Source organism: Melozone crissalis, unplaced genomic scaffold, assembly GCF_028551555.1.
Source record: "Melozone crissalis strain CALT ecotype California unplaced genomic scaffold, PUWL_Pcris_2 ptg000004l_1, whole genome shotgun sequence".
In the NCBI taxonomy this organism is placed as follows: domain Eukaryota; kingdom Metazoa; phylum Chordata; class Aves; order Passeriformes; family Passerellidae; genus Melozone; species Melozone crissalis.
In genome coordinates this window covers 42747968-42819480 of record NW_026535782.1, presented here as the reverse complement: position 1 = coordinate 42819480, position 71513 = coordinate 42747968, and the positions used below count along the sequence as shown (strand labels likewise).

The 71513-nt window shown below is 49.8% G+C and overlaps 1 protein-coding gene and 1 long non-coding RNA gene across 2 annotated transcripts; both read right to left on the bottom strand.

Moving 5' to 3' along the window:
* Window positions 1–12253: 12253 nt before the first annotated feature.
* On the bottom strand, window positions 12254–21044 carry ELFN2 (extracellular leucine rich repeat and fibronectin type III domain containing 2). The gene has a single exon (XM_054273432.1). The coding sequence runs from the start codon at window positions 20708–20710 to the stop codon at window positions 18284–18286; it is 2427 nt and encodes an 808-aa protein (XP_054129407.1). The 5' UTR covers window positions 20711–21044; the 3' UTR covers window positions 12254–18283.
* A 69-nt stretch (window positions 21045–21113) lies between these two features.
* On the bottom strand, window positions 21114–70764 carry LOC128935262 (uncharacterized). Its single transcript, XR_008482938.1, has 3 exons — window positions 70212–70764; window positions 53900–54080; window positions 21114–21337 (listed from the first exon to the last, which is right to left on the bottom strand). It is a non-coding gene; the product is annotated as an uncharacterized LOC128935262 (long non-coding RNA).
* Between the last annotated feature and the right edge of the window lie 749 nt (window positions 70765–71513).

The following is a 71513-nucleotide window of genomic DNA, read 5'->3' as shown; positions in this document are numbered from 1 at the left end:
TCTTGTAAATGGTGCAGTTTTTCTCTGGAGAACTTGTGGTGGTGTAGATGGGCCTGGTCTTCCTCTGGGAATCCAGTGAGCAAAAGCTGCTGTTCCCAGTCTCAGATTTTATCCAGGTAGGAATGCCTGGCTCCTCCCCCTGGGTGGAGCATCTCCCAGTGTGATGCTGTAATTTTATCAGCCATGCAGTGAGACTCAATGGCCCATTAACAGCAGATATCTCCCTGGAGAGAGGCCTGGTTGTGGAAGAGATAAAGTAAACTGCCCAATTAACAGAAGATAACTGCCTCACCTCCAACAGGTGGGAAATAGAACACACACCCCCAAACCACATCTTACAACCCAGGACAGTCGGTAAAGGAGTGAATCAGAGATCTGAGCACTGGTGTGTGGTGCTAGGTCACCCATCTGTCTTCAGCTTCTCCTCCAGAATATCTCCCACAGGTCTTGTTTAGTACTGACCAGCACTCAGCAAATGTCTGGGATAACCCAGGTCACTAAAAGTGGCTCTGGAAACCAGAATCTCCCCCTCTAGATTCCTGAGGACCTGCAGCAATGGCGTCACTTCCCATCTCCAGGGTTTGGCTGGGATGCCTTTCTTCTAGCTTTTAGTCTCTCTGAGGACAGCCACTCAAACACTGAGGCTGTTCCCAGCACCTGGCTCACACTGCTGCCTCTCCAGCTGACAGAGCTGAGCTGCATTTCACACTGCATGAGCACTGCAGAAACCCTTGTTTTGCCAACACATTTATGTTTCCCTCAGTCTTGTAGGGCTTGAAAAGGCCTGAGCCCTGACCAAAACTAAGGGGTCTTTGAGCACTGGATGGCAAGCAGAAGCAGAAGGAGCAGGACAGCTCATGTGTTCAAGCCAAACAGGTGCTGGGAAGGAGCACTACATTCCCATCTTTCCAAGACGGGGAGTTTGTGGTGAGACAGGACTGGGTCTGGCCAGCTGCAGGGCCTGGCTGTGCTGTGCTGGCCATTTGGCTCTGTGGAGGAGCCTCCTGCAAGCAAGGGGAAAGCTGTCTGCCTCCTGCTCTGCTTTCAAATGGCACAAACAAAGGCAGCAGGACAGGCTGGGGGAGCAGGACAGCCGCTGCCATCTGCCAGGGAGTTTTTGTTAGTCCTTCTTGGCTTCCCAGTGTACATGGAAGGGTCAACCAGTCTCCTTCACTTCCATCCTCAACGCTGCAGAGCAGTCAGGTGGTATTTCAGGTTTGGTGGGGATGGAGGGTAAGCACCAAAACAGGGAAGGCATTGTTCAGACAGGAGGTTGTGGTGGCATCGTTGATTTGAGCCAGAGGAGTCAGTGCATAGCTCTTGCATCTCCCCATCCTTACACAAAATGTGTCACCCCACCACAACTCCAGGCCCCTGAAGTGGCTTCCCAGGCAGGGAGGAGGTTGGAGAGGCTCCATTTTGGTCTCCCCCTCTTTGTGCTGGGCTCTCAGGCCCGCACTCACACACACACACACATGGGAGCTGTCTGGGGCTCTCTCCCACAGGCTGTCTCACACTCCCACAAGCTCCAACATGAGCACAAAGGCTGCAGGACCCATGTCTCTCAAGTGTTGTATGGGATCCCCTTCCCCCAGTGTGTTTCACACACTCTCCCTCACACTTGTGCTTTCAGACAACTACTTTTCTTCTGTCAGTTTCTTTTTGGCCTTGGTGGGAATTTCAAGGAACAAGGCTCTGTCTTATTCACTCTGTTTGCAGTATCTCACTCCCTCCTAGCCTGTACCATTTGGTTTGCTATATTACCATTTGGTTTGCTTTACTACTATTTGCTTTGCTCAGGACTCAGTTCCCTTCCCTCAAGGAGGAGCCAAACCCTTATGGCTTATCTGAAACAGAAGAGCATGCCCCATTTCCTAGGATTCACCAAGACATGCCTTCATTGGCAAATCCATGAGGGTTTTGCTTTAGACCTTGCTCTGTTTGGTTCTATTACCTGTCAGAAAGAGAGGCTTCCAGCGTGGGACAGGCTCATGAGTCAACCTGAGCACCATGTGAGCTCAATGTGAGAACAAGCCATACTGTAGCAAAGATCAGCTCTGAAAGATTACCTGTTGAACTGCAGTTCAACATCCTGGAGGAACAGCTGATCCTCTTCTTCCTTACTGCACGTGTGGATTATCACAGTGGGTACTCATATGCAAGGACAACATCAAACAAATCCTTTATCTTTGGGTTCCTTTTCTCCCCAGGTCACCAATGAGTGTAGGGAATGTTGCTTTCACAGCTTGGCCTTTGTGAAAATAGGAATTTAGGAATTTATATTTTAAGCTCAAGTGTCATGTCTCAAGATAGTAGGAGCAGCAAGGTTTGTGTGAAGATCAGCTTGAATACAAGCACAAATAAATGGACAGCTTGTCAGGCCCACAGGAGGAGGTAAATGCAGCAAGTCCAAAAAGGAGCTTGTCCATTTTTACATTTAATTTGGCTTGTCTAAAGAAATTAATTTATCTCCCTCTATAAACCTTGCCTCACTAACACTGTTCCAACTTGGCAGGAATCAGAAATGCATGGATTCCTGCATGCAGCATCACCCCTCTGTTCTAACACACCATTAAAACACAGAGGAATTTCAGTTCCATCCTTTCCCATTGGCACAGTGCTTTCCATGACTTCCTATAAACCGAGACTTCCATAGTGACATTTACATTTCTCCCATCCTCAGGCACTTCTCCTACTCACCACGAGTATTAAAAGGTTATTTGGATTGACCTTGAAATGACACTAGCCAGCTTCCTTAGCACTGCTGGATGCATCCCATGAGGGCCCATGGACTTACACATGTCCAGTTCGCTTAAGTATTTTCTGATCCTCTTCCACACAGGTAAAGTTGCTCCCTATTTTCCCCCAGCCTCTGGGCCCTGGCATTTCTGAAGGCCAGTACTGTTACTAAAGACTGAGCTTTATTGAGTGGCCTCTCTTCTGGAGAAGCCACTCAATACCTCAGTGTTTTCAATGCCCCGTCTCACCAGGGCACCTGTCCCATTCAGCAGTCAGCCAGCATTTCCCAGGCCTTCCTTTTGCCTCCCATAATTTCGTGTTCTTGTGATTTTTAAGGTTCTGGGCAGTCATGGGGAGCTCACCTGGAGGTTAACTCAGGGACTCTCAGCTCTGTGTCCCACGGGTGAGCAGTGCAGAGCGTGCCTGCCATCTGCTTGAGAGAAGACCTGCAGCCAACTGCAAACAAGGTCATTAGCAGATCCAGTACAGCCTGACACCTCCCAGGATCAATCCCACAGGGACTTCCCTGTCTCAAGACCTATCCTGCTTCAGAAGGGGCTTTAGGTCATGAAGCCATGTGATTCAACTTCTTCCTTGTCTATTTTCACCAATAAAATCTTAGGGTTTTTCTATCGTACCACTTCCCATACGTACTCCTGTGTCAGCAAGCACTGACATCAGCATTCTTGTCATGAGGCAAATTTTGCTGCTTAGAGGATTCCACCGCCCTGGTGCCATGCCTGTGCCTCTCTCATGTCATCTGGTGTGCCTGGTCTTGGTAACAACACCTGCCTATGTGGGCACTGTGGTCCCCAAGGCAAGCATGTCTCCAGAGGTGTGCTGCCTTGTATGTTTTCATTTGACAAGAAACCCAAGCTACATGTAGTCCCTTCTGTTCATTTGTCTGATTGCTGCTGTGTACATTTAAACTTTTTTTTCTACCTGTACATCCCACTTGCCCTTTTGGACCACACCAAATAGTTTTAAATCTGAATTTCATGCATTGCTAAACTGTGTGCTGGGAGAACTGGAAACAGCAGCTGCAGAAACTCCGTTCTGAGTGTCAGTGCTGCAATGCTGGGAAGTTTCAAATGCAGCTCTTTTCCCCTCAGGTCTGTCAGATGATCTTAGTATCAGGCTAACAGTTACCTGGCATGTCAGAGCATTGCAGCAGCCTTGCTGGGCAGACCTTGGCACAAGGCTGACAGAGGCTGGGTAAGATGTGCAATAATGCAGAAGAACGGATGTACTGGATTGTCATGAAGGTCCATCTGTCCCAGTGTTCTCCCTTTCTCCTCAATACTGGCCAACAGCACTTCAAAGACTTTCAGAAATTTGGTTTACACATTTTGGTGAGGAATTTCATCATCTATTTCTTTGCTATGATACTTTTTCTTGAATTTTTCTTAAACTAGATGTTTAATAATTTCAAGGATACTCAATGTTCTCACTTGGGAAGGAGTAGCCAGTACTTTTGCCTTGTTTGCCTTCTTCAGATCATTTGTAATTTTAGAATCCTCAGTGGAGGAGAAAATGCAGACAGCTTTGATTCATGCTGATATGGCAAATTATCTGCCGCTTTTCCACAAAATATTTCCTTCATTTGAAGAAAGGTCACGATACCTGTGAAGATAAATTTGCTACTTTTGCCTGGTGGTCACCTGGAGATGATCATACAGACCAGCAAACCTGTGCCTTCCTCCAGTGGGCCTTTTTCCTGCCTGAGATCCCAGCAATGAGGAGTAAGCAGTGAGGGCTGCCCCATCTGGAGGATGAGAAAGCCTGATGCCATGGTTGTCTGCAGGGAATGTTTCTGGCAAGAGCCTTCTGGATGTGTGCTGTCCAAGGAACCCTGGTGCAGATCTCTTCTGTGCAGATGGTTCCAGGTGGTGACAGTAGAAGGAGCTGACCCATCAGGGGAATCCTTTCCTGCCCACCAAATCCCCTCATTTATAACAGCAGGTGGGACACCCATGCTCCACATCACAGAGCAGAGGGGCCCGGCTGCAGCCCCAGAGCCTGGTCACAGATCCTCACACAGGCAGCACAGCCATAGCCTCTGCAGGGCCTGGAGACTGCCCCACACTGCCCCAGAACACTCAGCTTGGCCTGGGATCAACTGGGGAGAGGCCTGGTGCCCTGCAGAGAAACACCACAGCCTCCCAAGGTCTCTGCTGGAAGGCACATCCCATTGCCAGCACTCTGCCAGCTCCTCTCCCAACCTCCTGCCTGTGTGCAGCCTCAGTGTGCATCAGGATCCAGCTCTGCCCCACCACCCGTGCCCCAAGCACTGATGAAGCAGATGCCTGCCTCTCCAACCTCTCCCCATCTCCATGGATTCCAACAGGGTTACACTGTGATTTAGCCTAAAATCCAGCTGTAGAACAGCTGGTTCAGCTTAATCCCAAGATGTTTTTCTTGTAATCAAACATCTTGTGTCTCTCACTGCAGCACTTGCAGACCTGGGTTTTCACCTGAGATCTACCTATTAACTAGGAATCTTTGGGCTCTGGCTTCAGGGCTCCTGTTAGTGAAGCAAAAAGTCCCATGAGCAAGCTGCTAAAAATATCAGGATCACATGGGATTAAGGCTGTACTTGCTGTACATAGAGGTATGGTTTGTTTAATAGATCACTGAAACAGAAAGGCCTGTGGGATTCATTGAGATTTTCTTTCTCTGCCCACCAAAGCTGCTCTCTGAGTCATTCTGTGTGGTGCTGAGTCTGTCCCCTGCCTGCAAGAACAGTATGTTACTTTCTCTCCTTCAGTTATTTCTGAGGTGATGTCTCTGCCCAAATCTGACTTCCTCTGTAATGCAGTCTTTGTTGAGAAATTCCAGCCTGTGGGTGATGCTCAGGCACTGCAGTAGGTCATCTCTGGGGTCAGGGTGTGGAAGAAGCTGGTTACAGCTGAAAACATTCAATGAGAGATCTGGAGATCCAGCAGGGAAATGTGTCTGTAGGGCAAGGTGCTTGATCCCTCCTGGAAGTACTTTCCAGGGAGGGTTTGAGTGTTCACCAGGCTCCTATGTCTGATGGTGTGGCACCGTGCTAGAAGAGGGCACCTGCCCTTCCAGCCCCCAGCCACAGCCATTTCTGAAAGAATCATTGCTGGAGTAATTTGGGCAGAGACATCACCTCAGAAATGACTGCAGCAGAGAATATCCAGCTGACTCACACACTAAGTCTGTTTCATGCACTGATTGTATCTCAGATTCCCCAGATTCTCCCTTCTGTCTGCCCCAGTGCTGTGCAGGTTGGCCCCACTGCAGTGCCTGAGAACCTCAGCAGCATTTTCAGTGCACATTGATGCAGAAATGCTCTGAACCCAGTTGTGAATATTGCTCGTGAAAAAAACCCAAGTTTTGGCTTTTTTCATCCACTTCTGAACAATGAGTTGGCTTTTGCTTTTTTTTTTTTTTTCCCCTTTTTTTCTTTTTTTTCCCACCCCATATGGTCAATATTTAATTTTTGGTGAATAAAGATATTTCTCACATTCTGTTTCCCTGTGGGAAACCATTTCCTTGCAGGTCTGGATGACTCAAGATGTGAGGAATTATATTAGACATTATATGAGAGGGGAAAATATGTGGATATGGGAGGAGACAGAGGAGGTTGAATGGAAGGAAAGAAATGGAGAAATGGGAAAAGGATAACAGATGGAAGATGGTGAGAGAAAATATTAAAAAAGTGGAGGGGAGGAGAGATAGAATAAATCATTATTCCCCAGTGAACAGAGAGGTGAGGGTCAGTGAAGGAGAACAGAGAAAACAGGAAAAAAGCAGACTGTGAAAGGAGTGGCTAAAAATTGTGAGGAAAGCAAAATCTGCAGGAGAGGAGGAGGGAGCTGATGGCCTAGAAGGTAAATCAGAGGTGAGAGGAGACCCTGTGTCCTGTTCTGACAGTGTTTTGGTGACTGGCTGGTTCTCACAGGTAGCCAGGCAGAAGAAGCCCAGAGGTCTGGCTGCCATCATGTGCTGCTTCCCTCCATCCACCACACTGACCAGACTTGGGACTTCGTGGTGTGAAGAGAAACCAAGGGAGACAAATCTCTTCCATTTCCCAAAGGTGTTTCATGAACTCTATCTGGGGAACAAGGGATGTCATTTACCAAGAGACCCAGGCAAGCCCATTCCTCCCTCAGAGCCAGAGGGGAGTTCTTCAGTTTCCTCAGCCCCAGGATGGTGTGTTCTGCTGTAGCTGTGTGAATTCACAGATGTAGTGACCTTGCAGATTACACTTTTCAGTGGCAACATTCCATAGTATGCCAAAGTGATGGCTCCAAGGCCTGCAAGCAACAAGTTTCTTATTCCTCTGAGAGGGCATGGGGGTGTAGAGAGGCTGCGCTGGCAAATCCAACCACTTCAAAGCATCCCTGCATAGCAACAATTGAAAGCAGGAAGGAGATCTGTCATCTAAATCTTCTTTCTGGGCTGGCTGAGGTGCCTCAGGCAGTTTCACCTTCAGGCACACACGGTGCACAGCAGGGCTGGGGAAATCAGTGCCCCCTCCTCTGCACAGCATCTGGGAGGGGCTGAGGGAGCAGGGTCTCCCCATCAACCCCAAGGTCACACAACCCAGCACATGCAGAGTGAAGGCAGATGTAGACAGAGGAGCTCTGAGACAACAGAAACAGCAAAACCTGGAGCATCCCCTCTCTCCCTCTCACACTCCACCGCTGGGGTGGTGCTCTGCCCCTGCTGCACACTCAGCCACAGGCAGGACAACCTTCTTGGAGAGGCAGGATTGGGCCCATGGTGCCTTCTTAGAGAAGCAGACTACTCATCCAGAAGCAGAGCTGTCACCTGGCAGTCATGGGTGCTGAGGGCTTTTCAGAGGTCACTCAAGCCTTGCTCTCTCTGGACATTGCCCTGGCAAGTTCTACCTTTTAGCTCAGCTCCCCGCAGCAGTGGAGGGAGGAAGAAGGACCAGTGAGGGATCTGGCACCCAGCTACCCCTCCAACACCAGCTCACAGCTCTACAGGAGTTTAAAAACCCTTCACTTCCACCCCATCAGTCTGTGTCTAACCTTGCTTCTCTCTCTCCTGAGTTGTGTGCTCTACCCCAGCACCTCTAGTGCCACTAAGGAGCCAAAATACCCTTTTCCTGGCCACCACAACCACCATCAATGCCACTGACACCTCCTTGCTCCTCTTCCCCATAAGCACTGTTTCCTACAATGGCCCAAAAAGGAGGGCACCACTCTCATGGGGTATGCTAATTTGGCCCTGAAAAGCCTCTAATTAACCCTTATTATATAATTCACAGTTTCATCTGGCAGCTCCTGGCACAAAAGGCTCAACAGACAGAGTCAAAAATACCAATTATCTCCTTGGCTGCCACTAGAGAAGCAGAGAGAAAGAGAAACAGGTGTCACAGGTAGGAAATACTGTGGCTGACAGTGACACAAAACAGAAAATGTACAGCAGAGAAACAGAGGCAACAGCTCTTTCCCCACTTATCATAAAGGGATGAGAAGCTGGAATCTCATGTGTCTTCTGGCCCAATGCTCAATTTGAGCAAAGCCCAAAATGAAGCCCCTTTTCCTCCAGACAAGCAGGTATCATGACATTAAGCAGCCACTTTCTTTATCTGAAGGCACTCCCACACAACAGGCACAGTCACTGCAGCCATTATAGATTTAACCTGCACCTCCTTGCCCTGCTGAATCCACCCCATGACACGGCTTGGCTTGGCTTGGCTTGGCTTGGCTTGGCTTGGCTTGGCTTGGCTTGGCCACCTTTGTCAGCTGCATCACTGTCTTGCAGCTCAGGACCTTGGTCCAACGATGCCATTTCTGGATGTTAGGAATCCCCAGTCATCAATTCCAGATGTTCAGGAAGGGAAAGAACAGAGTAGAAAGAAATCCCCAGGTGTGTGTCATGGTCTAGAAACAGCAGGCAGCTGAGGCAGGTTTGTGCCTATTTGCTGGCAAGTCTGTGGGCAAGTCTGACTCTTCCTCATGCTCCACACCTGGCTATGCTTTTCCCTCCTTCAGCCACTTCTCCTCAGAGGTCCCCAGATCCCCCCAGCCATTCTTCAGGTTTCATCTTATTATTCAGGTTCCATTTGTGCCTCGATACTCATGGCAGAGCCTCCACTGTCTTTGGAGCTGGAGCAAGACAAGTGGGACAAGGCACCGGGCTGGAAAATTGGGTGCAGAAGTTGCAATGAATTCTTAATGATGCCCTTTCTGGCAACAGAAGGATGGAGCAGAATACTTTTCTTTTTTGAAGTGTTTCTTATTTAAAAAGTGATGAAGCCTTTGATTCATTTTCCACAGTAGCATTGGCTGGGTACCTGCTTACTTCTGCCTTGCTTAGCAGGAGTCACCAATACAGCTCCTTGGACTTATTTTAGATGCCATTCTTTTCTCCTTTGGGAATGCATGTTAACTGCCAGTCCCTGAGGAGCCTGGCAATCCTACTGTAAGAGGTATCACATAACCATGTTGTGAGAGACAGACCCTGTTCCAAGGAGCCTGACAAGGGAAGGGAAGACACAGATCCCTGTTGAATATTTGGGAAGCCAAGGAATGGAGAAGTTCTGCACACTACCACAGTCCCACCAAAGCTGTGGCAGAATCTCAGGTTTGTCCCTATAGGGGACCAGCAGTAATACTGATCTACCCATCATCTTAACAGTGCAAGGGAACCTTCATATAAGTATTCAAGTTTACATTTCTTCTCTGTTATCCTTTCACTCCTAAATATTTCACTTTCAGGCTGGTTGGGTTTTCTTTCTCTCAGTTTATGTTTCCTTCAAGGGTCAGAAGGAAAGTGTAGAGGCTGTTCAGTGACATTCTCTGCTCCCCTGCTACAGGTGAGCATGGCCTGTGTACTTGGGAATCCAAATTTGGGAATCCCAAATTCCCTTGGGCTCTGCATAGCTCTCAGTCTGTCCTCCAACTCTGCGCAATACACATATTTGTGTTTTAATTGAAAAGGCATCCAAGACGTGGGGAAAGATGTTAGCCTGACCATTCCCTAGCACTGCTCTCATCCCCTTGAGAGACAGCCCTCAGGACAAGGTTCAGCAGCATGACCCTCACACCTTCAACCATATGTTCACTGCCCTTCAGAGCTCTTGGTTACTGGTTCCATTGGAGTCAACATTATCTGGAGAGGAGACATTCCTCACTCTGCTCCCTTAGGAGTCATGATGGCTCAGGATGCCCAGGCACTTAGTGCTGCAGAGAAGTATCTTCTAATCCAAGCTGGCTATTGTAAAAGTCACCAAGATTTGGATGGGAAATCAAGACCCAGAAAGGTTGTTAGCTCTGCAGTGGAAGGAGGATTGATCTGCCATTCCATCAGGGATGCTCTTCCAGTGCCTACGGTCAGTCCAGAAGAGGGCAATGTTGCTACTTGCCTGTCGGTACCGCAACACAGAGGCACACGCACACGTCCACATGGGCAAAGAGATGACAACTGTCCCACATGACTTCTTGCAAAAGGCTCTGGGGCTAGGTCAGGTCTATCTGTGCTGCAGCAAATTATGGCTTGGATAAGTCACTGAACTTCATAAGGGTGAAAAAGAACCACGTCAGCACAAACCAACCACAAGAAAACACAAAACAGTCTTCCTCAGTCAGCAGCCAACCAAATAATGAGGCTGTGCAAAGAACCCCTGTTCTTCCCCAAGTCACTCTGGCCACCCTCACACTGCACACTGCAGCCACTTCCCTGTCCACAGCCCTGGGCCCTTCTCTCACTCCATGATGCAGACATCATGGTCCACCAAGCAGGTTCTGGAGACAAAGGTCAGAGTGGTTTGCTGCAGTAACTGCAGTCTGTTGGACACAGTTACATCCAGAGGCACCTGAGAGAATAATGCAGACACACAGACGCAGCTCACACCTCATGCCTTCTCTGGACACACACCATCTCACACAACAGTGTGCAGAGCAGAGGACTCCTAAGCTCTCTGACTGGAATCAACCAAAGGCTGTTTAAATACAAGCACTGCTTAACTCTTTCACCACAAATCATTTTGGCCCAGAGGGCTGGCTACAGTTCCTCCACATCCCCTCAGCCCAACAGCCCTCACCTGGCTTCAGGACATTTATGATGTCTTCAGCCCTGACAGTCTTCCCTTCCCAAAGCTTCCTGCTCCCCCTAGACAGCCTTTGCAAATACATCTTGTCCTTTCTCATCCCTGTGGCAGAGCAACCAAATGAAATGCAAGGACTGTGGAGACAAAATCGAATTTAGCAACAAAATAAACAGCATGGGGGCTCTCTACTGATTAGATTATGCCTCTTTATAATTTATGCATTAATTCCTCCCAAGGTCTGAAGTTTCCCTGTCTCAGAAGGCCTGAATCCCTGCACTGCAGAGATGCAGATGCCAGGAACATCACTTTGACTGAAACATCCACCTTTCCACCAAGCAGAAGCTCTGATTAACCCCAGAAGAGCTCCTCTTTGCTATGCACCACTGTCCACCCTCCAGAGATACACAGCCCACCACCATTCCCTCCCAAACTCAATCATTCTTCCCAAGCCCAGTGGAGAACATGTCAGACTGTGAAGCATCTGCCTGTAGTAGCATCTGCTCCTAGGTTTGCCCTCATATCAATTCAAGCATTAATAAGAGTCATCAGCTACTGCAGCATATATATCCAGGAGCAATTGTGTCCATAGTCACAATTCCCTAGAACCATTAATTCCTGTCCTTTGCTACACAAGGAGCAGAGACTGTGAGCTAAGTACACTCAATAACGAAGCCTAGAAGCCATGGCTAGATTTGTCTAATCAGAGCTGGATGTGCAAGAGCAAAAAAAAGAAACCCTCTGAGCCAAGGAGCCATGCCATTCTCAGGAGAAACTAGAAACATTAAGAAACAGGAGGCAGAGAAGAGACAAGACATGCAAGGGAATGGCTGCTATGTCACCATACACAAATTGGCCTAATTATGTGTATAAATGCACCAATAGGCATGGATTTGCTGGCTGCATTCTTGACTTTAAATATTGATGCTTAGGAAGAGCTGAGATCAGGATATCTGCTGGTGGATTAGGCTACAGATTGCTCAGTCATTACCCACGGCTGGATCGCCTGCCTTGGATTGCCTTCCTCCAGAGAGCTCTGGAGCTCAGACAGAGGATTTCTTGTGTAGGTCATGGGCAAGGAAGCTCTGCCTTACACCCAGGCAGAGCTGCCTGCCTGCCCTGGGTGGGGCAGAACCTGGGTGCTGATTGGTGCAGGAAAGGGCTGGTATCATGACAGAACTGACAACTGGGTGAAAATAATTTGGTGTCCAAAACAGGCAATAGCCAAGGGAAGAGAAACTGTGTTTGGGAGAAGCAAGTGACCACTGGGTGCCTGGGACAATCCTCCCATGCCCTGACCCAACTCTCTCAGTTTCACCCATACCCTGTTTCCTCCCATCCCATCCCATCCCATCCCATCCCATCCCATCCCATCCCATCCCCTCCCCTCCCCTCCCCTCCCCTCCCATCCCACCTTCTCTACCAGACAAATCTGGAACAAACGGACTCAGAAGCAGCTTTTTATAGTTTTTGCTTGTTGATTTTTTTTTTTTTAGGTTTTTTCTTGGTTTTGTTTTTTTTAAATAAGAAATTTATTGCAAATATAGAAATTGATTTTCTCCATACAGGAATCTCCGAGTTGAGGAAAAACGATTTCGTGCCATTCAGTTTTAAAACAGGAAAAGAAGGAAAGAGAGAAAAAAAAAGAAAGAAAAGAACAAGAAAGAAATACAATTCTAAAAGAAGAAAAGAAAAGAAATTCAAAAAATAAGAAGAAAGTAAAGAATGTAACTCCAACTTAAATTTGTCCATACACAACCGGGGGGTCACAGGGTTGTTACGGAAGGAGGAACACCAAAGAGGCCACAAGGAGCCAGTCCCAGCAGCTGCCTCCCAGGCCCTTCCTTACATTCACGGGCTGACACCCCCTTCTGTGTGCCCGGCAGCTGCCCGCCCCTTCCCACCCTCTCACCCCAGACGCTGTGCTTGTGGATGGACCAGCCGTACCAGCCCTGGAGGGTCTGGCCTGACCCGGACAGGCTCTTCCTCTTCCCCCTGGAAAGGTGGAGAGCAGGAAGGTGGGACAGGCCAGCCAGGAGCAAGGCCTCACAGTGGCGGTGGTAGTTACGGGGAGGCAAAGGCCAAGCCGAACGCGCGGGGATGGGGCATCGGAGGGGGCCGTACAGGGGGAGGAGGGAACTCGACCCCTGCTGGGGCAGGGAGGAGAAGGAGCAGGAGAAGAGGGACAAGGAGATGCCAGGCAGAGGATGCCCTCTCTCCACTCAGGGACGGGGTGGGTCGGGGCAGCCCTGCAGAGAGCCGCCCTAATAGGATGGCAGGGACAGAGACACCTCCCCAGGGCGCGTGGGGGGACAGCCAAGGGCAGGCAGACCGAGAACGCCCCTCACAGTACAAGGCCAAAGCGGCTGAGGGACAGGGCTGGGAATGCGTGCGTGTGTAGGGGGGACACAACAGATGCTCCCTTCTGTCGCTTCTCCCGGGAAGGACCTAAGAAAACACCTGCTCAGACAGGGTGGGCAGGGCACGGCTGAGGTGGGGCAGGCTCCACCAGCCCTACAAGAAACCCGCATAGCCCGGTGTGGGGTGGCACAAAGTGTCCGTCCCTCACCAAGCCACCCTGAGGAGGTTCCCTCCTGCTCAGATGGTGGAACGGCAGCAGGCTGGCTCCAGCAAGAGGACACAGCTCCATGAGGCTCTTCTTGACTGCATCTCGTGTGGAAGGAGGTGGTGATGGTGGAAGGGATGTTCTCCAGGCTCCTGGAGGCTGTGTGTCCTTCCTGATGTAGCTGAGCTTTCCAGTCAGCAACAAGCATGGCAAGTGTGCTTTTGGGGCTTGGGTCCAGCTCCTACCCAGATGGCAGCTGCCCACCCTGTAGCACTGAGCTCTGCCCTACAGAGAGGGGTCACAGCTCATCATGAAGTCTGCTCAGATTGTTTTCTCCAGGCACTGCTGACTTATTCCCCACCTCCTCTCAGAGAGCCTTCACCCCTGCACTCAATCCTTTTCCTTGCTGTTCCCTTTGTCCCTTTATCATCCCATTCTTTCCACTGTAGCTATCTCTTCCCCAGGTCTTTCAGCCTGTCCCTCTTCTACACCTTCTCCATCTCCCTCTACCTGTTACCTCCTTGTCTCACCACTCCTTGTTCTCACCATACCTTATTCACCCCTACTGTGTCTGCCCCTCATCTCTTTCTCAGCTCCTTTTCCACCTTCCTCCTGCATCTTCCCCTCCTTCCTTCAAGCCTGCCAGGCAGAGCCTCCTCTAGCCAAGAAGGCTGATTAGCATTGCAAACACACAGAGGCCTCCTCAGCCCAACATAATTCTTCATTTGTCAGTCATGAATATTTCACACCTGCCTCAAGAGGGATTTATTCAGTATGGAAGAGTGGGGAGGGGGAGAAGGGAACATGGTACTGCAGCATAAACTGGGGCAGCACCAGCAGATATGGGAAAGATCTCTGCCCCACTGTGAGGAACAGAGTCTCACCTTCACTCCCCTGGGTGCAGGACCCCAGCCCAGGCTTCTCCTCAAGGCTGTTCTTGGGACTTGAGGGCAGGGCTGCGCCCAACCTCATTCCTCATCCTCCACAATGTCCAGTGAGGTGAACCAAACCCCTGTTTTCTCTGCCAAGAGTCACCAAACCAGAAATAAAGTATGAAAGGGTTTGGTCTTGGTTTGGCCCCAGAAGTCCACTTTGCCCTGGGAGAAGGCAGCATTGAGGGACTTGCCAAAGCCAAGCCTCAGAGGCCTTAGAAACATCAGGCAGTCTCTCCACATTTTCCCAACAAAGAGGTTTTTGAGGCCCCTCCCTCTGTCAGGCCAGCCACGGCGGAGAATGCATAGGATAGACCTAATCCAGAGGTCTATGCAACCAATAAGAGGAAGGTGGTGGGAGATCTTCCAAGTGATTGTAATCAGCTGCACATCAAGTTTTCACTCTATCAGAGGTTTCTCTTCAGCTAAAGCACTCCACGTTCCCTCAAGAATAACCTTGCTTTTTGGGAAAGAGCAACCAGGGCAAAGGGAGGGTGGTGACCATATCTCTTACAAGATCTATCTTGACAGGCCTCATTCCTGCTCCTCAATAACAAGGAGAAACGATGGCCACTAGAAAGAGCAGGCCTTTGGTATATAACACCTACTCCTTTACACACATGACTGTGAAAAGCAGCTGAGAGACCACGTTTGGAGCAAGGGAAAGGGGGACACTGGAAAGAAGAAGGAATGAGGTTTATGGGGTGATTGGTTTGGGTTCTCCTTGGGGTATGTTCCATCTCAAACTGGTAGGAGTCTCTCATAAAATCACATCAGAGATCAATGAAAGGAGCAGAGAAAACAGGGGCAAGGACAGGAGAGACTTGGAGGGAGGAGGTTAAATTCCAACAAACTGGCACATACACAACAGGTGTTTGCTCAGAAAAATACAGTAAAATTGTCATGCAAATAGAACGTTAAATCTGCTTTCCTCCAACAGGGCTGGCATCACTTTGTGAGCCCTCATCCTGAGGGAGGGAGCAGGACAAAGAAGTAGGGAGGAGGAAGGAAGGTGAGACACTTTGTTCCCCTTCCTTGCCCTCTTCCTCCCACAGAACAGTCCATCTTGTGCAAACTTCATCCAATGGTTTGAAATGGGGGCTACAGCTGGGAGAGAAATGGCTTTTCCCTCCTATCCAGCCTTACCCACATCAGAGAAAAAAGAAGGGCCTGATGATAGCTGTATCCCTGACCTTTCTTTTCTGCCTCATTGAGGTGCTGAGGGGAAAAAGCAGAAACCTTTATAAGTTAATGCTCCCCCTAAAGTATTGACTGAGCAGAACTGTTCACAAGACCACACAGCAGAGAAGCACAGGGAGGGAAGAGTTGGAGAGAGGAACCAGACTCCATACCCCCTAGCCTGTCATCCCCCTTTTTCTGATCAGTTCTGTGCCCCAGCCATTAGTCTTTTCTGCTTGGATGGTTGCCGTGCTGGAAGACCACTGAGCTTGCCCTGTGTGGTAGTTGGGGATCTCTCTGTTGTGCCTAAGCATCTCTCACAGCATTTACCTGTCTTGGTTTGCTGCACGGCCCCAACATGAAGGGACAGCTGCCAGCAGTGATGTGACTTCGATGTGTGACTTCCCTTCATCCTCCTGCATCCAGGTGCACACACACATGTGCACACACACCCCTTCTTCTGGGTTGGATTGGCTCTTACCGTGTGGAGTCAGTCCCACAAACACCTCTGGACTCAAGGCAAAATAATGCTTTGACTATGGGAAAGCAGGCTGACAGTGAAAAGTCTGAGCAAATGGGGTCAGGACCTGGCTTAGGATTGTTACCATCAGCATCCCTACAAGGAAGAAACTCCACAGATCTTCATAGGTTTACACTTTGGGGATACCTGCTCTGGTTTTCCTGCATCAGACTCTGCCTACTGCTCCTACCTCACTTACAGACAGTGAAATTGTCATGTGTGGCATAGAAGCCAGCTCTCACAGCTGGCATTGCTACTACCTGGCAGATAACAGGCAAGTTCTCTGCATGCAGAATGTAAATCCCTCCTAGAGAAGCTCCTACACCCTCATCCTTCTCCCAGGGCCCCCAAAACACTGGGTCTTCTGAGGAGCACCTCAAAGAGGAAATAACTACTCAGGGAGGGCCAACAAAACATAGGCCCTCATCCTCATCCTGATAGAGGTGAACTATGGTCAAGTGTTGGGTAGATCATGGAAAGGAGGCTCACTGTGCTGCATAAAGATAAGTTCAGCAGGCAGCCCTCTGCCTGACAGAAAAATACTGGGGGAGATGGTGCCAAGATTGTGCTTTATTGCATTGCTCAAAAATGGGAATAGGTGGAGAGGGCAGTAGGCTTATTGTCAACTGTGACAGATCTTCTATGCAAGAGGCAGAGGCTGGGATCTAGCAAGTGCAACTGGGATTTTGTCAAGACATGACAGGATCCCTAGGAAAAGTTTGTCACACCTGTGAGGATTAGGAGATGATGTGTTGTTCTCATTCTCACGAGGGCGTCTAAGTAGTCAAAGGAACATTGCCATCCAGATGCTGGAGTCCTCCTCTATCCTGGCACACACAGTGTGGCTGCACACCTAAGGGAGCTTCTTCCAGGCCATACTTCTTGGGCTACACCCAGGCCCCATTCTCACATCCCATTTGTTCCCTGTGCTCCTGTGTTCACCCTAGGCTGCCCCCTATCCATGCCAGAACGTCCATAGCCTATACAAGAGAAAGACTCTTTGTGAGGCCAACCCAATAAGATGAGCAGCTGAAATCCTGTTCTTCACATTCACCTGGAAGTGAGGAGGTTGGATGATACTTTTCTCATGGACACCCACCCCACAGCCCATGGTGTAAATCAGTTGGGAAGAGCTGCACAGGCTTCAAGGAGAACTTGCTCTGCTGAAGTCCTCCCCAAGTCCCTTCCTCATAGTAAAGGGGACATGAACAGAGAGTTTTAAACTGACTAGACAAGGGCAGACTGAGCATAGGCAAGTGGGGTGAAGAGGACCTCTGACCTGTAACACTCACGGAGAAATGGGAACCCCATACACCTCTGATAGACCAGACCTTCCTGCCTTTTCCTCCAGCACTCCTTGAGGACCTGGCTTGCCATGCCAAAGAGAATATTCACAACCTGTTTCTCCCCACCAACTGGCAGAAAACTGGCTCTGAGAAGGCCTGGAGAATGCCTGTCCCTCCATACTGCTGGTGTTCATCAGCAGCAATGTGGCAGGAGAAGGGAAGGAGGAAGAGCAGCAAGGGCACAGAGCCTCTTATATGGCAGGTCCTACCCACCTTGGTCCTTCACATCTCTTCTCCTTCCTCTGAGGAGGACGGAGGTTTGTGAAGTATCTGGACAAGAAGTTCAAGTCCAGGGACCCTTAACAGAGAGGATAGGGAAGGGCAAAGGAAAAGAAGGGAGAGAACTTCTTCCAGCAATTCCCATCTTTTTTAGAAGGGGACAGGAGAAAGAGAAAAGCCTCCACTGCTAAAGAAAATGAGGGGAAAAGTTAGTGATGGAAGATTTGGCATAGCAGGTGTACAAGGTGGACAAGGAATCTTTCTAAACCAAAGTCCTTCCTTCCCACCCAAAAGAAAAATCAGCCTTCAACAGGAACAGAAACATGAATAGTTCACAGCTGAGTTTCATGCCCAGTGAGTGTCCATCTTTGCCCTTCTCCTACCACCACTGCCACCCACTCCCAGGCCATTCCCACCCACCCACATTCCAACGTTGTTACCACAGTGTCAGTGCAGGGCGCTCCTCCCAGCCATCTGTGGGCAGAACAATGGTCCCCATAACACAGTAGAGACAATTTGGCGTGTGTGTGTGTGTGTGTGTGTGTGTGTGTGTCAGTGTGTGTGTCTGTGTAAGAGTTGTTGTAAACTTTAAGAAAAGGTTTTGTCAGTTTTGTATTTGTCAGGAGTATTTTGTTGTTGGTTTATTTTTCACAGTCAAGTGGCTTTTTTTTCTGGTTGTTGGAGGGGGCGGGGGGGGGGTCTTGGTTTGTATTGTTTCCTTGTGAGGAAGAGTCACAGCTTCTGCTGAGCAGAGACTCCTTTCCAGTAATCCAGGATGTCATGCAGATCCTCGTCCTTGGCAAATTGAACTTTCTTCCGCAGGGCATGCCCAGCTGCCATGTAAACCTCCTCCCTGTGATGCTTCTTGTAAGGCCGGAATCGCTCCCAGATCTTGTGGGTGCTCTCTGAGGAGTACTCGGGGCTGGAGGAGTAGCCCGAGAAGTAGTGTCTGGGGGAGAGCTGGGAGTACGTGGAGTCTCGCTTGGACCGGGACAGTGGCTTGAGGAATGACACCCGCTGGCTCAAGGTGTCAGCGCTCTCCTCATAGTACAGGGCCGGGAAGGAGTGACGGTGCTCGCTGCAATGGTAAGAAGGCTTGACCTCCAAGTGGTGGATGGCGCTCGGAGACACCAAGGGAAGACGATCCAAAGGGCTGTTTAGTGGGCTGCCCTTCTCAATGTATTTGGAGTCAGACTTGCTGAGTGGTGGGTGGTCAGGCACATCCAAGCTGAAGACCTTGGCGCTCTTGATGGAGCCACTAGAGGAGATACTGCAGGTCTTCCTGGCCACAGCAGCATCAGCACTGAGCTGGCGCTGCAAAGGGTGGTGGGAGCTCTCTTTGTAGGGTGGGGAAAGAAAGCTGGGCCGCTCTAGCCCAGTCGAGGAGCCAGCTGGGATGGATTGGCACTCAAAGGCCATATCTGAGTCAACAGCAGTCCCACCACCCAGGAAAGATGCTGTGTCCAGCTTGAGGGCATCAATACAGTTGTTGATGATCTGGTTGACCTTGTCTACCTCCTTGGCTATAGTAGAGATCTCAGCAGCTGAGCCTTGCCCGTTGTCAAGCTCCCTCAGGTCCTCATCTCGCTGGGTTCTCTCCAGCCCATCCCCACCACCTGTCCGCACCTCAATGTAGTTACCTTTAGTGGTGACTTTGGGAGTCTCCATCCCAGCATCCATTGACTTCGATGGGGGCAACTTCTCCCCAATCATGGAAGGGATGGAGGACATCCGTGAGACAGGAATGACAGGTGGCTCACCCAGCTTCTGGGAAGGATGGACCATGGTACTGGTATCAATATCTGATCCATAGCGCATTTCTAGAATGGTCTTTTTGACATTGAGCGACTTCTGTTTCTCCTCCTGCATCCTCCGCTTCCGCAGGCAGTAGTACACCACCCCCAGGACAATGACCATCCCAAAGAGGCAACCGAGGGTGGTCATAATATAGTGTGTAGTGGTGGAAGTACTGGAAATAGGATCCTCCCTGCCTTTGCTCCGGGTTGCAAAAGTCAGGCAAGTATGGTTGTAACGCCTGTTGTTGCGGATAGAGGCCACACAGAATGTATAATCAGTGTGGGCCTTCAGCTTGTTGACAGTGACATATTCCTTCTTGCTCTTCAGTGTTGCTATGTCAGAAACGTAGCTGTTGTTGTATTGGACCAGCACATACATCTTACTGTAGGGCATAGGGATGGTGACCATCAGGATGGCTGAAGTGATTGTGACGTCATGTAGTTTGATGCTGGGACTGAAGGAGGAGTCAGTGGTGGAAGAGGCTGGAGGCTTGACTGAGAGGAAATCCCCAGGGCTGATGGCTGACCCCTCATCCAGATCTCGCTGGGAGTCAGGGGTGTAAGGAGTTGGGTTGACCCTGGAGAGAGAGGGGATGGTGCCCCCTCTGCACATGGACTGGAAGATGGTGATGGCATTGCGGTTGTGGTGAGGCCGCGGCACCAGGAGCGGATACCCAGCAAACTCCCGTGGAGTCTCACACTGGAGGCGGTCATAGTTCTTGGTGACATTGTTGAAGAGAGCCAGCCAGTTAAGGAAGCCGTAGAGGCTACAGTCACAGTTGAAGGGGTTGCCAGCCAGCTCGCACACCATCAGGTTGCTCAAGCTGGTGAAAGTGTTGCCCTCCAGACGGCTGAGGCGGTTGGATGACAGATCAATGCTAATCAAGCTGGGGCACTCAGAGAAGGCAGTAGGGGTGACCAGCTCAATTAGGTTATGCTGCACAAAGAGGAACTGGAGGCGGGCCATGCCCCGCAACATGCCCTCTGTCAGGTTGGTGAGTTTGTTGTAGCCCAGCTGTAGGACCTGGAGGTTTGACTGACCCATGAAAGCCCCATCTTCAATGTAGGAGATCTCATTCTTGGTCAGGTTCAAATCAGTCAGGTTGCCGAAGCGGTTGAGGGAGGAGTACAGCACCACCTTGAGCTTGTTCTCGTTCAGACGCAAGTCGTGCACCGTGCTGTTGATGTGCTGGGGGATGGTCTCATACGGGGGCTGGTTCTGGCTGCAGATGGCCAGCCACACATACCCTTTGTCCCCCTCTATCAGCCAGCAGTCACCTCGCACGGTGCCAGGGGAAAACAAGCAGAGCAGGGCAGCTGCCCACAACCCCAGGCACAGCATGGTCTGCAGTGGTGCCCTCATCAGGATGGGGGAAAAGAAATCCCCAACAAAAACCAACGCCAAATCTCAGAACAACGGCAAAAAGAAACTAGGGGGCAAGAACGGGGGTTTAACAATGGAAGGGAATGAGCACCCCAGTCCTATGAGATGTCATCACCATTATTTCTTCTTGCCCTCTGGGTCAATCCAGGAGCACAGAGGAAGGAGAACACATGCAATATTCTTCCAGAACACCCAAAAGCTATGACCATGGATGTTTGGTCCGGAAGGGAACTACCTTGTGCTTCTTTTCTAAACAAAAATTCAGGCCAAGGATAATGAATCTTCTTTGATGCTCATGAGCAACTCACACACTTTTTCCCCTTTTCTCCCCTCCCACCCACCCCCCACCCACACCAAACCCACCCCAAAATAAACCCAAGTCTTCCCCCTCTAGTCTTCCCCCGCCCCTCCACAGTGTGATTTGGAAGAACAAGGCAGGGCTGCCTCCCGTGTCGCTCACGCTCCCTTGGTTTCTACTCCTTCTCTTCCTTCTTTCCTGGGTTCCCTCTGAGAAGCTTCAGAGCTTCGGATCAAACATGTCGAAAACAAAAATACAGAGAAGGAAAGAGCAAGTGTGCATGAGAGAGATCCATCTGTCACTGGAATCTGGAAAAGAAAACACAAAAGACAAGAAGAGGCATCATTTGGAAAGGTCTTTGAGATAAGTGTATAGACAGCAATGTTTCATGAGAAGAGGGAGATGGGGAAGAGACACCTTAAGGGGGGTGCAAGCAAGAGAGGTGTGGTACTGCCTGCCGTGCTGATAAGCCTTTGAGGAGGGAACCCTCACAATGTATAATGTCATATCAGGGATATGCAGAAGGGTATCTGGGCTCCCTTAAGTAGTGTGATCACAGCCAGGGACCCGGGGGAAGGCAGTGGCGTGGGAGTAGAGGGGAAGGGAAAGGAGAGTGGGAAACATAAAGCTGTTATTGCGGGGGCTCAAAACCCCTAGTGTAAACAAAGGCAAGCCCCAAGCACAGCCAAAGCCATGAAATTTCAGCTGCCTGGAAATGATGTACACAGAATGCATGAAGCAGGGAAAATGCAGACAAGCTTCTCCCCCACCCCCTCCAAAAAAGCCAAACACTTTTTTTCTTTCCTTCCTTCCTTGATGCAAGAGGGATAAATAATTCAAACCACGTGTAACCACTTCTGCTCTAAAAATTGTTCCTGACTCTTGGTGCATGGACAAGGCTGTTGAGGTGAACCAGTCTGGCTTGAGCACAGTGGGTGGGGGTGGGGAGCAGGCAGTGTGTCAAATACCAGCCTCCAGTCTCTCACCCAACAATGCCAGAACTCCTAATCTGAAGCACATCACCCATCTACCCCCCACCAAAGAGTGGTGCACAGTTTACACCTTCGTACTTTACTACCTCTCCTTGGGGGCTATGAACACTGCCCCTTTGTAAGAAAACACACACACCTTGCAGACAAAGTGACACTTGCCTGTTAAACCACAACAAATGTATTTCTGGGCTCTGGGCAAGCTCCTGGTTCTGACTGCAAAACACAGCCTGGAGCACCTTTCTCTCCAGCTACAGCTTCAACCCTTCTCCCACTGTGCTGAGACAGGAGCCTGGCAGGGGTGTCCTCAGGCAGCACAGAGGAAATAATTTCATACAGTAGATAAAACACATGGGCACTCTGCTATTTTTTTTTTAATTTTAATTTTGAGCAGAAAGGAAACACTAAAAAAACAGAGAAAAGGATCCTTGGTTAATGAAAACTAAAGATCCCCTCTTGCCCCTTTTATTTTGGGGAGAGGCTGCTCATTAAAGATATCACTGAAGCTTTTGCTGCAAAAGCTGAACCAATTTCTAGCACAGAGACACAAAGGGCACAAATAAAATGAAGGAAGATAAATGAAGGAGGAGTGAACCCTTGAGGAACAAGGCTTACGTCTGTGGAGAAATCTGAGCTGATTTGGGTCTGTGGAATTACCAGGCCAGCTGGATTAAAGGATCAGAGATAGTGTCACAGAGAAACACTTAAATATTCAATAATCCAAAAAGTAAAGCCAAGACCGAGAAGGGAAGGGGGAGAAGAGCTACACCAATGGAAAAGACAGAGAAAAACCCTCAATTCCCCACAGCTCATCGTCTGAGGCCACCAAACTCATGTCACTTATGATTGTCACGTGATAGCCTTCAGCTGCTGCCTCAGCTTTGCCTCAGCCAGCAATGAAGCAGAAGGCAGAGGTTTTTACAGTCTGTTGATTTGTTTCTCAGTCTTGTAATCCAATGAGAAATAATTTCCTGATGCTGTTCCCCCAGATGCCTGCTAGGAGGCACATCTGGCTCTCCACAGGCTGGGACCCACAGACCTCTGATATTCCTCAGCATCAGTCCCTGCCTTGTTCCTCCATTTCCAGAGGTGACTCCATGCAGAGACACAGCCAATTCCCCACACCATCTCTGTCCCTTTACCTTCATCTCTACCGTTCCTTCATTTTGCCTGATTTTTTCCACTGAACAAAGCAGTGGCAGATACTATCATGCTTTTTGCACTTTGGTGCCCAAAGTATGTCCACCCCAGGCAGAGGCCAGGGGCACCCCCTAAGCAGGGAGTGGAAAGATTTAGAGATTACAGATTTTAGCCACCATCCTTCTCTGAGAATTATGTTCTGGCCTGCCTGTCTCACCTCACCAATTACTCTGCACAATATCCAGCTCCATACAGGAACATCCCAGCCCACTTGCTTTGACCCCTTCTGCTAGGGCAGATGTGTGCTGAAGTCACCATTGCCTGCTGTAGCTTGTTCATGGTGCACATGCACAGAGAGAAGCTCATGGCCAGGACCACATTCCTCTGCAGCAAACCCAGCAATCCCTGAGAGCCACCCCATCCCACCCAAGGAGCTGCACTCAGGCAGGACAGAGGGTTTGGAAGGGCAGATGTCCTAGTAGCCTGGAAAGGAAAGAGATGGGTTAGGGATAGATAGGAAAAAAGGTGGTGTTTATCGTTGCTGTTTGCCAAAACCAAGGGGACCATGCAGAAATTCCTGCTTCCTGCCTACCTCCCACCTGGGCTGTGTAGCCTTGCCTCAGCCACAGGCCACAGGAAGGATCAAGCCACTCCTCAAGCCAAACTCATTGGTCCCCTTGGGTCCCCAAGGTAACCGTGTGTACGAGAAATACACAGACCATGACATTCTTCTCCCAATGGTTCCTGTCACCCCACCATCACGCTGGTTTTGAGGGCACTGAATCCAGCCCAATCCATGGCCTACTGCACCCCTGCCCATGGCCCAGCACCCCATTTCAGCTCAGCCCAACACCATCAAACCCTGCTACAGCATTGCTGTAGGAGTGCTGGTCTCCAACTCTACCACAGCCATGTCCTGCCCTCTAGGGAGCAGCTGCTCCCTGACCCAGGCAATCCATAGTCAAAGGGAGACCAGGAATGAGGGGCAGCACTAGTGCACTCCTCTAACTGTCCACAGCCAAAAGAACATAAATCACACAGCACTGGAGTCCAGCAGCACAAGGAAGCAACACTCTGTCCTTTTTGCTGGCCTAAAAGGTGCTGACAATGGAGTTGGCTGTTTCCCTCTCTTGCTTCTCAGGCAACAGAGCAAGAAGGCACAGGACAGGGAAAGCAAGAATGAACAAATCCTGCACAGCAGAGAGCCAAGGAAGGGGGATGCAAGAGTTGTGGAGAACTTATGGGCAAGAGAAAGAGTTAGAACATGGGATATGTTTTATAAGGAAGGTACAAGATAACCACCTCCATGTGCTGGGCTTATTTAGTTGTAAGGTTCCAACACTCTTCAGTGTCACCCAAGATTTACAGCAAGCCCTTGGCTCCTGGCCATCTTCGTGTACATGTGAACATGAAGGAACAGGAGTGACATGGCACCCATGAAAGCTGTGCTGTCCTTGGCTGGCGCAAAGCCAGCCTATCAGCTCCCAAGTGATTTCCCTCTGCTTTACTCTCTATTAATGGATGTCCCAATGTTATTGGTGTTTATCTGTAGCATGTTGAAGAAGAGCAGAAGGCCACAGGGACGGTTCCATTGTTCAAAGGAAAGAAAAGAGAAGGGAAAGTGAAACAGAGGGCGGAGAGTCCCAAATCCGAGTCAGGAGGTAGGTGCCAATGGCCACAAACATCCCTTTGACTTGGAGCTCAAGGTAGCACAGGGGAAGACACAGGATTGAAGTCACTAGTGAGATGGCAGCATAAAATACAGCCAGTGAAAGTATGGACAGGCAGGATAGGAGGCAGAGAGGCAAACTGGAGCCTGAGGGAGTGGAAGGACCAAAACTGAGAGAGAATACAAGGCAACCAGAAAAGTCACATACAGCTGCAATTTGGGCCTAAAATTCTGACCTTGTCAACCTTGTCCTCTTGGGGCCCCATGCACTGGAAAAACCAGCACTTAATTCTACCATTGCTTAAACGGTGCTAAGAGCCTCCCATTTGAAATGCATGCATTAAAAACCTGCCAAACACTCTTGACTCCTCTTGGGACACCCCGAAACCAGGCCAAAGCTCCTGCTGCTTTCTTAAGCTTCATGCTGCAGCTGAGCATCATCCCTCTTCCCAGCTCAGTGTGCTGCCTGCTCCTGGCAAGCCTCAGGGCACAAACACCATCTCCAAGGGACTCTGCCTCCTCTTCTTGGCTTTAAGATCCTTCCAGGATTTCTCTAACTACTTTCTTAAAGAGGAGCCTTTCCCAGGGGTGCTTGGCACTCAAAATTCATGCCTTACTTGAAGGGACTCTCCCTGTCTGCTGGGTAGTTTCTGTAATTCACAGTGTTCTAAGCATCACTGCAGCCACCCTAAATCACCACCCAGAGATTGTCCTTGCTTTTGCATCTGGCCCTAGTGGAAGCACAGTGCCATGGGAGAAGCTTGAAGCACAGCTGTGGCACTCACAGGATAGCAGTCCCTTCCCTCTCAGCCCTGCTTCTAGGGAATTATTGCAGGAGTTACCTTCAAGTCTTCCAGCAAAGAACCTGTGACTGTGCCCATAGGTGCTCCAAAAGCTCTGACAAGTCTGGGACCAAGAGAAGAGGGAGCAGGAAGCCTGATGACCGGTGGTTTTGTGGCATGGAAGACATTTGAGCATGCGAGAGAGAGAGAGAGAGAGAGAATGCCTTCTACTCTTCTACTGTAGATTCTCTGATGTTCACCAAGGGTTGAGCTCCACAAGACTCTTTCCTTTAATGGGTCTCAATGAAGGTTTCTTTCTCACATTCTCTCTTCTCTAATTTATCCCCTATCTTCATAGAACACCTTGCAGGAATTTTTTAAATTAGAACACTTTAAGGAAGTTATAAAAACTGAGTTATCTCTCAGTTCCATTCCAATGTACCATTTGTTTAAAATCAGTCCTATAGCTTCAAAACTCCAGAGGTCAAAGGAGCTGTACAGACACTCTAGAAAGTCATGCGACAAAATGTGTTCCCATGTCACTAACCAGACAAAGCCTTCATCCCTTACAGGAGTTGAACTGAATTCAATGAGTCCTGCTGAAGGATGTCCACTCAACCTTAGAGGCTCTGTGAATTTGGCAGAGTGTTGTTGCAAGAGAAATCTCATGCTTCAACTCTGGGCAGGTTCATTTCACTCTAAACAAATCCACAGTGCCTGCGAGTAGAAACTCATTCCTCTGAAAGCTGGGCTGGCCCCATTGTAAGTGGGGAGGAAGACTGCAGCTCCCAAACTCCAGCTGTCCCTGACATCTGGAAGCCCAAACCACTGGGATCCCAGCAGGACACTGGGAACCTAACAAGATCACAGCTGCTTCTCACAGGACACCACTGCAAGGATACTCACAAAGCTCAAATTCCAGCCAGCAAGGATGGGACCCTGCAGAGAGGAAGGGAAAAGGGATGAAATATGGGCTGCAGAACTGCCCCAAGGACATGCTGCTCTGCACTCCTGCCCTTTGGCCAGTTTGGGGCATGGGAAGGAAGAATTCAGAAGGAAAAATTCAGAAGGAAGAATTCACACACCCAGGCTCAAACAAACACACTGCCATTGACTCCAAATCTTTGCTGGGACAAACAGCTTAAAGACTAACCATGAAAAAAACCCAACACGTCGCTGTATATAAAACCCCTGCTCTCCCATCGTGCCTTCCCAACAGCGATTAGATGCCTAATTTGTTAGGCAGCAAGAGAGAGAGAATGGGAAGGCTCAAGGGAGAAAAATGAAGCAGCTCAGAAGCATGAAAGAGAGAGCTTTAGAAGCATAAATCTTATTTTAGAGTGATAAATACTGGCAGAAAGGTCTTTCATATGCCTGTGGTTCCCTGGCAGGCCAGAAAGCCACTTTTGTTTTCCAAAGTGAAATGGTTACCTTTTATATTAATATGATTATTGAAGATTAAGGCGGATTTGCATCAAGCCAGCTCCACCCAGACAGCCTGCAGCAGCAATCCACAGAAGCATGTACATGGGGGTAGGCTTGGGAAACAGTCCGCTCCAGGTAGAAGAGCATGTCAAGAGATTAAAGGTGCCACAAAAATACTATCACCGATAAGGCTGCCTTCAATTCTCTCCCTCCAGAGCCAGGAGGGAGACCTGGGAAACATACTTCCCTTTTCATGCCATGAACCCAGACATGGGGCAGTAGAAAGGCTTAGAAATAATTCCTGCTGGCCATGGGGAGGGAGCATGGGGTCTGTGTGAAGCTCTGTAGGGACCTGCCATAGGGAGTGTGCCAGCCAGAGTGGCTCTGCCTGGTGCACCGGTGTGGGTGTGAGTCACTGCAGAGAAAGACGCGGCCCTGTCGGCTCCAGGAGCGCGGGGTGGAGGGGGTGTGTGTGCGGAGGAGTCGCTGTAGGTGATGGGGTGGATGTGTGGGCTGGGGCTGGATGTGGTTTAGTCACTCTGTGAAGCAGAGAACCGGTGCTGGCTCCTGGGGAGGGAGGAATTGCCATGGAGAACCAGGAAAGGCTGTTTGTGAGTTTATGTGTGCGTGCATGTGTGCTTGCATGAAGCAGGCACCTCGGAGAAAGGGGTGGGAGTGTTTGGCTGTGTGAGAGGCGCTGCAGGGGACGGGGTGGGAGTGCAGGCTGCTTGTGGGCGTGCAGGGATCATGGGAGACAACCCGAGTGTGTTTGGGAGAAGGCTCCAGGGAAAGGGGTGGGAACACTCCTGCTGTGTGTGTCCCTGACGTGATCGCTGTAGGGAGCGGGGTGTGAGGGCAGGCTCTGTGCATGTGCACGTGCACGTGTGAAGGAGCTGCTCTAGGGGACAGGGAATGACCTCTGCTGTCTGTGAGCTGTTGAGGGGTAAAAGGACAGGAATGGGAGTTCTGTATGAGCGTGTGTGCGGGCTGCTGCAGGTAACAGGCCAGGAGTGGGGGCTCTGGGAGCATGCAACAAGCAGGGTGGGAGCACTGGTGCTGTTGTGTGCTCCTATGCAGCATGTCCAGCCATGAGACCAGGAGAAATCCTTGGGCTGTATGTGATATCACTGCGAAGATTCCCCCACCTCCTCAGGGTCATCGCGACGCCTCTGCTGTCCTGTGCTGGCCTTGGTGCCCTATTTCCTTCAACAAGTCCTGGCTCTCAGCAGTCTGACTATGAACAGCAGGAAGCTATTTGAGGGATGCCCTCACTCAAACCAAGCATACCTCCAGTATTTCTGGATGCTAATAACATCCCCAGCAATCCAGCAGTGCCAGTTTAGAGGGCCCCCAAACATGCCACACTGCAGGCAGGGTAGGAAAAGGGCATGGTCCTTGAATTACAGCTCACTACAGTTGCTTACAGGGAGGCATTGGAGCCTAAGGAATCATATATGTCCTGGAGCAGCAATCACTTCCTGCCATTTGCCCTGTGTAGGAAACCTCCAGGCCTGCAAACTCCTGCAGGGCACAGGCATTGGCATTCAAGCATCCTTCAGCGTTCTCTCACCCTCCAGCTAACCTTGTCCCGGGTGGCCACCTGAGAGAGATTCCCTCACTGGCAATGAGTCTCTCAGCCCCTCCAAGCTCTTCCTCTGGTAAATGCATGCCTAGATTCAGCAAGAAGAGTAGCCTCACACTGGACAGGGCATTCTGTTTCCACACAGATGCTTCCACCTTCCTTCCATCCTCCACCCGCAGGCAGTGGCACAGCTCAGCCTGCAGGGGAGGGACCCTCCTCCCGGCCGGCTCGCCCACCTAGATTTCAAGCTAGCATCTGACATGCATTTTGACACAACCGTGCCTCCCCTCTCTTTTCCCCACTACCTTGCCTTGTTTAGAGCCTGGTTTTTTCTTCCATTGCCAAAACACAATGACTGTTATAATTAACAGATTATCTCAGTGCGACAGCTGCAGTCCTTTGAAAATTAGGTTGAATAACAGGATCCTGCCGTATGGTAATTTCTTTTCATCTCTCAAATATTTTCTCTCTCTCACTCTCGTTTCTACCTCATTTCTATTTTTCTTTCTTTCTTTCTTTTCTCTCTTCCCCCCTCCTACATTCCACCAGCTCCCTGACTGCATGAGCAGTATCTTTGGGGTGACACAGGCTGAAGGGCTCTCTCTGCCTTCATCAGCTGTTTTCATTCCCCTTCTTTTACTACCACACCTCACAGAGAAGCAGTGCTTTCAAGTACGTTCATAAACACGTCAGGAAAATACCTGCCCACCAGAGGCAGTGGTCAGGGACCCTCTCTGAAGCCCCACTGGTTCAGAAAAGCACCCCAGGGAACTTCATGGGGAGGGGAGAGACTGGGATGCGGTAGCCTGAACCACTGCCTGCAACTTTGCCACAGGGAGCTGAGAGCAATGTTGCAGCTGAGTGGTTTGCACAGAGTTAGCCAGGGTGCTCTACCCACCCACTACCCCTCCGCGTTCTTGCTGACTCAGTATCTGCCCCTGACTCACCACTTGCTCACTGAATGGGGACTGGCAGTACTTACACGGCATCCTTCTCTCTGCTCAGGCAATAGCTCTGCCACTTACCACCCCCTTTCCCATTATCCACCTACATCTGTCTCTCTACCGACTCAATCAACCCAAGACAGCCAGAAAAGCAGCTTGCTGGGGATTCGGGGTTTCAAAACCAAAATAAGAACTGCTCCCAGCTGGACCCAAATAAGAGGCTCTGGAAATCTCCTCCTCCAGGACTAGAGATCCCCTGGCCCTAGCTATAAATGGGACCGATCCATCCACAGAAGTGGCTGGACTCCTTGGTCTCTGCTTGGGCAGAGGCACTAGCACACAGCGTTTCAGGCTATGAGGATGACCAGCCAGACATGTGGGATGGGTCTGTTGGAATGGTGTCCGGCATTTGGCAACTGAATGGTTTCAAGTTCATTATGTTCTGGACTCAAGAAGTCTGCAATTTTGTTGTTGACTGCACTGGGAGCATTAGTTAATTATTGTCAATGCCTGGCTTGGACTCGTGCAAGATGACTTGGTCTTGCACTGCTTCTTTCAGCCATGTCTATAATCTATACAATATCATCCACTACACTTAAACACTGCTTTTTCCTTCTGAAAAACAGGGAGGGATTTCTCCACACAACATGTCCATCACAGCCTAACACACCTCTGCAGAAACCAGTTCCAGCTGGGTCCTGGACCCCCTCCTGCCTCCTCAGCACAGCCATTTCCTCTCCTCCCATGGAGTTCCACCTCATTTATTTCTTTAATCCCAACTCAGTAGAACAGAAACTCTTTGTCACCATTATTCTGCCAAAAGCCAAGTAGTTTTATAACAAACACTCATCCATTCCATTGTATTTCAGCAGTCTCCAGCAATGCTTCTCCTCATCGTCCATGATCTCTTTTCATCCTTTGCCATCCTCAACCCCGCATTTTCTCTCTGCTTTCACTCCAGGCCCTGTGATAGCTCATGGCATTTATAGCACATCTCCTCATTCATTCACTGTCACTTACCCAAATGTTACCTTCATTTATTAATTCTTCTTTTTTCTAGTAGCATCCCTCTTCTGAGTGCTTTGTACAGTCCTACTTTCATATCCAATAATAGTATTTTCCCAATGAGTGAGTCATATACCCCTTTGCTGACATTTAGAATTCTCCTTGTTCTTTGAAACACGTTTATTCATTCCCCATCTCTACAATTATATATGTCTACTCATGGCGTTGCATTTCCTACAGCAGCTGTGCAGCGAACAGATCATTCGTGCCAATAGCCCAGCAAAATTCTTTTTCCTCCTGATACCTTGACATCCTCCATTTTAATTATGTAGGCCAAAGCTAATTCAGGCTATGATGCAATCAAAAATGGGGGACAGCTCAATTTAAAAACACCCCACCCTTTCCTTTGTTCTTGCTCAGTCCAGTTTTCCATCTTATTTCCCCACCTATTCTCTGCTCTGCCTCTTTCGATGCTGTCAGTAGCAGAGTAGATGGAGGCTACAATTGTTATTGGTCCTCTGATTTCATAGGTACTGAAAATATTTTCAGTGAGAAACAAACTTTGCTTCAGACTGTTTCTGGGCTGAAAGGACGAAAAAAACAAGGAACATTACTCAGCTAATGCAGACACATAAATGTCTTACCCACTAACCCACCTAATAGGTACTTCATGGCCAGGGAATGATGCTTATTTCCCTAAATCTCTCTCCAGGTAGCCCTAGAAAGCAATTAATCTGGCAGCCCCTCCTTGTTCCTCACTGTGGCCCTATTCCTTCCCCCACAGTTCTTTGTTTCTCTTTGAGTCCTTAGTCACCCTTGCATATTCCATATTTTATTTATTCCTTGCTACTCCTCTTAATCTGCATAGGCCAAACCCTAAGCTACGGAGTCACCCTGACTCATTTCCTCCCCAGGAAAAGCAACATTTTATATCAGTGGGAAAGCCTGTGATGTCAATCTGGACAGAGACTGATTCTGCACAGGGACTCCCGCATGATTATTTCTCATTCTCACTCATTCAGGTCTCCATTTAGCAACACGCTTAAGCATGCACCCAACTGTAAACCCATGCAAGTCCCATTCAGCTTCTCAATTGCTTTCTTCTGCAACATCTGTGTTGATGGTTCCCACATCTTCCAAACACAACAGATTCTCCCTCTGTCCTTCCTCTTCCTAACATCTCTGTTACCCACTCACCAACATCCTTCCTCTTGCTTTGAGAAATTCTGGTTTTGCCTGTTTGTTTTTTTTCCTTTGTTTGTTTGGATTTTCTTATTTTCATTGCTGCCAGGGGAGTCCAGCTTGTAATTTCACCTCACTGTTCCTGAGATTGCTATGTTGAATAAAACACTGACTTCCTCCTCTTCTCTCCAGCATTCTGAAATACTGAATTGGGCCACTAAGGAGAAAAGCTATTAGCCAGGACTGCTGTCTCTGATACTGAAACAGAGCTGGCAGCAATATTTACAGGCGACTTTGAAAGCTCCAAGGATGGCTTGTGGCCAAAGCTGATGATATCCACCCCCTCTCTTTTTTTAATGATGTCTTCCTATGACTCAGTCTGGTCCATAAGTCAAAATAAGATTTTTTTTTTACCCATCTTCCCTTTAAGCAGTGAGAACAAGAGCCTAAGAACAGAACGCTGTAGCATCATGGACAGGACACGTTACGTCACAAGTAATGCAACTTGGGGTGTCCTTGGTAGCTTAAAAAGAAGCAGAACAAAAGGCGTGTGTCCTCTTTCCGGAGAAATGAGTTTTGGCAGAGCTAAACTGGCAATTGCCTGAGTTTTCTAAACTTAGTTTTATCTGTAAGCAAAGCAAGAAACACGCGGGAAGCAGAGACACGGTGACCTCAGGGGCTCATGACTTGCCAGGCTCAGCAAGGAGCTGCTGTGCCCTTTATTATCCCGCATTGTGCGGAGGCAGAGCCTGGAATAAAGGGACGGTGTCGAGGGAGCTGTGGCAGCTGTTTCAGAGGGGGCTGTGCTGTACCAAGCCAGCCTGCCCACACAGGCGTACCTGTGCCTCCAGCCACGCAGTCTGCAGTGACAAACAGCCACTCAAACGCCTGAGGAGTGAGCAGTTCAGCGCGAGACCGCTTCATTTGCTCCTTGCCTTCCTCTTGTCTGCCAGTGGCAGGGAAAAATGCAAGTTTGGAAATTGGCAGTGTTGTGTACAGCATTACCAGGCTGGAGTTATACTGACTACTAGACTGCTACAGGAAAAAACAAAAAAACAAAGAACACCAAACAAACAAACAACAACAAAAAAAACCCTACAAAACCCAAAAAACCCCAAAAAAACCACTACCACCACCCCAAAAAACAACCCCCCCAAAACAAACCCAAACCAAACAAATTAAAAAAACCCAACAAACAAAAAACCCAACAAACCCAACAAAAAAACGGGAAAAAATGGAAAAAAAAAAATCCAGAAGAGGGTAGCAGGCTGAGAGCTGCGAAGAAGGGTGGGGTGTGAGCGGGGGAGAGCCAGGCAAGGAAATAGGGAGAGAAATGAGACAGTACTGTATCCAAGAGTAGATACTATGATGATAGGGACATTAGGAATATGATAGATAGGCAGGGAAGGAAGGCAAGCAGACAGAGGAAGGTACAGAGAAAGAGACAGAGACGAGGGAGGGAGAAGGAAGAGAGAGAGGCAGAATTAATTTAGGAGGAATATACTGAAAACATAATCTTCTCAACAGAGTTAAAAAAGAGAGCGAGAGAATTAAACAAACAGCGACAGGAAACTGAGAAAGAATAACTTTTTTTTTATGAGCTTGTTAACATTTGTGAAGTTAAGTAACCCTAAATTTATGCCATTAATTTGCATGTATTACATTTTTTTTTTCTGTGCTGCCAGTTTATAGTCTCTGTGAAACCTTTAAAAAGTGGATTTTTTTCTCCTTTTCCCTTTGCCTGTGTTAATTAAGGCTTGTGATATATGTATATTTTTACACTGCTGCTGTGCTCTAGCATTTAATCATTAAATGGCCCTTTTTGCCTTTTATTTGGGCTGCTCCTGCCTCATCCTTTCACCTGCACAGAAACCTGAGGAGGCCTGCAATGGTCCACCCACCTGCACCAATCTGCAAGCATGCCTAGAGCCAGAGTGAGATCCCATGATCCCAGTCTGGGATTCTCCCTGTCAAGCAAGGCAGCTTTCACAACAGGGAGAGGATCTTCAGCTGCTGAAGGGTTAACAGTTCCAATGCACTAGGGCATTCACATTGCCATACTGAAGCACACAGTATTTACACATCAGCAATCACTGGGGAGCCATAAATCGGATTCTCAGGGGAAATCCAGCCAAAGAACAGAGTGAGATTCCTAATGAAGGAAGTCACAGCCAAAGGTGGGGGAGGCACGAGTGACAGATACCCTCTAATCGGCTGCTGGAATAAAAGGGGATGCAGGTCATCCTCCAGGGCTAGAATTATCCAACCTAGGATGCGCATAGAAAGAGCTGCTGTAGAAAATGCGAGTCCAGTTTCTCCCCTGCTTCCAGGGGACTGCACCACGCCGATTCTCAGGGGCAGTGTCCCTCCTCTCCTCCCAAGGACTCTTCTTTCTGGGCAGACAGATCTCTCTCCTAAGCACATTGCTGACTTTGGAAGTGCCCAAGGCCGACACAAAGTGTAGCTGGTGGAGCCCTTTTGGCAGCTGTCCCAGCGAGCATATTTCTGAGCTCAGCTGGACAGGAGTCCTGGTCCTAAATGTGCTTTGATTGCTCTGCTCCTCTCCAAAGGCTCTGTTTCTCCCAGCTGTAAGCAGAGTTTGCTGAAGCAAGAAGCAGGTTGCTAAGCCTGGTTTGGATGCTATTTGGTCCTTAGTGGAGCTGATGGGACTCATCTTGTTAAAAGCCAGCTGAGCTGAACCCATGAACATTGAACATTGATTCCAACCTAATCACCCTCCACGGGAGACACAGCAGCTGGAGGAGTGAATAAGGGGGATTGCTGGTCACAGCAGAGGTGGTGTTCCCTCATCCCCTGCAGAGGAAGCTTGTGATCTCCTTGGGGTCTGACTGGCATATGAGAGGTCTCTGGAGGGTCTCTGCTGAACTGGAGTTGGGAAGCAGAGGTAGGGGAGACAGACCAGGCTTTCCACACTGTCATTTATTTTGCCATATGGGGGTGATGAGCACCAGAGAGGATATTCTGATTTACTCCCTGGCTTACCGTTGCTGTGGCAACGGGAGAAATACAGGCCAAACCAGGCTGCATCTGCAATGTGGTGGTAATAGGGAGTTTGGATTCCCGTGTGTGTGTGTGTTTGTTTGTTTGTTTGTTTGGCTGTTACAGGAGCCACATGGTAAAAAAACACCGTTGCAATGAAAAGGGAATGAGGTCTGAATTGTACCCAGACAAATACACCCTCTTGTCATGCCAGAGCCAAACAGTCATGCATGCAGTTCTACTGACAGCACACAGCCCAAGGAGCACCAGCACACACATGTGGCCTCTCTTCCCATCACAAGTACACCCCTGGAGCTGGGGATCCTCAGCTGCTCTCCCACCCTTAAAAGAAGCTGGACTTCTTATTTCATAGGTACAAAGCCCCAGTGCGCCAGACACTTTGTAGTTGGGCTCTGAAATGCAGCTAAGAGTCTAGGGCCCCCCTAGTGTCAGCAAGAGAATCTCCTCTGCTGTCAGACCCACACATCCCAGTCAGCTGTGATTCTAAGGGATCACAATCCCCCCACTGGTTACTGAGCAAATACTCCTCCCTGCAGATACTCCTCCAGCACATCGTAGTGACAAGTTCTTACCTCCCCCCACACACACTCCCCAAGCTGATCAACAAAACAAACTCAGCCCTTTCTCAACACTCATATCCCCAGTTGGGAGAGATGGCCTTCCTTGCCAACATCAGAGTGAGCCCTCAGGTCACCGAAGTGGCCTGCTGCAGATACCAGCCTCCAACTGTGCGAACTCCTGAGTCTGCCAGCCCAATTCCCACCCCAGAAAGCAAGCTGTAGAGCACAGTTAAGCACAGCCTCTTTCCTTCCCTCTCCTCCAGCCTGCTGGAACCTGAGTATCTTCAACCTAAACATTGGCCGCTGGAGAAAGGCTCTATGTCCACTGCATCCAAAATATTGGCCCCAGAGACCAACTTTAGGTAAAGTGGAAGGAAGGCAGTTTTTTAACTGCCCCTCATGGCCCCAGAGCTTCTCCCTGCAGCACTGGAAGCACAGAACAGCCTTGTGGCATGAAAAAGTTGCTATTCAGCCCTACCATGATCTGTTCTTCCTTATCCCACAGCCCATAACAGGCTGAACATAGCAATAGGTGCAGGGAAGAATGGCCACGTAACAGGACAAGGATGTGGTTTGCTCAGGCATAGAGACTTTGGAGCTCCTGGAAATCAGACTCCTAATCAACTTTGGGGGTCCTCTGTTGCAACTTTTGCAAAGGAAGGGCAAAGTCCATGGCAGAGATAGACTGAATTTCCTCAGTCTGGCAGAGGAAGAGCCTGTGAGGCAGGATTTCTCTATGAGGACAGCACACTTGTGGTGAGACACTAGCAAAGACAAGGGGTGTCACTGAAAGGCTGGTGATGCCAGTAACCTGTTGGCTGCTGCGAGTGGTGACACTGAGATTAAAAAAGTGGGGAGGAGGAGGGAAACAAAGGCACTAAGGTTGAGCTGGAAAAGATGAGGTGATGGAGATGAGAGGCTCTCCAGATATGAAAAGCTTCTCCAGAACATTGTGCAGAGAGATTTCCAGCTCGATCCCAACAAGGACAGCCACAGGGAATGTGTGGTGGCTGCTGGTGGCTGCAGGAATGCTGTGAGTTTGCAGAACGCCTGTCCACCCAGGGTGTGCAGAAGAGGTGAGACAGGATACAGATTCACCCCTCCTTGACTCCTGACTGCCTTTTCTCTCATTATTCCTGAGACTCCATCTGGCCTCACTATTTTTACACACATACACATTTAAAAAAAAAAAAAGAAAAAAAAAGAAAAAAAGAAAGATAGAATAAACACTTAATTTCTAACCTAATCAGCCCTTCTCTCACTAATTAGCACCCTCTGAGCACATCCACAGGCTGTGAGAGACACTCTGGGGCTGATAATGACCCCCAACCTGCAGTTGCATATGCTGAAGGGTCAGCAGAGCCAAGAGCAAGCCGTGGGGAGGCAGGGAACAGAGCGACCTCTGTCATTGTTTTTTTCCTCTGAAATGTGGGATGATGGAAAGGGGACGTGTGTTTTTTGACAGGGTCCCTTGTGCGTGCATGTGTGTGTGCCTGTGTGTGAGAGAGAGTGAGTGTGTGTATGCACGCATGTGTGTTGAGGAGGGGGAAAGCTGGAGAGGTTTGGAGGGAGGGGACTGGAGCAAAATTCTGGCACTGAGCCCAAACCTGAAACACATGCCAATTTATGCCTCTTGCTGGTGGTAATGAAGGGCTCCGTTCAGGACACACGGGACACTAATTAAGGGGCTTCAAAGACGGCTTTCTGCAGAGTGCTCTCTAAAGGGGGGCTGAGGGGAGTAAGGAGCACAAGAGGGGGGTGTTCTCCACTCAATGGAAGACTTCTGGCTCCTAGTGCTGCTGGGGAAGGCACTTTTTCTTTCTCGCTGTCTCCCATAGCAACTCCTACCCGTGAGAGCTGAGAAGGTGCAAGCATCTGGCAGCTCCGGGCCAGCCCTCAGCAGCCAGCAGGCAAGGCAGGCTCCAGTATGCAAAGGTGGAAAAGCAGCATGGCAGAGAGGAAGAAAAGAAGAAAAAGGTGGAACTGGGGAGGCAAATTGGTGTAATTACAAAGGTAGCACCTATATCAACAGGAGTTGCCGTTAGTCTCCAGGGTTTTGCAGGGACAAAGCTCTGGATCGCTGCAGATCAAAACTCCATAGCTGAGCCTTGTCAACTTCAACCCATGGGGTTATTTCATAGGAAAGTGTGGGTGGGGCAGATTTTGAGAATAGGAAAGCAGGCAGGGCTGGGAACATGCCTCCATCGAGTCAGTCTGGGCACAAGGGCTTAGCTGGGCACTAGAGACAAACAAAAACTTTACAGGCACCCAAAGAGCTTTAACCCACTTCCAGGAGCTTCACAGACCTTGGCCCTACCACCTCTAAGCATTGCAGATTCACTCGTGGCTGAGTGTTCCCTGTCACAGAAACGGAGCCAGGCCACAGAATAGGTGACGTGACTCAGCCATGGTCACCAAAGCAGGTCTCAGTTCAACTCTCCTGCTTCCTACCTGTTACCTGTTACACCTGCCTGCCCTCCCTCCACCAGAGTCAACATGAAACAGCAGCTCTGGTGAGAAACAGGACTGTGCTGAGATTGATGAAACGGGGACAGTGTGGGAGGAAAGAGAAGAATAAATTGGCAGGGAGAGCAACAGAGTGTTAGTGAGAGACACGAAGAAAGGATGAGTGAGAAAGGTGGTGAGGAAGAGAAAAGAGAGAATAGAGAGTTATCATGGATTATAGTCACTGGGCCATGCACCACACAGTGAAAGTGAGGGAAAGAAAAGAGAGGTGATATGAGCACATGAAAAGGAGAAGTGAGAAGTGGCTCACAAAGAGCAAGAGAAGCAGACGGCTTGAGAGATGAGCAGTGTTTCGCTGATCCTGCACGACAGCATGTTGCCTGCCATCACTCACCACCCCTCAAGCTGCCACAATGCCCCACAGCTTCCCTTGGTTTCAGACAGAGCTGTCTTCTCTATGCCAGGCAGTCTCAGCACCACACATGGGTCACCTGGACACAGCACTTTGGGAGTCAGGACCAGTCCAGCCACGGTGAACCACAAGTACACATTGTTTAACTAAGGGAAGCAGAAGGCTTTTAGTATCACTCTAATGCTTCTCCACAATTGTTTAGTTTTAGCTAAACTAAAGCTAGTTTTTCTAACCTTTCTGCCCTCTCCTGTTCACTGTCCTCCTATGCACCAGCCCACATTTAACTGCTTATTCCGGATGACCTGCTCCATGTCTCCCATGTTCAGTGTCACCTAGCCACAAGAACAGCCACCTGCAGCCCAGAGCAGTTCAGCAGGGCTGTGCCTGCCACTGGAGACAAGGAGGGAAGAAGCTCACCCTGGAAGAAGCACCTGGGGTGAAACTGGATGAGGTGTGGCTGAAGCCAGTGACTGCCCAGAGCAAAAAGGACAGTGCAAGGCAGCTCTTAATGGCAGCTGTAATGCCATTACTAATGCCCAGCAGTAGTAAGAAAATGGTGAATCTTGCTGCCCAGCCTGAGCAGTTTCTGAGAAGAGGTGGTCAGGTTCCTAGGCAGGCAGAACCAAGAGGGGGCTGGATGCAAAAAGACATTATGATGCCAGAATCAGCCCTACAGCAGGTCTTGCAACTGCCTGGGCTGGGAACATCTGGGGTCTGCTAGGATCTGCAAAGAAAATAGACCAGCCTCAAGGAAGTATAGGCACAGTCTCAGATGCAATTGCAAGACACAGCCTTGGAAAGGTTCAGCTCCATCACTGACCCTTGCCTCATCCAAGCATAACAACCAGGCCAGACAAGTTCAGGACACTCACGGGCCTGCCTCCATCCATCTCACAGACCACCAAACACTTCCCATCAGCTGCTAACAGCTGCTGAATGTTTACAAGGAAACCCACAAAAGATCAAAATCAAATGGGAGAACAGAGCTGATCATCAGCCTCTTCTGACCATAGAGGAAAAAACAGCCAAGACATTCAGGTTCACAGAAAGACACCAGCCCTAGTTTCCATGGAGAGAGGAAACAGGAGCACTCTGCAGCTTCCCCCTTCATCTCCCAGTTCTTCCTTCTCTCCCCACACCTCACCTTTCCGCCCTGTGCAATCCAAATTGGACACCATGCCAAAGACGAATAAACAAGCAACTAGTGAATCACTCTTATTAAGTTTGAACTTATTATTAAACAAAAAAAAAGAATAAAAATGAAAAAAATGAAAAGAGAGAGAGAAAATCAAAGCTGGGATTACAGGCTTAGCAAGCATGAGTGCATATTCAGCCTACACTGTTCCCTTTGTGACTCTGTCACACCAGTAGACTGCTAAGAGAGTTATACCATTACTAACATGACAGCATTGTCCTGTACAGCCTGGATTAGAAATCCCAGTGGCTGTGTGGAGGGGAAAAGTCCCTTGGCAGTGGCAGGCACTTGGCCTCATGATGTCTTCCACTCACAGCATGCTGGCCAGGCAGGGAGAAGTATTCAATTATCAGACAGGCTCTGCCTTTTCCTAGACCAGCTTTCTTTCATTGTCTGACTGCTTTCTCCCTGGCCAGTGATGCCTGAGAAGTCCGTCACGCAAGAGAAACTCAAGATGGTTCAGACAATTCCTGAAGCAGGCAAACTTCTCACAGCTGAACCCCTGCTCCTCCTCACAAATACACAGTCTTCTCCAATGATGGATAGGATTCAGTCTTGAAGGTGGGGAATATCTCATTCACCAACAGAGGACCTCCAACAACCGCCTGGAAAACTGGATCTCCTTGTTCTCTGCTGGGCAGGAACATCAGTCAGTTGTGATTCCTTCACATTTCTCTGGCCTAAAAATCATCCTACTGAGCTGAGACTGATTGCCCTCATTACTTCCACTTCTTAAGCAGGACCACACCAGTTTTTAAACACATCAAAGACATGTATGTTGCTCTGATGCATTTTTCAAAAGCTTTCTCTTCCAAGTAATCCCCCTATAAACATCTCCCAGAACAACACAGCAATCAGATAATCACCCATACCGTCATCCACTGTTTGTACCCTTTGTGATGTCCTTGGGGACTTGTCACAGACATGTTTTCTGAAAAATCCTTTCCTTAGGATTTTTTCTTCTGAGAAGCTGGAGGCCTCAGGAACAAAATGTAAACAATGGTTATCTGCTTCTGTGGAATGCAACAGGTGGATCCGTGATTGGTCTCATAGAGTTGTTTCTAATTAATGGCCAATCACAGTCAGCTGGCTCGAACTCTCTGTCCGAGACACAAGCCTTCGTTGTTGATTCCTTCTTTTTCTATTCTTAGCTAGCCTTCTGATGAAATCCTTTCTTTTATTCTTTTAGTATAGTTTTGATATAATATATATCATAAAATAATAAATCAAGCTTTCTGAAACTTGGAGTCAGATCCTCGTCCCTTCCCTCACCCTTGGACCCCTGTGAACACTGTCACAGGGACTGTGTTTCCTCACTGGGACAGTGGTGTTATAAGGTGTCTGTGAACTGGCACAGATTGACAAGAAAAAGGCATCTGGCAACAATAAATGCATCACCCCAGCCAGGATGCAGAACAAGGAGAGGTCATTGTGTAAAGTGGTCTCTCATTGCTCTGGCAGCAGCCAGCATCCCACCAGTGCAGGGGCTCAGCTTTGGTACCACTGAAGGAAGATGAGCTGGACGCTGCATGAATTGGCTGTGTCAGTCCCTGGGTCTTCAGAGAGAGAAAGAGGAGCTGGAGTAAGAAAGGCAGCGAACTGAGAGGAAGAAAGAATTGGGTATGCAGTGCCTGGAGGGTGAGGGTCAGGACCAAGAGTAGCAGAAGGAGCTGCCTAGGACAGCTGCTCACCCAGATGGTCCCCAGTCTGTAGCCTTCAGATCTTGCCTTAGCTCCAGCCCCGTGGCTGGTGCTTGTGGCCTCATCTCCCCACATCTCTGTTCTGCAGCCAGTAAAGCCACTGGTGGGGCAGGCTCTGTACCACTGCAGGAATTGGGGCAGGGACAATTCCTCACTCACAGAACCCCAGTGCTATTTTCTCTGTCCCAACCCAAAGAGACAAGTGAAAAAAACCCACAATTTTTCTTTCCAGAGCTGCCCTGGGGCTAGGATACAATATTTTATGGCCCAGTTCTTAGCCTATTTGCATTTTGTATTTTTACTTCAACTGCTGTTTGTTTCCAGGCATTTGGGATGCCTAATGATTTTCAAAGCACTGTTTATTTTAATCCCTCTAATTTATTAATAAATTAGTTGGCCTCAAAGTGCTTGGGAAAGAAGGGCAGGGAAGTTGTAACCAGTGCTTTGAATAAAGCATCAAACTGTCCTATGATCACATCAAAGCAACAGCAAGCAGATCACTTTGTTGGCTATATCATGATACAGCCTCATAGGTCCTCCAGCTTGGTGTCAGGTTTCTTCATACATGTCACCCTACAACACTACCAGGCTCACCAACTCCAAGGATGAAGTAAAAAATAGCAATGCCCAGAGGCAGCTCCCTCTGAAAAGTCTGCCCCTTCTCACCCTCTGCGTGTTGTGAGAATGTAACATGCCACCGTGGTGCAGATAATATAAACCATGCTGACATCCACGTGGCTGTGCAGGCAAGGTTGTAATCTTCCCATAAATCACAGGTGCACTCAGCCTCCACTACACTCTCTTCAGCCCAGTGCTCTGTGGCAAGGCTACAGTTTCACACAGAGGACAGTCCCTGAAAAAACAGCAAGCATAAACCCTGTTAATCATGCAAATGAAGGTCTTGGAATCTCTGCTATTCAGTTCCAACAGGAATGTGCCCGGTTTTCTCATCACCAGAAAGCAACTGACAGATCCTGAAAATCCTAGGGGCTGCCCTCAAATAGCTTTTCCCATCTCCAGGGAAGCTGTGAGTGTGCCCCATCATGTGTTTACGAGCCTGCCCCCATCTAGGGCCTTAAGACCACATACAGTCTTTTGCAGCTGACAACTTCATCACATCCTCACTGCTGCAAAGCCCATTTCCTCTCAGTGATCCCATTGAGATAAAGATCCCCTTTCTCCCTTCTCATGCTGACCTGTCAGCATTGAATGCATTGGTCATGGGCTAGCATTTGCCAGGGACACGGGACTCGAAGGAAACAGAAGCCTCTGTCCTCTGTAGTGGCAGGGCTTGCTGCAAGTGTACATCTTGTGCTAAAGGGCTGAGGTGATCCCACAAACAGCCCTCTGAAAGCAGCCTGAAGTTGCTGCTGGTTGTCACGATGAGTTAGTTGTGCTAGATGTCCTCCAGAAGCACCGTTCTGCCTGGGAATAGACAATGACTACTGTTTAGAGGGGGTGAACACATCCTGCCTGAACGAGCTGATTACAACAGCCAGCACTGCTGTCTGGCACAGGGGGGACCACCTGCACTCCTGTCCTCTTTGTACTTGTGGATAAATTGACAGAAACAGAGATGCCTTTAGAAGGCAATGGTGGGATAGAAGCTCTTTCACACACGATGCAGAAAGAACAAAAACATTTTTGCAGTGCCAGTTGCAAAGCGGATTCCAGAGCGGATCTCCTTGCTGATATCCACAGGTGCTGCCAGTGCCAATGCAGCCTGAGCAGAAGTCAGTCCAGCCTGGCTCTGCACCCATCTAAAGGCAGGTGCCTGCATGCCCAGCAGATCAACACATTTGCAGAAGTGTATCATCAGGAGGGCCAGGTCAGGCACCTTCCTGGGAACAGATTAGGCCCATGGCTCCAGGGACAACTCCAGTTCCTCCAGAAACATCACTGCTGAGCACTCAATGTGCATTGCCATAGCTCCAGTCACCATATTAATATTTTTGTTTCTATTCTTTAAGTAAAACCCCCCTTCTCTCCAAGCTGCATGAACCATCTGATGAAGGCAAGCCCAGGGCCAAGGGCTGACTACCACAACACAGGCTCCCCACCACTTTGAGGGGCACCAGCATGCCAACAGAGCATCCCCCTCCCTTTCTTCCTTCCCTGACTCCCTGCACTCCCACCACCTCTTGCCAGCACAAACAGGGCCACATGGGGAGGCACTGAGACTGCTCACCCTCTTTCCTAACTGTTTCCTCTCTCCCATCTCCTCCCTGTGTGTGGACACCCTGGTGGCACCTATCCACTCACTGGAAGGGCCCCCATAAACATTGTGTCTGCCCTGCCCCTGGTACTCAACATCTGACACCTTCTTTTGAGGGCATATCAACCATTCGGCAGCCTTTCCCTCTCACCCAGACGCCCAGAGGCAACAGGCAGTAATGCATGCTGTGCAGGAAGAAAAGAGATGGTATGAATCCCAGCACTCCACTCTGTGTTGAGGACAGGGCATTATCTTCACCCTACAAAGAAGGTACAACTCTTGCTCTTGGCTTGATTGTGGGCACTCAGTTGATAAAGTCAGGTTATTACCTGCATGCCCTGGCAAGGCACCAGCTCTCCTGTCTGCCCATCTTCCCTGGGGCAGGGACCCCCCTGCCTTAACAAAGCCTGATCACCCAGTGAGCTTGCATGTGTGGCAGAGAAAATAGAGATCTTCAAAACAGGATTTTAATTGAGTCCTCAGCTTGATGATCTACCACTTAAAGAGAAGGCCAGGGTGGATGAACCCTGATCTTTGCTCTCAAAAAGGTGCACCAACAAGTGATAAGGACTTTGGAGAGAAATAACGAGGGGAACAGCATCTCTTGGAGCCTTCCCGAGAGGAGCATAACCAGCTCATGTACTTAATGCTTTAACCTTTCTCATTCTCCCCACAGGTCTCTTGGTGTCTTTTCTTCTGTTGCCTCTCTGATCCCTGAGCAAAGAGCACAGCCTTAGCAACCCAGCCTCTGCAGGGAAGCCCAAGAAAGGCCAAACCCTCCAGGATCATGCCTTACTTGTCTAAGGGCACAGGGAAAAATCATTTGCCTCCAGGATGCTTTCCCCAGCAGTGGCAAACACTGAGGCCTGGGGAAAAGGAGCAGAAGTTGGCCAATATAAAGATGCCTCCCCAAGCCTCCCAGACAAGTTGAAAATGGTGGATTTTGTGAGTTAGCCAAAATTTACTACAAAATTATTAAACCTCACAAAATTATTCCACGAGGACCCTGCCCAGCGTTCACTTTAACTGTGCTTCATTGTTACATTTCACAGCTACACGCCAGGTGCTTTTCTGCTGGGAAGAAAGGGGGACTGTGAAAGGCCTATCCATGAACAGGAGACTGCTTTGCACAGAGTGCTGTGTCTGTGGGCAGGGAGGAGGGCAGGCATTTCTTCTTGGTGCTCCTCAGCAGGAGTGCACAGTAATGAACATGCTGGGAAAGGCCAGCAGCACCGAGTGATGTGGCTCTTTGTGTAAGAGATGCCAGCCAAAATGAAGAGACCATTCCTGCATTAAATCATGCTCAGTGTGTCCATAAAACTGGTGGATGCAAACATCCTATTGTGAATGTTCACATGTGGTGTGCCCACAGTGGCCCTGGGACGTGTCCCCAGCCTGTGAGTGTTCGAGCCAGCCCCACGGGGGGTGCGTGTGCATTGTCTGGCTGCCAGGGCACCTGTCCACTGGGGAACCTTCCGTCTAAACCAGCTGACAGCTGCTCTCCTGAGTTTCCTGGACACCAATAATGTTTTCCCTTTTCTAATCTCCCCAATGTAAATCCATTCACAACGAGTGCCTAGAGACTTTTAATTCCATCGGCATTAAACTCACTAAAACCTCTATTACCAAAAGCTTTTAGGATTTTCCTCAGAATCTACAAGTCAGGTTCATAACATGACAGAACTCCACCTCTCTAGGGTGTCTGAGAAATTAATTCATGCTTTCTAAAAGCCAGGATCACTGACCAGACATTCAAAGTATCCCCCTTGCCATTAGTAAGCTCGAGTTGCTGGTACAACAGAGCTCTTGCCAGGGACTGAGTTATCTTCTGAAACACCTCTAACAGTCTGAGAGGAGCCCCCTCCCTGTACCAGGCAAGAGCAGATCACCTCACAGCGAAGCAGTACCAGAGGTTCACTGATGCTGTGTTAAAGGGAGGTGGTTTATTTCAGTGCTGTTTTGCTGCATTCATAGAGTGAAGGTCTGGCAAATGCATCACAAGACCATTGCTCCCCCCGTACCAAACTAAGTGAGAAGAAAGTGTGGTCTCACCTCAGTGCTGCACACAGGCAGGCACTGTAAAAGCACAAGGATTATCCAGCTACACCTCAGCAGAGAAGGTGGCTGGGTGCCGAGACAAATTCAAAGTGGTTGTGGTGGAGGGGTCAGACAGCTGTGAGTCAGTGAGTGAGGTTTCTAAATGCTGCAATACTCCAGCGATGGTGCATTTATCCTTTGGCCCTGGAGGTTCATTGGCTGCTGTAATAGAGCAGAGAGATGCAATCATCTTTTGATCCCAGAGGTCTTTTTAGGTGCTATAACAGAGTAGTGATGATCAAGCCATCTCCAAAGCCTTGGGGTTGCTGGCACGCAGCATGGGTGACGTCAGCGTCTCTCAGCCCCCACAGTCCCCAGCTCCTGGATTGCAGGAGAGGTGTTGAAGGTGTTGCTTCCAGCCCAGAGGTTTGCAGAGGCTATGGTGATGTCAGCTTTGACACACTGCCAAAGCTCCTCTGGCCTCACAGGAACTTTTACCCACGTGGAAAGGTGTGATACTGACCCCAGGTCCCTTGGCACTGGGACACAAGCCTGGCTGCTCCCACTCTATCCACATCAGCTGCGGTGGGTGCAGCTCCAAGCTCCTCACCAAAACAAATCACAGCTCTAAGAATACAAGAGATCTCACAGAGATCATCAAAGAGCAGCATGCAAAGATGATCCCCAGTGGTTTTTTGTCTATTTCCCTGGGTAAGTAGTCCCTCTGCTCACACCTCATGGACTGCCCAGGAAGGAGACATACTTACAAAGAGTCTGGGACTTGTGTGAAGCTACACATGCATTTGTAGCTAGAAATCAAACAGGCTAAGTTAGCCAAGCTGTTGAAGATTTCAGCATCCTATATCATGGACTCAGGGGAAAAAAAAAAAAAAAACAAACAAGAATTGGGACCATGCTCCTGGATAGGGAATGCTGGACAGGGAAGATATGTTTGTAGACTCAGGTCCTTACACTGAAGAGAGGAGAAAGTAGTCAAATAAGGTTTCAGGGTTACCATAGGCTCAGGAATTTCTCTTCTCCCTTCAGCCCCAGCAGATTTTTAATTCTGGGTTCCAGCTTGGCCTGGAAATTGGAAAGTTGTCTGGATGCCCTGCTATCCTGGCACTGATTCCTGTATCCATAGTTCAGGCAGAAGATGGAAGCATGTGTAATTTCCCAGGAATATCTGGGAATTTTGCAGGTTAGGTTTCTGATCTGAGGCAATATCAAGAATTTAGGTGGGTTTGCACCTTTCCTGTGGCAAGGATGGGGTTTGGTTTTCCCCAGAACCGAGTTCAAACTCAAAGGATGAAAATTCTCCTTCATAATATGGACTTCAACATGATTGGACATGAACAGAATTTCACTGTTCATGTCCCAGCAGGTAAGATGTACACAGGGAACAATCATTCCAGGTCAGAGAAATGTCCGCACTGGCTCTCAGCAAAAAATATCACTGGGATTTGGGGGAGAAAAGGTGGAAAAACATCCAAGCAGACAAATGAGGGACAATGTACTCCTGCCTCAATTTTCTTATTTTCTGCTCTGAGGTGCAGGCTAATGTAGGCTCTGAAGACTGAATCTGCAGGTTCAGGCTCCAAAACTGGGCTCATCCTTAGTTAAAGCTCATTGGGGTACTCTTGTTCTCCACAAAACACAGAAGTCCATTATGAACCCTTCTAAATTCTTGGGTTCTCATGTCTTTAGACCTCCACAGTTCAACCCTAAAATCCTATACAAACCTAAATCCCATACATTTTAATTTCACTGTGCATTCCTTCACTCCTAGGTGATGAGGAAAGGAAGGACCGATATCCCTCATATGTCTCATAATTTCATTTCCTCCCACCACACGCTCCCAGTCTGCTGTGTGACACCAACAGCCCCTGTCTTCACTTGGGGGTGTTCACAGGCTTTCTGTCTCACCTCAGAGGCCCGTCAGTTCTCCAGCATCCCTTCAGAAAAAGGCTGACCTGGGTTTGGCTTGCTATTCCAAATGAAGCAGCACTGCAGGTGTACCAAGAGCTCTTCCAGAGCCCTCTCTACCCACAGCCTCTGCATCCAAACAGCTGATTTGCCTGCTCAAGGGCATCACAGCATGGGGCAGAGCTCTGCAAAGACATTCACCCTCACTTTCATTTGGCTGATACTCTTGATTCAGGACCTTTTTGGTATCTAAAGAGTTTTGAGTGTGCCCTGAATACACATTACTTTGAACATACCAAGATTCAGTTTCATTCACCAGAGCACAGTGTGTTCATTTGACTTAGTTCTCTTTCTCAGGCATTTCCCACAGCCCTTTCTGTCCACAGCCAACATAATAATTTTGTCTCATCTGCTGATTTCCATATGGCATATCTCTCCTCCCACCTTTCCAATTCATTAAACAATAAGGTAAATCACAAGGGATTTAGAAGAGAACCTGGAGGCCACATTAACCTTTTGCCATGGTGAAACTTGACTGTTTAATCTCCTCATTCTTTCAGTCTCCTACTCAGTTTTTGATCTATGTCAATATTTTGTCTCTCACAGACTGCTTAGCTTCTTTAGCAGCTCAAGTGCAGGATCTTTCAAAAGCCTTTTGGAAGTCTAAATACGTTATATCACTTGGTTCTCCTTTATCCACTGCATTATTGACACATTCAAAAAGTTGTAGGAGATTAGCATGATGCAGTTTTCCCCTGCTGAACCCACGCTGTATAGGCCCTATCAGACCACACTCTTCCAGATGTCTTCAAGCACTGCTTTTTAATTATCATTCCCACCAGTTTAGCAGACACAGATGCAAAGCCTACTGATCTTTAATTCCCTGGATCATCACTGAAGCCTTTTTTTAAATATAGGTACAACATTTGGTCTTCTCCAATTCCCCGAATCAGTAGCTTTTTTTTTCCACAAGAGATTGCATATTTTTGTTAGCAGCTCAATCACTTAAGCTCCTTCCAAACTCTCGGATTTAACCATCTGGACTTGATAACTTATTGTTCAGGGAAAGGGGGGGCGGAGGTTTTGTAGTTGTTGGGGCTTTTTCTCATTGGGTTTGTGGGTTTTTCATGAGTTGCTTTGTCCCAGCACCCATTATTCTACCAGTGTATTTTCCAACAGATACTCATCTAAGCAGATATAGGAAAAGAATCTCACAAATACTGTTGGTAGGGACAGCTGATACAAGAGAAATCATAAGAGAATTCAGCTCCCCAGCAACATCCTAAAAATGGAGATACTGAGTCACTTTAAGCACAGGAGGTGACTGGAATTGATCAATGCGAGTTTTCTTGGATAACATCCACTCTGTTCTGACCAACCAGGCTAGTTTTGCTCATTTGTTTGGGTCTCTTGCTGAATAGTGATTTCCATCTTGACCCCAGAAGATTCAGGGCAGGAACAGTGCTAGCTTGATTATATACAGCCTAAGGTGTGATGAAAAGAAAGTGACCTCAGTGCTGGGGGATGCATGAACCTGGGAGGAGATGAAACCCAGTGAGGATGAAAGGAAGTAAATCAGAAGGTGAGCAGAACATTGCTGGGCTGTTAGCTCCAGTGATTACCTTTCAACTGCATCAGCCACAAGACATGAAATGTAATGGGCAATGCTGCAGAACTCAAATAAGTAGCACCATTATATGAGTGTTTCTCCCTTTGTGCCAGACTGGTTCTCCAGAGATTTCACCATGCTGGCTGGCTTGAAAAGGCACGGCAGTTAAGAATGGGGCACAGTCCTGTGGCCCTGGTGTGCCGCTCACTTTGAGCCATGTCTTCTGCTGGTCCTACAACGGGGAGTCAGGGAGGAAGCTTGAGATGGAGAAGAAGCACTCCCAGGTTTATGTCACAATGAACACACAACCAGCTGTGGATACATGTTCACCTGTCAACCTGCCTGCAAGCCAACACTGGCATTCCAGCTTCTGGAAACCATCACAGCCCCATCAAAAGTGACACTTGGAACATCTGTATGAAATCTACCTATCCTGTGACAGACCTGGCATTCATACCTTACCTGACAGATACGTACTCAAGTATATTTCATAAAAGAGGAAGAGAAATTTCCATAAATCCCCCTTATCTCTTTGCTGCTGTTCAGTTCTTTTGGGACATGTTGATGGGGCAATTGTAGAAAAAACTGTAGAAAAAATGGTGTAGCTTGTTGAATTCATTCCCTGCAGACATTGCCTATATGGGGCAATGTGGCCATAAGTTTTTCTGGGGAGCCATCTAAAGGCAAGTCTGTGCCTCCCTCTAAGGCCTCACCAACATGCCTCCAGTACAGAGCAAGGCAGTTCTCAGCAGTGCTGGGCAGCACATTCACTTCTTCTGGCTCCATGGGGTGAGGGCCAGGAGGACAGAGGACACAGGGAGAGGTTTCTCAGCCATGTTTCCTCCTCCATATTGGGAGCAGAAAAATATGCACAAGGAGAAGGCATCTAAGAGCAGGACAATCACAGGCTGGCTATTCCCTTAACTAAGGGGGCGGGTAGAAGATGAGCAGTTTACTGTGCAGAGCTGGTCCTCCTGCCACAGAGCTTTTAAGATCACATCCTTGCCCAGTACAAATATTGTCAGGTCAAAGTCTAGTCTGTAATATCAATATAAGATACTTCCATACGACATTGTGATTTCAGGGGCATGCTTGCTCTCTTTCTGCCTCCCTTTCCATCCCTTTTTTCCTTTGCTCCTTCTATCCTTTTTCTCTCAGGTCCTCCCTCTTTCTCATCTCAATGTCTGCATCCTCTCCGTGCTCTGTGTCTCAGATTCCCTTTCCCTCTTCCACACCTCCCTCCACTGCCTGCAGGTCTCCACTCCATGAAGCAAGACAGGGCTCACACTGGGATGAGACAGAGAAGGAACTTAGGGAAGAAAGAGGTCTTCTTCCAACTGAGCCCAACAAGACTCCCCAGACACCAGATGCAGCCCTGCTGAAGGTGCCTGTTTGGGCTGAAATGAAGCAACATGGACACTCACACAGAGGCTGTTCTACCGCACAAGGCATAAACCAGGCAGGGAGGTAGCACGAATCCCGTCCAGCTGCTCTTCTAGCAAGGTTTTTGACTTGTCTCCCTCTCTTCACATGCACTGGTCTGTCATGTGTGTGTCTCAGGGCTGTCCTCAGCCGCCTGGCAGTGGCTGTGCAGAGGGTGCGAGGGGGAGGTGAAATGACGGGGGTTGGGGATGGCCAGCTGCCAGTCATGGCCTGTACCAGGGTCCCCTCAGTCCCCTGACACACACAGACACGTGGCATGGCTGCTCGGGGAGGCCCAGCCAAGAAGCCTGTCCTTCTCCACTGAATCTCTACTCTGTTTCCCAAGTGACAAGCCACAAACTCCCTTTCTCTTCCCAAACAAACAGAGGCTTGAGTGAATCCCTGCCTCTGCCTGGCACGCAGCCCCCCAGTCATTATGGATTCTCCTGCAGCATCCAGCGCCTGCGAATGACAGCACTCAGCCATGTCAGCAGAGGCCACAGGCTGAACCTCCCTGTCCCCACAGCATCTCTCTGTGCAGCCTCAAGCTTTGCTCCCTCACATCCCTACTCCCCAACCCCCTCCTCTCCCACTGTGTTTGTGGCTTCTGCCCATTCCACGTAAAGGCAGGGGAAGCTGTGGCACAGCATGGTGACCAGTGTGAGAGTTTGCTAGGATTAGGACCTGTAGCAGCAAGGATTAGGACCATACCAGTGACTTGGTAAACACTGTCATCTCTTGACTTTAACTTCCAAAAGCTCATTTTGCTGGGATTTACAGTAAAACTGACTTCAGACTGCTAACCTGGTCAACAAATTCCCTTCCTAATCACCAGAGACTTGCACACATCCACACAAAAGCATGAGGCAAATCACCCCTCACCACCTTCCTGCCCTTTGGCCCTTCAGCACAAACAAAATTACCTCCTTCAGCAGACAAGCACCTGAGTGGCAGACCTGGAACAAGTCCCTGCAGCATAACAGTGAGGGTTTGCACTCATACTCTGTCCCAAATGAGCCCCTGCCTCCAGTGGGGCAGGCTCAGCCTCCATCCATGGTGCAACCCCATTTTCTGCCAACATGATCCTATGAGGAATGATAATGCCTTTCCTGGAGCCTGTGCACTGACCTGTGGAGTGGTAAGGGCTGGAGAATAACATTCTCCTGCTGAGACAATGCTTCCCTCCCCTTCCTCTTCCTTTTCAGCACGATGCCTGCCCTCCTCCCAACCAATGCCATCCTCTCCAGCATCTGCCTCGTGTGGGACATGCCTTGCTCCCAGACTGTAATTTAACCCTCTTTCAGACTGGCTTGCCTGACAGGAGGGACTGAACCAGGCTGGCTGCAGCGTGCAATTACATCTGTCAGATTAGCCATAGCATGCATGATCCGGAGCACGTGCCAGATGTGGCACACAAACAGCACTCAGCCAGCACCAAGAGAGGGTTGTGCAGACAGATAATACCCAACACAACATAAATCTTGCCAGTACAGAGTTAAGCCAGCATTGTTTTCTAAACAAATCTCAAGCAGCAGAGTGAATTCATACTGGATCAGCATTTTCTACCATGTAGCTGCAGCAGTTTTGACCCAGCACCAAGCTCCCTAGAGCTGGATTTATTGTCTTGTCCACCCTGAGCCAGTGCCAAAGCCATGTCCTGAGAGGACTGAGGAATTTAACCAATGCCAAATGACTTTGGAGGCTCCATATGGGAAGAGCTTGCTTTCTTCTGCAAACTCCTCAACAATGACACCGAATGTGACTGCATGGGCACGCTCCCTGCCAGGCTCCAGCCAGGAGGAAGAATGACACATCAACAACACCACGGTCACTTGTCACCCGCAACACACGCCTGCGCGCGCCGGAGAGTGTGAACCACAGGGGAAAGGATCACTTCACAGTATCACCAGCTGGCTCCAGCAGCCAGAAACAACCCCACCAGGCAGCATCAGCCCTTCCCAAGGCTGACCAAAGCTGCTCCTGCCCGCCATGGTGGTCACAAAAGAGGAGAAGGGAGAAACAGGAAAGAGGGAAAGGTAGGGCTCAGGGAACCCCAGAGAAGGAAGAACAACAGCAAGAGGCAGCAAAGAGAAGTTGAAGGCAGCAGTTTGTGTAGAAGGGTAGGTATTGGAGTAGTGGGTCAGGGGGCATTGAGGAACTGCAGATGGGGAAAACTGATGGCAGGGTCCTGCAGCAGCAGCAGAGAGGTGCAGTGGAAGTTACCTCCTTGTCAGCATCACCAGGTGGGACCTGGGCAGGAGGGAAGCAACCCATCACCTCCTTCAAGGGACAACACCCCAGCACCACTGTTGGGGCTGCACAGTAGCACAGACCTTGCCAGTCCCTTCCCCTCAGAGAGACACAACAGCCCCCAAAATCTGACTCAGAAAACCTCCGGTCTGTTCAGAGCCTGAAACTACAGCCTGGCAGGTTGCAAACTCCCAGACCTCCCCTTTAAAATCCACTCCTCTGAGGTTACCCACTACTTTGCGAGCAGCTCATTGCTTTAGGGTCTATTTTGGGGTGAGGCATCTCCAGGCACGTTCATGCTCCTTGAGGACTGGCAGCACGTCTGGGCCTGCCCAGGCACTGGGAGAAACAGCTGCTCCCACTCCCCTCCCACCCCCACACCACAGCAGCTCCAGCAGCACGGAGACATGGCATGGAAATAGTGCAGCTGATCTTCCTGCTTTGCCTGCAGAGGAGCTGAGGAAAGGGGCACTGAGGGCAGCCCCAGGCAGCAGGAGGCCCTTTCAGGTGCTCCCAAGAGCTTTGCGCCCCAAAATGGGTCAGGCTCGGTACAGGGCCCCTTCACTGCCTGTGCAGGGCACACGGCGTTCCCAGCTTATGAAACACGCTGTCTCCAGTAGGAAAACATCCCTTCCAGTTGAGAAGGAGCACCAGGGGACAGCAGATAAGCAGTGACAAAGAGCATGCCCATCACCCCAAAAGCTGTGGCAGGCTGGGCTGGGTATTCAGAGGAGGTACCTGGCTAGGAAATGGAGGCCAGCATCTTCTGTGGGGAATTGGAATCCCCAAAATATCTGTGAGATGAGGAGGGAGGGGGAATTCTCTCCTCTATGGCCCACTCCCAGTAGCATGATGCCCAATCCTGCTCTGCTGCAAGCTGCATCCCTGAGGTGACCAAGGCCAGGGCTGCAGAGCCCAGCTTTGCTGCTGGCCAGGCTGCAGCAGAGTCAGCCTGGCTGCCCCTTCTCCCGAGAAATAGGGGAGGTGGAGGAAAATGACGAATGGAAAAGAGCAGACAGGTGTGTGCCCAGGGGAGGGGTGGGAAAGGGGCGGAATGCACTCGGGACTGCGTGCGGGGGACCCGCAGCACGTCCCTCGGCTGCTCTGCAAACAACCCCTCCCTGCACACGCATGGAGAGCCGCAAGGGAAGGGGCTCACAGGGGAGGGAGCAGCGCTCCTTTGCGGGGAGGGCGCTGATGAAAGCCTAGATTGTGTTCACAGCATAGCGGAAACCCCTGCCCTTCTCCTCCCTCACACCTCTGGGGAACGAGGAACGAGAGGGAGGGAGGGCGGGCGGGATGGAGAGAGACATAGACAGAGGTGCCGAGGTTGCCTTACCTCGCAGTGCCTGCGCTGGGGGTGCCCGGCTGCGCGGGAGGTAAATCCAGGGCTCTGCTCTCCTTGGCGATTGCTGGGAAAGGTCCCTGTTCAGTCACATGAAGGAGTGGCCTGTGAGTAGCTGCTCCAGCTCACCGCTCGATCGAAGCTGCCATGGATTCATTGCGAACGACTTCGCCTTCTGTGAGGAGAGGAGGAAAGGGGAGGGAAAAAAAAAAAGGAAAAAAACCACCAGCTTAAGACTTGGAGGGTAGATTCACTTCTTTCTTAGGTTTCCAATGGCAACTGAATATGCCACATATGAAGATTCAGGGTGTGTGTGTGTGTGTGTGAATGTGTGTGTGTGGGAGGGACGGAGAGATGCACAGCTGCTGAGTCCACAGGCAGTGTAGGGTGTGAGCTAGTCAAGGCGTATCGGTGATTATGGGAACAGACAACTGGACACGGGCAGCAGAGTAGACAGACAGCCAGATGGAAAGAGACTGAAAGCATGGGAAAGACGTTGGCCTGTGTGCTAAGAGCCTGGCTGTCCCACTGCATACAAAAGGAGAGAGCACCTGACCCAGCACAGGGCAAGGTGCTGACAGAGCTGCTCTGGCAGCAGGTGAAGTGTGCCTACACCCACAGCCACACGCACACACGTCACCTCCCAGCCCACACAGTCACCCAGGCACACCCCCTGCAAGGACACTCTGCACACTCAGGACACACACACACACACACACTGGACACACACACAGACATTTACTCACTGGTCTTTCCACACCACCCTGCATACAACCCCTAAAAACTCAGAGCTCCTCTAAAGGATGAGGTGCTTTTCTTCTTCACATACACCCTGCACCTACCTACAAGGTTGCACATCTGTATTAAGATGCACACGTGATAACTCAGACAACCATGATACAATGCCACATCAGCTCCACCCAGCCTATTCCACCACCCCTATGAGTATCCGGCAAAAACATTTTATACAGCATAGCAGCTGTATCCCTGCACAAATGCACACGGAATACCCAAACATGTCTACCACCAGCTCCTGACCCCTTAAACAAAACTCTCACTGCACAAACACACAGAATTTAATGAGCCTACTCCCATAGTAGAGTACAGAAAAAGTCCCATGCTCACACACACACATCCATGTCAGTGCAAACACCACATTAGCAAATGACGTTTCTGTAAGAAAATGAGGGCACGTAAAACATCCTCATGCACTCAGGAACATAAGTCAAGCAAGCACCAGTGGCTGTATATCACACACAAATATACTCTGCTTATGAATTGCCAGCAGCATACAAACTGATTGTATCAGATACTGTTACCTACCTAAACTCAGCCCACACAGTGGCATACCATCCTTCTGGATCCTAAACATTAGCCGCAGACATATTCTGTCACATGGAAAACACAAACACTCATCAACATCCAACACAGGCAGACAAACACAAATTAGACATGAAACACAGACAGCCAGCACCACTCACCAAAAAAAAAAAAATATATATATATATTCTTGAAAGTTATGAAGCTGGAACTCACTTTGGAGACAGCTGTATTATTCTGTGCAAGTGCACGGGTGCAAATTCACACACACACTTTCCACTGCCACACCAAACCTGTTTTAACTGCCCCATCTATGAATAAGATTTTCCCCCTTTTTTTCCCACACTACTGTTAATTCTGCCCATTCTACAATCTCCCATGTGTCCCACTCTGGGGGGCAAAGTCTCTGGAGCAGAAAGCCTGCAAAAGCAGCCACACTCATCCCTTCTCTTTCCCTCCGCTCTGGTGTTAGATGTGCATAATTTGCATGCAAAGAAGAATGCGCAGTCCCACCAGCCCCGAGTGCTCTGAAATTGGCTGATAGTGGCATCAGGGGATGTGACTGCAAAACCTAAGCGTGGCAAAGAAGTGCATAAATCCTTATGGGAAGTTGAGATTTGGCCAGGAAGGCACCGGCTTCCCCCAGGCCCCAGGAAAGACAAAGAGGTACCCGAGGTGGGAAAGAAGGGGCAATGGAATGAAGGGAGATCGGCGCAGCACCAGGGACAGCACAGCCAGCACACCGCCAGGCTTGTTTAACAAGCTCGGCAGTGTCACAGCGTGATGCTGCCCGCGATGACGGACAACAATCAGGGTTCGACATCAGGGCAGGCAAGCATACCTGTGTGCCCCCGGGAAATGGGAAAGGCAAGGGAAAGCATGGGCTTTGCAGCAGAGAAGAGCAGCTGTAGCTGATATGGCACAGGGGTCCACGGCTGCACTGGGATCATTGGAGCAGTGGTGGCACAGATAAAAAAGGAAGAGCTTGCAGGCAGAAAAAAGGCTGGCATAGGCGTGGCTTAGACACAGGCAGTGCGGGGGTTGCAGTCGGGTCTAGCCCCAGCCACATGGAGGAAGTGTGAAAAGAGTCCCATAAGCTCTTGTCCTGTGCTATTGGACAGCATGGGCTTCCAGCATGTATGGATACACCTCAGTGTAGTCAATGGAGTATGCATTGCAATGGCCTCACACACATTACATGCCCCAGCAGCCTCAGCCCCTTCCCAGTCCATGTGCACTTCCCACACTCTGGCATGACAATTCTCCACTCCTCAAAGCCGCCTACTTCAGCACACTCCCACTTCCCCATGCTTGCACCAGATCCATGTCCATGTGGCAGCATCAGAGGAGCCAGAAGAAACATGTAGGGAAGCCCTCACTGCTACCTCAGTCCCAAACAGCCCCTCTTCCCCTCTGCCTTCACCAGTGCCACATCATTCCTGAAGTGCTTTGAAGGAGTAGAAATTTCCTGTCTCTCTCAGCTAAGCATGGCCCGTGCATCGAGGCAATTTCAGCTTGCTAGTAACGTCAGTGCCTCGGCACTGTGCTCAATTGTACCTGCGTGCCTCTTCCCACAAACATCCATTGTGCATTACAGCAGATGAATAATTTAGGCTGAAAGGGGACAAGTGAGAGAGTCTTTTGGGTCTCAGCAAGGCACATGTACAAAGCAGAGTGGAGATGGAGCTGCCTCATTTGGTCAAAGCTAACAGATGCTGCCAAACCTAGAAAAGCCACTATGGCCTGAAGAGCTACTTGGGTTAAAGTACGGTCATGAGGGCAATTTAGAGAGGCCTTTGGACTCCGAATTTCTAATAGGTGCTGAGAGTGACACAGAGGTGTTGTGTGTGGATGGGCAAGGAGGATCTTCATCTCTGAGACACTCAGCTCTGACCTAAGCAGCTGAAGAGAGCCACTAGCGGAAAGGGGAACCATCATCCTAAAATGACCTGCAAACCATCTGCTCCTGTGCTTCAGAAGCATGGAAGAAGTACTACGACTGGCTAAACAAGGGAAAAGGGGTTGAGAAAGCACAGCAAACAGGAGCTGAGTGGGATGCAGATGCGTGTTTGGATGTGCACTTTGGTGTTCCTCTCAAACAGATGCCACATCACAGTTTTGTGATGACATGCAGGGGGACCTGGAAGACACAAACACGGGCCTGTCAGTGCTGCCCTGAGTGAGCCCATCTGCAGAGGAAAATGCTGGAAGGGGCAACATGGACAATGTGGCACCACGTGTGCAGGAATGCCTGGCCTCTGGTGAGCACCTGTGTGTTGGTGCTGTGCATGTGCCTGCTGTGGGGAGCGGATGCCAGGTATGGATGTCTGGGATGTGCATGTGTGCATCAAGTGCTGCAGCGCAGGCTGAGCGGTGACTGTGTGTATGAGTCTGCTCCTTGCTGAAAACACTGGTGCATTTGTGAGGTGTCAGGGGGTGGTGGGTCCCCTGCCTTGTGTGTGCATGGCAGCCTCTACCTCGGTGAGACACTGGTGTGGTACTGCACATCTGCAGAGCCTTGGGAAAGCAGTGCAGTGTGGCAGCACAAAACTATGGGAGTGTGCATGTACTGGAGAGCACCCCTGGGAGCATCCAGGTTCCAGGGATGGGATCCCCTCTCTGGGTGGAACAGTCCGTCTGGCTCCTGCACTGCCTCTCCTCCTGGACTCCGCTTTCCTTTCTCGCCTTCCCTCGGCTCACTGGCAGCAGCATGCTCTGCCCTGGGAACCAACTCCCACTCACCACACTGGGAAGGAACTCCTTTCTTAGCAGCTCCCTGGTATTTTCCCATACTGAGAGCCAGAAAGTGAAGAAAAAACTCACTGGGCAACCTGAACTGGACCTATTTCCTTTCCATGTCCTTATTCCTCTTAACTGCATTACAAACTCACCGATTTTCACCCAAACTAACAAACCTCCACCCCCAAGCCCCAAACACTACAAACCAGACTCAGCTCACATGTGAGCCATGAGCCATCTCAGGCTGACACAGCTCAGGTAGGGCAGCTCAAGGTAACAGAGTTAGGAGAGAGCAGTCCCTATAGCTGGGAATATGGAGAATGTCCTGCAGCTGCAGCCCTACCTGTCTGACTTTCACCCATAGCTGGGGTTGGAGTAAGAAATTTCATGCAGGAATTGCAGTCAGCACAGCTCAAACTCACTCTTCTGGAGCCAAAGCAACACGTCTTAGCTGCTCTGTTATTGCTCCTATCAGAAGGCTAAACCTTCAGCCAGATCCCACTTCCAGGGGAACTTCCAGGCTGGGTTCCAAAGCATAGAGTCTGTCCATTTGGATCACATCCTGTGGGACTTGGGACTTGAGTAAGAAGAAAACCCCAAAGACATTCCTTTATTTCTTTAGCCAATTCTGCAGATTACTACCTCCCTCCCAAACACCCTGCCCAGAGCTCTACTGTTTGTTCTGAGGCTGATCTAAATTACTCAGCTCCCCAAACTGAAATGCAAACAACTGGCCTCCATTTCAGGCTTTGCTTTTGCCCTATATCCCACTTCGCACCTATTCCCTCCAGAGGACAAAACTAGCACAGAGAAACCACTTGTGAAAATATGCACACCTTCCCTGGAAGGCTCCATGGGCTCCCAGTAAGGCCCCGTTTCACCCAGGACCAGAAACATACAGTTTTGCCATGAAATGGAGCCTTCACACTTAAGTACCATCTGTTTCTTTCTCAACTGCAGTCCTGAATCTGGGGTATCCCCAAACTTTACTCAATCCCATGCACCGAAAGCCTCATCTCTAAGCTCCATTTTGAACCCTTTGTCGCCAGTTTTCTTCTGAACTCAGCCTTTCACTTAACACATGAGTGCTCCGTACCAAATCCCCTCTCTGATGTTTTCTCCACACCATACAAGACGACAGACTGGGAAAGTCTGGCTGTCTGATCCACTGCCTAGCAGCAGTCACGACCCACAGTGCAGGTCTCCAGGAGGCAGGACAATATTTGCCAGATATTTTTTCCCTACAGAGGAGCCCTGCTCATGGCTTAGACAGACCTTTTCACTGCTGGCAATCACAACCAGGAAAATAGCCCTCTGTGCTAATATTTAAATGTCCTCCATGAAAAGCACAGAACCAGCCTCAGCACCTGCTGCAGGCTCTCCCCTGTGCAGCACCACAGCATTGCTACTCCAATTCTTCCCTCACACTGAGGTCTTTCCCTCCAGCCTTGCATCCTTCTCTTCCCTGCTCAGTTTCATGAGCAGCTCCTGTCGATGCTTTTCCCACATCCTGCCCTGCAGCCCTGCCAGCTTTCCAGGCCTCACCAGGCATGCAGAGAGTGAGCCCCTGATTACCATTCAAGCTGGATTCTCATTAGGCTGAAATGCCCCTCCAGGAGATCCATTAACAGTCCATAAGGTTAACTTAATCCAGCCAGTCTTGTGTGGTCTCTGCCCAAATTCCCTATTACATTAACAATCTTGAGCCTTAATTAGCATGTGAGGCAGAGGTGGCATTATTAATGGAGATAATATGGAGCATTAAGAATAAACAGGCCAGGCTGTCTCTCCCCCACCATGCATGCAAATCCTCTTCTGTGCAGAAACAGCGTGAGCTTCCCCCATGAGCAGCACATGTGAAAGGCTGGGGTGCCCCAGACCAAAGACAAACCCTGGAGCATACAGCCAGGCTGCTGCAGGAGGATGATGGGGAGGAAATGAGATCCCGGAGTGACCCTTCATCTGCCTGGGAGATGAGGGGCTGACCATGGGAAGACCACAGTGTGGCAAGTCCTGTGAGGCAAATCCTTGCACCAGGAAGGAGCAGTCATGTCCTTGGCTAACCCAGCCACCCCATGTTTCTGGGAGGCTTGGCAAAGCAAGGCCAAGGTATCTCTGCACCCCTGCACATTGAATTCATGCTGCCATGTGCATGCACACAGGATAAGACCATGGGTGTACGGCTCAAACACCATGGGCAGGGAGGGGATGTCTGTCTGAGGGGAGCAGGCTGCAGGAACCAGCTGCAGCTGTGCAAAACGCTCCTCGTGAGTCTCCTTTTGGACCACTGAGCCCCAGTGCACTGGGAATACAGGACAGGACAGAGGGCCTTCAGCTGAAAGAGAGAAGCAGTCGTTTGAGGGACCAGAGAATAAATGATGGGGGTTCCAGCTTGGTGCAGATTGACAACGTGGTGGGGAAGGGACAGGTCCCTTCTGACACCGGCTGGTGACTCGCTGCACAGGTGGCTGCTCAAAAGAGCTTGGTCATTACAGGTGAAGGGTCAGTCTGGGGCAGACCCTCTCCCAGACCAGGCAGAGCCAGCACGAGTTTGAGTAGAGGAGGGGAGGACTGGTGCTGCCAGCAGCAGCGAGGGGCTGGGGCAGCAAAGGGTCAGGGATGCACTGAGTATCAGCCAGGAAAAATTGCAAGCCTGACACCTTCTTCTAATACAAGCACTTGCAAAATCATAAGGCAAAACAGGGGAGGAGAGAAGCAGAAGCAGCTAAGCCAAGGAAGCAGAGCCTAATGACAGGACCTCTGGACTGCTAATTCGCTTCCAGCAGCACCCAGCAGGATGGGGGCAAAGAGAGAAGCATGTCTCAGGGACCCACAAGTGCAGGGAATGGCTTCCTGAGTCTGGCTTGTCCCTGAGGTCTGACGCATGCTGTTCCAGCATGGCTCTGCTGTGCCCAGTGTGTCCCTCCAGGCTTTGCAGCAGGGCTTGCACTGAGAACAACAATCCCTGGAGCACAGAGTGATATCCCTGTGCCTGGGCCCTGGAGCACTCGGCCAGTGCTAAGTAGCCTTGCTTAGCGAGGAGCAGTGGCTCAGGCTGGGCTCTCTCCCAGGGCTGCACTCAGCATCAGCCCAGCTGCCTTCACATGCCCAGAGGTGCAGCAGAGGCCCTGAGCAGAGCCCAGCTCTTCCACTTTCCAGCACAGCAAGTTCCCACTCCCCCAGGCCCACCAGCCAGCCCCTGCCAAATCCATTTGTCCAATCTTGTGCTTTCTACTAATCCTGTTGAGCCATCCTTTAAGTTGCTCTGAGGCAGAGATAGAAAAATACAAAGATGCCCTAAGAAGCTTCCCCTGACCTTGCTCAATTCAAGATAAAGGGCTACGATTTAAAAAATTACAGTGGGGGCCTGTCACTGATCCATTGCGTGGATTAAAGGGAAACAAACAGAGACACAGGATGCAGCTAGTGCTAGGTGAGCAGACAGGGAGGGGAGAAAGGTTACAATCAGCATGGGGGAGGAGACAAAATGAAAGAAAGGACAGAAAATGAGAGGGGAGGAAGAAAAATTACTTCTCCCTTGCCATCTCCATACTTGACTAATGGTAGAAATTCTTTGTGCATTCGTGATGTTATACAATGTCTCACCACTTTCCTGGTCTGTAAGGAAGAGCGAGGCAGCTGTACTCTCCGAGGTGTGACCAGGCTGGGGACAGGGTGCTGGGGCTGGAGATGAGCTCCTTGCCCTGCCAGAAGCATCCAGTGGGGTACCTGACTAAAATCCCAAGGCACAAGTGCCTGCTAAAGAGATTGTCATCACTATCTCTGCTTACGAAGTTGTTCAGACTTTTCTTCCTCCACCCCTTCGCCCTCCCTTCACAGCAGACCTCTCAGCTCATCTCCTTCCCTTCCTGACAGTGCTGTCTCTCACTCTCCCTGCTGCTTGCCCTGGCCCACATCACATCTGGCAGCATCTAAACAGACTTCCTACCACCCACCCCAGTCCCCTACAGCCCTTGACTCAAAGGTTACTCAGAACAATTTTCCTCTGTAGGAATGTCATAATGTCATAAGGACTAGTGACAGTGCCTTCTTTCCCTGTACCCTCCAACATTTGTTCACCCCACAAGGGCCCTTTGGTCCCTGGCATGAGCCTGTTTCCCCCTCCTGAACCTGTTCTTTTTGAAGAATAGGTTGGATCACTCACAAGATGGCTGATGTTTCATTTTCATTCTTCTTTTACAGGGATGTTAACCAGAAAAGGAAGCTTAAAGAAGGTGTACACATCTCATAAAAAATGCTGGAAAACTGTTAGCAATGGATGAGGAAAAGGCTAAAGTACTCAGCAAAATTTTTTGTCTCAGTCTTCAATAACAACATTTCTTCCCACTTCTCTTAAGTGGATGGACAGGAGGATGGGGACTTGGAGAGCAAAGTGCTTCCCACTCCAAGTTCAGATTCATGGGCACCCAAGGAACCTGAACATGCATAAGTCTATGGGCCCTGACAAGATGCATCCCTGAGAGAATTGTCCCAGTGTAGTTGCCAAGCCACCCTCCATGATATCTAAAAAGTCATGGCAGTAAAGTGAAGTTCCAGGTAACTGGAAGAAGGGAAGCACTGTACCTATCTTTAAAAAGGTAGAAAGGAGAATCCTGGGAACTACCAACCTGTTAGCCTCACTTCTGCGCCTGGGAAGATCATGGAAGATCCCCTTCCTCTTTTTCAAGCCTCCCCAGAGCCTGCCCACTTCTATCTTGATGACCAAGGCACCTTCAGCTGGTTTCAGAATTTTTGCCCAGCTTGTTCAGCTCCTCCTGTACCATGTATGGGCACTGCAGCTGACTGAAACATTTTCACATGAGTGGACCTGGTGCAGCTCATTGCTGTGATGTCACTTCCCACCCAGCAATGCCCCATGTCCTGCTGCTAAAAGCTACACCACCGTAGCCAAGAAGGAGGCAGCAGATAGATGCAGAGAGATGAAAGGTGAAGGGATACAGGAAAAGAGACAACAGAGACCATGGAATGAGACAGGTCTATAACACCACACATGACAAAGGAAGGGCAGGGGAAAGAGGTGTTAACAGCCTCTTCCCACTCAAAGATCAAGGGTCAGGAAATTAAACCAAAAAGTTACAGGTTCAAGACAAACTGCATGTGTGTGCTGCACCACTTCCTACTGTGAGATTCTGAGGATGCTAAAACTTATCTGACCTGAAAAATCGGCAGGACAAATTCAGGGAGGAAATAAATCCACTGAGAACTAAAAGTGCACAATAGATCTTCCAGCACTGGGTCCTTCAAATATGCTGAGGCTGAAAGGGTGTTCAGAGGAAGTGCTACTACACAGTTGTCCTGCCTATATGCTATTCCTTTTTTCTGCTACAGCTGGAGATACTGCACTGGAAGTATCACAGACCTGGTTTGGTAAGGTCCTTTTTGTATTCCTATGGCTTTCCATAGCTAGGCTGACCCAGAAGTCATGGGGAAGAGTAGCTCTGAGTAACGGTATCATTTTGGTGCATCAGATCATTTTGGAGATGGATGGACAAGGCAGAAAAAAACATAGCTCTTTCCAAGAAAGATTTTTTTTTTCCCCTGACCAAAAGGTGGAAGGATGTCGAGTGTCATTTCAACCAGTCATTCCAGTATGGATCCTTGTTGAGAATAAAATCTCTGCTTGAGCCCTAGCTCCCTCAATGCCCATTTCCAGACTTTTCTAAGACCAAATCCCCTTTCCCTGTGTTGATAAACACAGAACTCTTTAAACAGACCATCTGTAACAGGTCCAACCCCCTTGAATTCCCTTCCATTTCCCTGACCTGTCTATCACACTATTCATGGCAGGCTCTCCACACTAATCCTTTTATTATGATCTCGCTCAATTTTCCTGGCCTATGACTGCAATGAGGAAAAAAGGGAGGGGTATTAATCCTTCTGACCTTGTTGTCCCAATTCTGGGCCATCTGTGACTAGGAATTCAGAGGAGGGAAGTCTCATCCTCCTGACCCCACTATCAACCCCTTGCTTTGGGAGGTTCAGTTTGTAGTGTCCTAGAAAGATGTTGTGGAAAAGCCCCTTTTCACTTACAGGGACTTCCTATGAGATTGTTTCCTAGACTACCTTTCCAGCCAGAGAGGGTGGAGGGAATAATGTGCTCCACCTCCATCAGACTCTGTTTACTTATTCCTCCTGTATCACCTCTCTGCTCCCTCAACAGCACTGTCTGTGGGTTCTTCCCAGCCACGAGACAGGGAATCAATAAAAGGTGAAAGACAATCAAACATCTCACAGAATTTCCCTGGCAGTGCTGCATATAAAGAGGAGGCCTTGCAGCTCACTCCACTTCCACCAAGGGCCGAGTGTAGCCTGTTCCCTCTACCTCTTCCCACCACCATGTTTCCTTGCTGCCAGCAGCTGCATCTCCATGAACCTGCTACACTATTCCATAGACAGCTTGAGGACTCACAGCAGGAAGCTTGCATGTATCCTCAAGAGACAAGTATTCTCCTCTTTGCTCAACTTCATCCATACCTCTCACTTTGCCCATTTTTTGCCACTTTAAACAATCTCCTCCTTTCCTTGGTGTTTACAGCTCTCAATACACACAAACTGTTACATATCATCGTTTAGTCAAGCTCTACATATTTTGTTCTTTTAATCTCTCCTCATAAATAAGTATCTTCAGCTCTTTCATAATTTTTACTGCTCTTCTCTGAACTCCCTCCTATTTATCACCTTCCTTCAGCTAGCACAGCACCCAGGTCTGCATGCTAGGTTTTCCAGACTGATCTTACTAAGGCCTTGGACGTAACATGAATTCAATCTCCCCAGTGCTTCAAGGCTTGATGTTTCTGGGTGTCCTTGAGTTTCTGGATGTCAGGAAAGCTGTCTCACTTCATACAGGTGGCACCAGCTAATACAACTCAAGGCTGTCTCCCCAGAGAGAGGAGGAAGAAGGTTCATGAGAGGTGGGGAGAAGAAGACACATGGACAGGTGGGACAGATGTCCTGCAGCTGAGCAGGGGACACCACTACCAACTCTTACATAGTCACACACCTCAAGAAGAGACATCAGATCCTGGATATGGAAAAGGTGCATATGCACACACACACACACAAACACGTGTTCACTCCACAAATAAACCCCCAGTGACCTGCATCACACACGAGTGCACACAGGAACACACACACAGGGATAATGCCACAAGGCAGGAATGACAGCCATGTGTACGGAGACTTTGGGCATGCACACGTAACCGGTGCACACAAGAGGACAGGACAGAGTCTAGCAGAAAATGGTGCTCTCCCTGCTCACAAACATACATGTTCTCATGCATAAACCAATGCTCCCAGAGGAAAGATAGGAGCTCATGGAGTCCTTATAGTAGCCTAAAAATACACAGGCAGATCTGACCCATCTGGTCTGCAGCTTGAGCCTATGAGCCATGGAAAGAATGAAGACAAACATATGACACCTTGCCTTAAGGCAACTGGTAGCACATGCATCATACTGAGCCAGTCTTCATATCTACAGACCCTTCCATAGTGATTACATTGTCACCAAAGCTAATCAGAAGTGAGGTGAAAGCTGAGGACCACAGAGGGGAAGAAAGGGACTCTCTACAGGGCAGTGGTGGCAGAGCTAGGGATCCTGCCTCCTACTCTGTGACCTCCCCTCCCTGAGTCATGTTACTGATGATCCTTCCTCACAAGGATGTATTTCCTCCATCTCTCTGCTATCAGACATCCAAAGGAGTCAAAAGCACCCACAGTTTCTTGCAAACAGTCTTTCCCCTACAGCTTACCTAAACCAGACAGATATTAACATTTTGTGAGTGTCAATGTATAGAGAACACAAATTCTTGGCCCCCAGACACGTCTTCTCATTTCTGTGAAATTCATACTGCACCATCAGCTCCCCAGAGCATCACCTGGGAAGAAATTCTGTACTAAAGGGCTGAAAAAGCTGGAGATGAGCTCCCCAGGGTGATTGCAGACAAGAAAGAACAGCCCCAGCACATCAGTCAGGTCAGCACAGAATGAGCTTCACCTCCACCAGCAGAACAGACTCACCTGTGGGGATTTGATCCCATGCCTATCTCCATGGCATCTGATGCCATGCTGTAGGGCACCATGTAGCCACTGAGACTCTCCACACCAGTGATGCCTGGAGACCTTTAAAGACTCCCTGCACGTGGCAACATCTAGGGACAAAACCCATCAAGTCACTCACCTCAACCTGACTCCTGGCAGCTTGTTTGCCACCTCTTAAAATGCCATGGAAAGAGTGACAACTGCCCTTCCCTCCTTCTGTACCTCAGCTGGTCAGCTGGAACTGGGTTTCCTCTTGGCTTATGAACGTTAAGAAAATGAGGTCATTTCTCCTCAGTGACAGAAAATTATTTGGTGAGAAACCAGTTCATCTCAGGCAATGGCTATGTACCCCTGAACTACCCAGGAGACCCTTAAAGAGGAGGTCAGGGCAAAGCAAGGCACGAAACCAGCACCAGCTGGGGAGCACAGGAAAGTCAGGGCACAAATGCAGTGCTGCTAAAGTGGGGCTGTAACTGCTGCCAGACCAGCTCACCATTGAAGCAAACACAACAGCAGTGCCACAGTCATTTTCACCTCCATAGTGTCAAGCTTGACTCATCTGAGGATTTAAATACAGCACTCATCTGGTTCACAGCTGTGAGAAACTCATCCTGACACAGCAAAGAGAAAGGGCTGGAGGGGGGTCAGAACCCCATGGTCTGCTCCCTGAGTTCTGCATTCTCCCTTTCCAGACCACAGAAGGAATTTCAGTGCCCCACTACCCTGGCAAAAGAAGTGGCTCCCATGCCTGCAGCTTGCCTCTCCTTCAGTAGCTCACTCCATGTCCTCCCTCACCCTCTTCCCACATGGAAAGGCACTGGGGGACACAGAGCTCTCTGCTCCTTTGGAACTGCTCAAGCACCTGCTGTAACTCGAGTCTGGGCAATCCTCACCAGCAGAACCTGCAGAGCTACCAGGCAAACTCCAGCTTTCCCCATAGCTGCCAGCAGCCTGGGATCCCTCACTGCTCAGGACAGCTCTGCTCCTCCATGAAGGAGAAAAGCAAAACCACCTCCATTCCCAGAAAAGGGGATATTTTGCTGGAACACATTTGCTCTGCACCTAAGCTGCTGCTGTCTGCTCTGGTGCACAGGTATGGGCAAGGGCTGCAAGTGTTTTTTGGGACATCACATCCCTTTACCAGAGCAAGGCAGCCCTCATGAGCTCACAAGAGTGTGAGGACAGAGGTGTTCCCTACATGTCCTCTGCCCTCCCTCACACTAATAGAAGAAACATCTTAGCCCAGGTCCATTCTTACAGAGGACCAAGGGAAAAAAACCCACAGTATTTAGGATGAAGGAGAGAGCAGCCAGGTCTCTCTCCTCAGCAAATATGCTGATATTTTCTGACACAGCTGATAAGAGCACTGGGTGGTTTCAACAGGCCCTGATATGACCAGTAGCTTTTTTCCCAGGTGGGCAGAGCTTTTCACCACTCTTCAACAGGGTCAGATGAGGCAGCTGCACTCTGCCTGGAGCTGCATCTGGCTTCTGACATGACCCAGGTAAGAACAAACACCGCGGACATCATCACAGCTATGCTTCCCTCCCTCTGCCTTCCCTGCAGTTGTTACCTTTCCCATTTTAACTGCAAGCTGCCCCCCAGCAAAACCTCCACCTCTGTATGCCCCCCTTCCCCAAATGCCCTCCCTATCCTCCGAGTGGCTTCTGCTCCACAGCGTAGCTTTGCACCAGTGCAGCGGATCAGACGGCACATTCCCAAATACCCACTTTGCCTGGAGCTGGGGCAGAGTGGGAAAGGCCATGCATGCACAGTTCTTCCCTTGGTGTCGTAGTTTTTGATGGGGGAAGAGCAATGAAGGCAGTTTGCTTCATGCCAACAAATCTGCATGCTTTGTGGGATGGGTGCCCTGAAAGCCAATCTCCCCCCAGGGAAAACAAAAGCGTGAGGAGGGTGGCAGGTGGGGAAGGGGTTGGGGGTGGGGGGAAGGTTGGTAGGTTGGGGAAATCAGTGGGATTAAAGTGTCTGCTTCTCACCCCTGGCACTGCATCGGCACCCTTCCACTCCCTGCAGCTTCCTCACTGCTGCTGGTACGGTCTGCACAGAGCAGGGAGGCGAGAGGGGGGCTGTATTTAAATATATTAATAATGCATGTTCCATGCAAATGAAGCTTCCTTTGAATATTACATTAGCGATGCTGTCAGGCTGCGCTTCTTGGGACCCAGGAGTGACGGGATGTGTGGGGACCCGGAAGGGGGGATGTGGGGAGGTAGGGCTCACCAGAAATCCCCTCATACCCCAGCACAGCCTCCTTCCTCCCCCTCCACCCCAGCTCCCCCACATTACACACACTCCCACTCCCTCCCACTCTCCGTGCATGACAAATTCCTTGGCTCACAGCATGCAATGCAGCCAGGCTCCCCAGTCCCCAGGCCCCTCCAGTGGCATGGGGCCCCCCTCCACTCCCTACATCATCTTTACCCCGCTCCAATCTCAGCAATGCTCTCCCTGCTCCACAGCTTGGTTAATACCTCTGTGCCTCCAGAGTGGGGAGGAGGGTCCTGCTCTGCAGCCTTCAGGGGAAAGGAAGGGGAGCAGTTCCTAAGTCCGGCCTGCACCCTGTGCACCCCTTTTGTTTGCACCTACCGTGCTCGTGTGAGCCCAGAGTGGGTGCCAAAGGACCTGTGCCAGCTGTATTTGCCCGCAGCACAAGAGCGATGCTCTCCCTCCCCATCACAGACACCCTGTTTGTTGCCCGGGCATTGGGGAGGCTGTTTGGTGTCTGTGCACAGCCAGCCCGGCTCTGTGCACACTCAGACATGGGACATGCACACGTGTGCTGCGTGCACGGTGCAGGGCTGGGGCACACCAGCACACACACGCGAGAGGGCATTACGCACAGCAGCTCCCGAATGTGCTGCCTCCTGCAGTATTAGCTGATTTATGCTGCCTTTCCCCAGCCAGATCCAAGCTCTGGAATGGGAGCAGCGGCAGCTGTGCACTCCTGCCTGTCCTGGGATGAGAATAGGATGCGCCTGTTCGTCTCTCTCCCCCACCCCCCATCACTCCTCCTTCCCCCTCCTTTTGCTCCCATTCATTCATTCAGCTTCTCCTCCCCCCTATCCCATGCCCCAAAGCAGGAAGATCCTTATGCATAAAAATGTGGGCATGCTTTCTCCGGTGGAATAAACGGGCATGCAGACACCCTGCAGGCAATACATATTCACTTACATATGCATTGGAGTAGCTGTCCTGGGCCCCTACATAAATACCCGGCTCCCACCACCAGCACAGACACATTCACACACCCGACAGACACCACGCAATGACTTTTCTGCAGCCAGCCAGTCTCCCAGCAGAGCAGTGTAAGAGCAGAGGAGAGATTTACTCACTCCCTTGCATGCAAACCAGGCGAATATCCACACTCCACACAACGGACAGACACACAGACACAGACCAACCACTGTCCGCAGAGGCTCCCCTGCAAAGTTTACAGAGAGACAGGGAACAGGGGGCTGAGGGATGAGACTGACTCCTTCTCTGTCCCATAACTGCAGGCGATACACAGAGAGGACTGTCTGTCTGTCTGAACATGCACATGTGTGCATGTGTGTGGGGGGTATATACGCACACCTATAGCTACACCTATACATGGATACACACAGATCATATATTCACATCTGTTCACACATATCTATATTCACAGACACATGTACATATACATACATATATCACCTCCTTTTGCAAGGTCCAAATAGATGCAGACAGGTCAAACCGAGCTGTGTGCAGCAAGCCCTGAACCTATTGAGCATCCCAATCCTAAACAGAGCGCACACACACACACAGACACACACACAGACACACACACACACACACGGTGAAAGGGAGACCAGTCTCCAAGCCTCTCTCCCTCCCTCCCATCACCCCATGTAGGCATAATCTCCCCCCGACACACAGACACACACCCTGGGCCACTTCCCCATCTCCTTTGCACTCACCCCTCGCCTTCATCCTCGGATCAGAGGCATCCAACCCCCAGGGAGTGCGTGCACAAGCTGGAGGAAAAGGGCAATCCATGCATCCTGCCCTTCTCCCCCTTTTCCAATCTCAGCTGCTTCTCCGAGAGGCAGCACGGCCGGCAGCCGGGAGCCGAGGACACGCGAGGCAGCAGCACAAGGACTGCACACAAAAACGTGTCGCACACGCACACGCACACACATACACGTACCTGCTTCTGGAGGGGTGACTGCTCCCAGCTTCCATACGGGGCATGACAGAGACGAAGTGGAGGCACAAAAGACCCCGGTCCTCGAGGAACTTGCAGCCCTGCAGATGTGTTTGTGCGGGGGGTGTCCCCCACTGGTGTCACCCCTCGGAGCTGTAGCGTTCCCTGCCCCGCAGCTGGCTCATTCCCGGCCGCACCTAGGCAGCGCTCCCAGCCATGCACACGCGCGAGCACGACAGGCGGGGATGGAGCAGCAGTCCAGGGAGGGCACGCACAGCCGGAGGATTTGCTGCCTTCGCCGCATCCGCATCACTGGGGGAAGAAGGCAAAAAGGGCTGTATTGGCATTTAAAACGCAAGTGATTAATTCGCCACAGGCTCGGCTGATAGGGCTCAGGGACCAGAGCCGGCGGCACTGCTTCTCCCGGCTGGGAAGGCTCTGACAGGCAAAGGACCCTCTCCCATGGAGCCAGTTCCGAGCTCTCCTCGCCTGCACAGCCACTGCTCCGGTGCAGGCGGAAAGGGGTGGGCCTCCACCGGAGACATGAGCACACGCATGCAACAGCTGCTGGGAACTGCACACACACGCACAAACACACACACAGACACAATTCCCCACAACAGCTGCTCGGGAGCTACACACAACACACAACAGCTTCCCGGGAATACACACAAACAACAGCTGCTGGGAAATTGCACACACACAGAGGCTACAGCTTCTCAGGATTAAGTCACCCACATGAAAATACAACAGCTTCTAGGAACCACACAGCTACAAGGAACAGCTGCTGAGGAGCCACACACACACACACACATGCATACAACAGCTGTACACCTACTGACACAGGTATGTACAACATCCATGGAAACTACACCTGGATACAAGCCCCTGTGTTATTGCTAAAAAAATTGGACACATTTGGCACATAAAAACGTAAGAGGAGGTGGAGAAAACCTTTCATCCATACACAAACACATGCATGTGACTGCTCTGGGGACATTGTCTATCACACACCTCCTCAAATCACCACCAGAGAAACACAACAGCTCCCCAGGAAGCTCCTGGAGCCACATACCCTCCTGTACGTCTGGAAGACCTTCCATCTCCCTCTCCCCAACCCCACACGTGCCATGACCAATGGAGATCTTGCTCACAGTCAGAAACAAGCATCCATGTGCACCAGGTGTTGGGGACTCAGCCACAGCTTGGCCCCCAAATACTTCACACAGGCAATACCTGCTAGGAAAGCACATTACCAAACACAGGGACGCTCTTAAGAAATAACTCCCCAGTTCCTTGACAGAA

What these genes read in the sequence shown, in the direction of transcription:
- ELFN2 (XM_054273432.1), bottom strand. Translation starts at nt 20,710, where the DNA reads ATGAGGGCACCACTGCAGACCATGCTGTGCCTGGGGTTGTGGGCAGCT.